Genomic DNA, 69,738 nt, shown 5'->3' on the forward strand with positions numbered 1-69,738 from the left:
ACCATTAAACTAATGTTCCAGACCTGTGCAAACCCAGCGCTAAAAGTTTGCCCTGGTTCAATTTTGAGCTCGCTTAACTGGTTCCAAATTAAAACGCTGTTGTGTTTTTTTGGGGTCAAAATGAGCCCAGAGCAGACAATTTCACATAAACACCAGTGACCTGTCTTGTCCCAGCATGTCTGTCTGTGAAACCATTGCATACGTTAACCCAAAGGTGCTCCTATTTCTTTAAGATCTGGAGGTTTTTAAAGGAGCACGACATTCCAGAGCCCCGACTTGTAATTCGCAGGCAGCATGTTGAGGAAGGAGCTTATCAGCAGTTCCAGGAAGCTGCTAAGTTATCACAGCCAGAAATGTGCATCTGCGCCCCCTCCCCCGGGACGACGTTCATTTTGTTGGATTACACAGAAAAACAAGATCGGAACCTTCGGATGGCCCATTTAAAAAAAAAAAAAGAAAAACACAGAGTGAGTCAAAAAAGAGCATTAAAAAGAGTCTAATTAACACTGCGGGTGGTTAATTAAATGAGAGACATTGACCTCTAGTGGACACAGAGACGAAGTGAGGCTGGATATGTCGCAACGTTTTATTACAGACAAGCAGGTCAGACACACAATTATTCCTCACAATAAACTGTAGGGTTTTAGCTACAACCGCTTTTATATTTAAACGTTGTTCGCTTCGTTCAGTCCTCTTTCTCTGGCGCAGCTTCAAATTCAGACAAAATGGATCTGGAAGAGATGCAAGGAAAGAAACTGAGTTAATGTCCTCCAAATGGGGCGTGGTCGGCAATAGTGGCTTAATGTTGAATAAAATATCATCTTGTTGGAAAAAATCCACTGGTCCCAATCCAACAGACCTGAGGTGACCGGAGTGAAAACCCAAATTCTTAAAGGTTCAAAGATTCAAAGATTCAAAGAGACTCTATTGTCACCGTGTCACCAAGGTGAAATTTCCTTTTGGCCACACCGGTTCACATTACACATAATGAAGGCAAATAGACAAGCAGGCAATGAACAAGGGTTACAGTTTTTTTGTTTTGTTTTTTTGTAGCGTTCGGGAGAGTCACATAACAGATAAAGAGGCAGTAAGGTGCTTATTGAACAATGATGATTGAGGCTTCATTTACAGCAATGTGCATTTAGATATTCAGAGATGATAGTGTGCAGTAGACAGTATCATAAAGGTGATTGTAACGTAGGGCTATTAACAGTGGGGTGATTTAACAGAGTTGGACTGCAGTCTCCCATCAGGGGGCGATTGTCCTAACAGCTCTGGGGAAGAAGCTGTTTCTAAGCTTATTTTTTTTGGCTTTGAGGCTTCTGAAGCGTTTACCTGATGGGAGAGGAGCAAACAACGCATTGCCTGGGTGGGTGGGATCAGTGGAGATGCGTCTGACCTTTCTTTCGACTCGTTCTGCATGAATTGAGTCTGGATCCTGCAGACGGCATCCCACAATCCCCTGCGCTGTTCTCACCACCCGTGCTAGGTCCTTCCTCTCCTGGACTGTGTAGCTCCCATACCACACAGTTATGCTGATACATAAAACACTCTCTATGTTAGCTCTGTAGAAGTTCTTTAGCAGTTTAGTGGGAAGTCCAGTCCTTTTCAGTTTCCTGAAGAACAGCCATTGTTGGGCCTTCTTCACCAGGTGGGAGGTGTTCACAGTCCAAGAGAGGTTGGAGGAGATGTGAATGGCCAGGAACCTAATGCTGTCCATGCACTCCACTACCTCCCCCTGTATGTAGAGAGGAGTGTGTTAAGTCCTCCTGGACCTCCTGTAGTCTATCACTACCTCCTTGCTCTTACTGGTGTTCAGGATCAGGTTGTTCCTGGAGCACCACTGTGTGAGATTGCTGAACTCATCCCTGTAGTGGGACTCATCATTGTTGGAGATGAGACCCACTACAGTTGTGTTGTCCGCAAACTTCACCACGGTTTTTGTGGGGTGGACAGCAGAACAGTCCTGAGTGAAAAGGGTGAAGAGGGCAGGGCTAAGGACACAGCCCTGCGGCGTTCCTGTGTTGAGCATCAGTGGAGCACATGTGCCTTTCCCTATCTTTACCACCTGATCCAGGAGCAGAGAGGTGAGGATAGTCCCATGTTGTGGAGCTAATGTCTTGACCCAAGGCTGCTGTACTGTTGTTTATTCAACTAAGATAGGCATGGTCTGTTTCCTTGGTTGTTACTTTTATTATTTATTTAATATTATTCCTTTTACTTTCACTGTCTTTTAATACAGTGAAAAACAGGAACCTAACTGACCCTTCATAGAAATTCAGGTTCAATGTATTGCCAGAAGACTTAATGAAGGCAACCAGAATGGGAGTGGCGCAGGAGTGGGAGTCATTATGAATGGGAGTGGGAGTAAATTTACCAGGAGTGGGATGGGACAGGGCTTTATTTTTTACTCAAGCACAATTTTCTTTGTGGAAGTGGAGTGAAAATCCACTCCCGTGTCACCCTTTAGTTCAGACTCTACCTCTAGAGCATGAACTGCCTGATAAAACGCAGAGACAGCGTCTCTGTTTTGATTTCTGTTGCTGAATTAACAATAAACGCTGACTAATGAGCACATAGTCTTCATGTTGGAGAGCCTGATGTGAAGAAAATCCAACTAAAATGGCATTTTTATTCTTATGAATTAAAACAAGACAGTTTGTTCCAACCCAAACCTTTGGAGATTTGCAGCTGGCAGCGTGGATAAGCGTATGGCAGGGAGATGGGCGTGGCATGATCCTGCGGATCTTTTTAATGGGACTCTGTGGATGTGACCTGTGCCTTCTCCTCTTCCATCACATCAGAGAGAAATCAGATTGAAGTAGCTTCTTTCTGATCTCCTAACCTTTCAGATGGATGTCACACCGGTCCAAACCATCCTTGCTTAGTTCTGGTAATGTCAAACTCTTCCCAAGTTCAGATGATGTGTTGAGCAGAACTGACATGTTGAAAGCTTGTTTTTTATTTTGTTTTTCATGATCTAACTCTCCAGTGCTCTCTCCCTGACCTGTCTACTGTGCTCCATGATGCTGTTTGTTCTCTCATGTTCTCGTAGAACCCCCTGAGGCCTTTATAGAACAGCTGCATCGATACTGAGATGAAACAACGGACACATGGACTCAGAGAAATTGGTTGCTCTGAGTATTATTTATGGGTCTCAGGGTAAAGGGGATAGAGATAAATTCCACACTTTGGAGACTTTAAAAGTATTTGTAAACTACCTGTCATTTACTCTTGAATCATGGACTACTTTCTGCTGGTCTTCCACATAAAGTCGCAATACTTTTTACTTTTGGTTGATATAGGACAAAATGTGAATAAGTTGAAGGGATTTTAATGGTCTTGTAAGGGACTTACCTCCAGATTTCTACAGTAGCAACAGACTGCAAACATATCTGACGTCCAGATCGATGACGTCCAGCTAACTGCTGCTCTCTTTTCTATTCTCTGCAGGTCTGCTCCGCCCTAACAAGGCCTGTACTTTACCTTTCTAACTTATTCAGAGCTTTCTGTCAGGACCTTAAGCGTTCTGAGAAACTGGTGTTTGCTAATAATTCATGATCAGGCCACCCGATAGTGTAGCAGAGGAGCTTGGCTTGTTGGGCCACAGTCTGAGGGGGGTTTGAACTTTTACCCAGGGCTCCTTGCCTTTTTCTAACCCTCAGTCAATTGAAATGGCTAAATTAACTGCAGAACAGTTTATTTTCTGGTGATCCCAGGTTTTGTTTCGTGAAGTGATGGAGTCACGCTCCAGCAGCTCACCGTTGCTCGTCGGTCAGCTCGAACTCAGCCAGCGCTCTCTTCGCCAGCCCTGCCGTCACTGGCAGACAGAAGGCCGTGGACAGCTGGACCAGCTCCACTGCTCTCTGAGGCGCGCTGCAGCTCCGGCACACAGACAGGAAGTGGTCCAAGAGTAACGTTCTGCAGAGTAAAGCAGGAGACGTGGTCACACAGTGCATTCCTTGGCTCGGGTCCTTCCGGTGTTTGGGTGCAAACTTACGCAGGAACTCTGTGCTTGGCTTTGAAGAGCTGCAGCATGTCCCTGCAGAGGGAACCAGAACAGACACAGCCGGGTCAGGAACCAGGAAGCGCGGCGGACATACTTCGCTCTGCAACGTCCTCACAGCCAGTGTCCGAAATTAACTTCCTGATTCACCGGCCAAGTTGGCCAGTAAACGTAAAAATCAACCGGCTAAGCATGTTTTTTACTGGCCAAAGTCAGTCTGACTGCCTCCTGCTAAATATCTCCACATAATCCTCCTACGTAATTAGCCTGGGCTAAATGCTAGTTGTTAGCAAACGGACATGACGAAGTTGCCGTCGTTCTTGCGTCACAGGTGCGAGTGTTTGTGTACGTGCGCGTTTGTTGTCATACAAGCTGACAGCAGAGGAACATAAACAAGCATCCACCCAAATGATGACTGAAAAGCAACTTATTTTGTACAAACACTTACCCGCCATGTGGCAGCTAGCCCTCTGAAATTTACTTGCCAAACGGAAAATGTACTCGCATCTGGCATCTGGCGAGTGTTAATTTCGGACCCTGCTCACAGCTCTTAAACTTTCCCGCGTTTTCTCTCTATCCCACCGCACATTTTAATGCCTTTTAATATTTGCTCTGTATGCCTAATGTATAGTACAGTGGAAAAGTGCCTGTCTTTCGTGCAAGAGATCAGTAAATCGAATCCTGGTGTGGGAGGCTCAGGGTTATCATTTAGTGGTTAATTTGCAAGTAACCGGTTTAATCCCACTGCTCCCCAAGGGGATGTGTTAAGATGCAGAAGTGAATTTCTCCAATGATGTTCAATTATTATTAGTATTTCTCCATCCCAAAAACCTCCCTTTGATTTAGTGCGTTTAAAGGGTATGAATGCCCGTCTCACCAGGCCTGTTGGAGCTTGTTTGCCCGTAACAGCAGGGTGGTGATGTGAGACAGCAAGGCGGTGCTCCACTCCACGTTGGACCTGCCCTCCAACACGCTCTTCACATCCAGAGCGCACGCGGCAAAGGACTCCTGAACCTGGAGACGCACGGAGATTTGGTCAGAAAGAGACCGACGGCAACATGGCTGAGGTGGGACAAAAAAAACAACAACGCCACACACCTCAGGACTGTGTTCCTCTCTGGCCATGAGACTCAGCAGCTCCTCCACCAGGTCCACCTTGGAGTCGTGACCAAAACTCTTAATATCTGCAGCGAAGAAAGGGCAATGCATCAGGTTTACAGAGATGGGGTAGGCGGGGTGTCTCTAACAGTGACACCAGTCTAGATGTGGCCGGTGGCACCTTTCCATATGGCGGGCAGCAGGTCCAGCCGGTTGTCGGTGTCCAGAGCCTGCAGCAGGTCCCTCATCCCGTGGTGGTTGGGGTAATAGAACTGCAACACCGGAGCAGAGAGTGAGCTACAGTCCTGAGAACAGCAACCAGCGAGGCGGCAGGGGCGCACTGACCGAGGGCACGATCCGTCTGTACCACTTCAGCACCACGTCCACGTGCTCCATCATACACAGCAGGTTGAAGAAGCGACCGCTGCGGAGGAGACGGAGGCTGATTAGAGGGAAACAGCAGCAGCAGCAGCAGCAGCAGGGGAGGCTGGGGAATGGATCATCTTACTAATAAAAGCTCTGTTGGTACGGGGTTCCCAACAGCCTCCAGTTCTCTCCAACCTCTACCAGACGGTGAACTTTGTAGCCCAGCTCCAGATCTTTGTTGTCCAAACACTGGGAGACAAACGAACAGATCAGCAGGTTTCCATGGGATGACTGGGTCGGTGGGAGGTTTACATCCACTGATCTGCATGAGTGCCGTCGTTTTGGCATTCAAACACCGCTCATTTTACAGCAAACAGCTTCCATGACTTCATTACTGATTTTCTCAGGTCCACGCAGAGTCCAGCGCATTCATAGGGTGCGGCTAACGTCTCGTTTCCTCTGCCTTAGCGAGTTCCAGGGAAACAACACACTTTTGGCCGCCATGATGGAGCTTGCGGCACCATTCTGGCTGGATGCTGGGTCCATGTTTATGGGAGAACTGCTTATTTGAATTGCTTGGCTCCCTGTCACAGACCGGGCTCTCGGCCATAGTCCGTCCATAATCAACCTGAGGTAGGAGCCGTTCTGCAAACGTAATCAAAGCTGCGACCGATATCTTATTGTGCCGCAAACGGCACAATAATGGAAAATAATAAACTGGTCTGGAGTCACAACACTGAAGCTCTTTACAGGTCAGAGTGTATTCTACCAGCTGAGGATCCTGGGGTCTTACAGAGTGTAGGGTGAGCTCCTGAAGACCTTCTTTGACTCTGTGGTCTGTTGGAGCAGCATCTTATCTGTAGCTGGGAGGAAGTAGCTGGATAAACTCATTAGGTGGGCCAGCTCTGTCCTGGGATGCAACTTGAACTAAGTGAAGGTGGTGGGAGACAGGAGGACTCTAAGAAAAATCACATCACTGATGGACAATGTCTCCCACCCCATGCATGGAGCTGCTGCAGAGCTTTCAGTGACACACTGCTGCATCCCAGATGCTCTAAGGAGCGTTTCTACAGGTTGTTCCTCCCACCTGCTGCTAGACTTTAGAACCATCACTGCTCCCAACAAAGTCAACAGATGTTTACAGCCCTGCTTTTATTTTGATTCTTCTAATTATTCTGTTGTTTTTATCTATAAAATCCCCACTGTTTTGCACATTTCTTTCATGCATTTTTAGTGTGGTAGTTTTAATAACTAATAACTGTACGGTATTTTGTCCTAAGTTGTGAATTTACTCTACTGTATAATCTCCTGTTCTTATTTCTGGTTTTATCCGTCTTGTCCTTCAGTGCATCTGCACACTTCCATTAGGGAAAATAAAGGGGATTTCTATTTCGTATGAATGTCTTGAATGAGAGCAAAGTGGGACTGGAGTCAAGTTCCTTGTCTGTGTGCATGAATATGGTGGATAAAGCCGATTCGGATTCTCTGCCCAGACGCCAAGTCAACGCTTCCCCTTCCTGAAAAGTACGGTAACAAAGTCAACTTTCCTTAACCAGAGCGTGGCGTTTCTGACCAGATCTCATGCCTTCTGAACGTACACCGCAGATCCTGAGTGGATTAGAGGAAAAACCCGATCTAACTTCGAACTTGCTGCAAATTCTTGTTTTCAAATCCAACAAAGATGTTTGGAAAAGGAAACGAGTCATTAAAAGCCATGAACTAAAACAGCCCTGCTCACGATGAGAGTATGCAAACAACGGCTGATAGTCAAAATCAGAGAAGAGCTTTAAAAAAAAAAACAGGTGATGAAAACTTACTGTTCTCATCGCACTGGAGAAGAAGAAAACTGGGAAGGAAAACGGGAAAGAGGCGTTTAGAACAGAGCCACGTCATCTGATGTGCACAGGTGCCGTTATTTCCCCCCCTCACACCATGACACACCGTCATTAGGGTCCTGGCAGGTGAAGCTCCTCCCTTCTAGCTCTGTCAGCACATCCTGTAGGAGGTCTGTGTTGTTGAGGCCGAACGACGCTGCAGAGGAAAGAGTAACCATTCAGCTCATCGACAGGAAGCCGGCCGAGCGCCGGGCCCCGGCAACGCCCCCGACGTACCTGACTTGTAGAAGACGGCCAGGAGGTGGTCGTAGGTGGCCAGGCTTGGAGCTGAAGGGGACACGGGGCGAAACACGGTCAGGAGAACAAATGACACAGGAATGCCGGAGTTAAACGATGCTATGGAGCTCATAGCTACCAATGCCCAGAGCCTTCATCTCGTTGAGAGTCTGAGGGGCGTAGTTTTTGGCCAAAGAGCCGCATCGTCTCAGAGCTTTGAGGACGCTGTTGAACGTGAGCAGGTTGGGACGAACCTTCTGCTCTCTCATCTGGTTCAGCAGCTCCTACACACAGAACGCCGGCAAGAGGAGGGAATCTGGGTCTGGCTGCTCCGTTCGCTTATTTGGACATTAAAATGCTGCTTGTGTTTTTGCAAAGGAGGCCTAAGCAGTAGAGCAGAAAAGGCTGCAGGTCACCCAGGGCTCTTACTTACACTGATGAGGTCCCATCTCTCGTTGAACTTTTCTCTGACCTCAGGAACCGCAGAGATCAGCGCGTTGAAGATGTGGACGTCAGCTGGGAGGACAAGAGAAGGTTAGACATGCACCTAAAAACAGCTGGTATGCAACTTTGACAACGTGAAATCAGACCTTAGATACAAAACACTCCCACACCAAAGTAAAAAAAAAAAAAAAAAAACGTAATCCTTAAATGCTGAGACAAAGCACTTCAATTAAATTCAGCTTATTCGTACAGAGAATATTATCTCAGGGCACTTTACGCAGCAAAAGCTGACTCAGTCCAATAATACGGACAGATTTAAAGTCCATTACATACATTCTGACCACAACTTTATCCTCTCCTTTGGGGTAAAATAACTCATAAGCAGCAGTTCTGCCAGAGACTTCATCAGTTCAGCTGGGATCATTACTAACGGCCGCGTAAAAAAGCTTTGTTCAATCAGATCCATGGAAATGACACGTAGGTCAGGAACAATTAAGTGTTGGTGATGCAGACTTTATGGAAACGTTGCATGGCGCTTGAGGGCCACTTCTCTGGTGCCACCTAGTGGCAGAGCGGAGAACAACAACATAAGTATAGAAAGATTCTATAAAAATGTGCATTCTTTTGACCTCAGAAATTTAATAGACCAAAATAAAAACATTAAATAGCTGAGAATATGTTTCTTTAATACATTTTTTAAAAGGATTTTCACAGTATTGATTATTTTAATTACAAATGCTGAAACAGGAAGCTATTGTTATGCTGCTTCAGCTTCTATCATGATGTGGTTCTGGCAGCAGCTATGCACCTAGTAGACCAATTAAAATAGACTCTTTATAAAATCTTGTCAGGAGACCATTAAACTATGTAAATTGGATAAATCTGAAATTATTTTTAGACGCTGTGCCTTTGACTCAGATTTTACACCATATTGAATAAATATGCCAAATACAATCGCTGTGGACTGGGTCAATGATTTGGAGAGAGTTCGGATGGAAAAATATAGTACGATTTTTTGTGACGCCAGTTATAACATGAGATGCATGATGGAGACGCTGTGGATTCGCTACGGCTAGCCATCATCACATTATTCAACATTACTGGACTGAGAATTATTAACATCTTCATAATATATTTTGCTTAAATATTCCCATGACATGTCTATTTTGAAGATTTGATTCTTGAAAATTGGATTGCTTTTGTTAGAAAAACGCTATTTATCCTGGTAGTCGGCAGTAAAAAAAAAAAAAAACAATTACCAGAAAACGGTTAAAGTCAGAACTGCCCACTATTGATGACTGGATTGACACAATATATGACATACATAACGGAAAAGCTTTCCTTCTCACACGTTTTACCTGATTTGGTCTACATGGACAGAATACGTAAAACCCTATAAATCTGATTTTAGATGATTATGTCTTAGGAGATGCTCGGGTTCTTCATTTACTCGTTCATACTCTGTCTGGCTTCCATCGGGTTACACTCTATCAACCTCTTAATCTACGTTATAAGGAACATGTAAGGCAAGCCCCCGCCCCATTTAGTTTGTACCGTGTGTTCAACGTTAAGTCAGAAAAGCGGATGTTATAATAATTAGAAATGTAACTACTTTCAGTGCTTTTTCAAATAAACACACACATTATAAAACAGACTCTTCATAAAGGCTGATAGCAGCTATTTTCACTAACATTTTAGACCAGTGCATCATGCCATGTTGTTAGCTTTTATTTCCATAGCTACAGTAATCCTACTCAGAGAAGTGGACTTATCCTGATATCTGCCCAGTGTTAGTAAGCCTCTCCCTCCTGCTCATCGGCTCTTTGGCTCCTCACCTGAGAGCCTGTTGTTGAGCAGGTCCGTGTACAGGTTGAAGGCCTTCATATACGCCCCGTGCTGCAGAGACATAACAAACGTGGACATCTCATCAGAGCTGAGCGGATGAAACATCGCTGCGTTTGGCGAGCAGACGTACCTTCACCATGCCTCTGATGAGAGCCGAGTAACACGGCGTGTCTCTCTCCGGCAGCAGGTTGAAGATCCTCTCTGCGTTGTTGTTCTCCTTCCAGGACGACTTCAGGGGGTCCGCCGCTCGGCCCCCCTTGGGCCTCCGTCTCTTCGTCTCCTCCTCCCCCTCCTCCTGAGCCGGGCACAGAAACGACAGCCGTGTTGTCTTCCTTCCATGTCGTCTCTCGGCACGACCCTGATGTAGGACCACTCACTCCATCCACCCCCTGCGGCGCCCCCTCCTGGACAGGGTCCCTGTCGCAGTACAGGCAGAGGAGGTCCAGCAGCTCGTGGGTCGTGTCCATGGAGACCGGGGTTCCTGCAGGGAGCGATAAGAACCGTGAGGTGGGGTGTCGGCGGCGCTTTTCGAGCGGCGCGGCCTTCTCTGCGCGTGGCCCCCTCACCAGACTGCAGCAGCTGGTCGTACATCTGCACCGCCGCCGACACCTTCCTCAGGCTGATCCGTTCCTTCAGCGCCTCCTCGCTCTCCCCCTCCAGCAGCAGCGCCGTGTTCTCTGGCATCAAGCACTGCAAACAAGCACGGTGAGGCCGAGAGCTCAAAGGGAAGCGGCCCCCGCCCCCGACAGCCCCCCGGTTCTTACCGGTATGTGCGGTTCCGCAAACTCTTTGGTGAAGAACTTGGGGTTGTTGTTGACAAAGTATTTGGCTGCGGCTCTGCCGGACTCCTGGGAGAGGGAGTACATTTTCTGCAGAGACAAAGAGGAAAGGGCGTCAGTTTCCTGGGAACCCGCTCCGGGGGCGCAGCTCTGAGGACCAAGTATGCGTTGGGGGGGCGGGTTTTCTCAGCATACAAACTCGGCAGACGTCCTGGGGGACAGGTACGAGTCGTCCTGGAACCGGTAGGGGTACGCTGTGGGATCCTGCAGGAGACACGTGCAAACAACAGGCAAGATGAACAAGCGGCGTAGCCCACAGGACCGTGTAGAGAGAGGAAGACCCCGGCGGGACGCCTACTCTGTGGACGGTAGAAGCCAGCGCCTCCAACACCGCCTCGCTGCTCCTGTGACGAGGAACACAGGCTCAGTTAACACCGACCTGCAGACATTAAACACCTCACCGCCATCTACCGCACATCGGACGTACCATGATTTCTTCCTGGGGATGACGATGGGCTCCTTTGATTCTGAAATACAGTAAAAAGCGCTTTTAACGGAACAAGACACAACAAGAACTAAGGGCTGGACGATATAGAAAAAAAAAAGCCTATCGATAAAGTAGAAATCATATTGATCGATATCGATAATTATCAACAAATTCAAAACATATATTTTAAGTGCAGCCATGGCCATTCTATGCTGTTGCTTAGCAACCTATTTTTAGATACAGGACACACAAACACTGGATTCAAACTCAACTCTTTATTCAACCAACTTTTACCAAAACTGCAAGTTAAAAAAAAAAGTAAAAAATAGTGTGTGCTCTCTGAACTCTTTGAAGGGGGCGGAGCTTATTCCTGGGTCTGCGTTTATCATATGGCTAGAATGCAAAAGGAAGGAAATCTTTTATTCTATTGAACTTTTTATTTACCCTTTTTTTCTATCATCGATATACTTCTATCGATCAATATATATTGTTGTGGAATTATCGTCCAGCCCTAAAAGAATTATACGGTCGGTAGCATTGCTGTCCATCCCTGCTGCCTTTTCAGTCCAAAGCTCTGGCTGCTTGTTCCAACTGCAAACTTAACCATTTCATATGAATTTATTTTTTATTTATGTGTGTGTGTCATATGTCCAAATGGTTCAAGCTCAGCAAGGTTGGACGGAGAACGTCTCTGAGCGTCAATTTTCAGTTCACCAGTTCCAGCCAAAATCAAAATGCAACTTTTACGCAGTGCGCAGAAGGAACCCTGTGAAAGTCTAGGTCCTGGTTTACCTTTGTGAACTTCTGCAGCCTGTTGAAGAGCTGCGGTCAGCCCGAAACTCCTAAAGAGAGGAAAGAGCAGCAAGCTTTCATCAATAGGTCTGGAGGTGGGGGAAGCAATGAAAGACGCTTTAGACAGAACAGTGAAGACGTCTGCGACAGTCCAGAATCAGAACAGATTCTAATGCTGGATCAGTCTCATTCAGCCAACATCTGACAGCTGGTGATGTAAGCGCACCACAGAGACGTGACCCCTCCTGCCGGAGGGGGATGCTGCGGCTCTCCCGCGGCTAAAACACGCGATATTACAGCTTACTGACAGGAGGACACTCTGGGGAAACAACGACACGCGCGTCTCACCTGCCAGAAAGCGGCTGCTCGAGACGAAGCCGCAGAAATCCGCCGTTTCTCTGGACGCAACGTCCTACGTGCCTACAGGGAGCCGCCATGTTGGTACAGACTGGAGGATTGTGGGAAAGGGACAGACCATGTCAGCGGAAGGACGGGGGGAGACAAATAGGGGTTTGTAGGTTAATGTTTAAAGTCAATTACGAATCATATCTAATTTAAATAGACTGGTATGAATATTTCTTAGGTGTTATTGTAATAAAAAGTGAAAGTAGCGAGGTATTCCGTGGGAAGGCCGCGTAACAGTGTGCGGGCGTGCTCCCCTCCCGTCTGAGCCGTAGTCTCGCGGTCCCACGTGCGACGTCTGCGAGAGACTCGTGGTCGGGCTTCAGCACCCGCGCGCCATGAGTTCCCAACCATAAACACCACCAGACAGTCCCAGCCAGCTCCTCAACATGCTGTTTTCCAAAGAAGTGCCATGGCGGCGCCTGGAGGGCATGTCGTTCGGCCTGTACTCGGCCGAAGAAATCAGGTGAGACGCGTTTCTCCCGTCCGTCCGTCCGCCTGCTGGCTGGTCGGAGCTGCACACAACACGGCGGCCCGTGGCCTCCCGGTCTCTGCGGGCGTCCACGTTTCAGCCCGATGCTTAGGTTAGCTGGCGTGCGTGACGGCCAGGTGAAGATGCTCACCGCAGGACCAAAAGCCCCCCTCCCCCTCACACCTGGTTATCGGGGATCTGCGGAGGGAAACTCGGTCCCGATCGCAGAGCAGCGAAGGATCACTAACATTTCTTTGCCTCTCTCTCTTCAGGAAGCTGAGCGTGAAAACCATCACTAACTCCCAGTTCCTGGACAGCGTGGGAAATGTGGCCCAGAACAGCTTGTACGACCTGGCTCTGGGGCCAGCAGACATCAAGGAGGTACGGCGCGCACACATTAAGTCTCCTGTGTTTACTTCAGAGCCATTAGCCTGCAGACATCCTGCTTACTGCTGCGTGTTCTCCCCCACAGATCTGTTCCACCTGCTGTCAGGACTTCAACAACTGTCCGGGACACTTTGGCCTCATCGAGCTGCCTCTGCCGGTGTACAACCCGCTGTTCTTTGACGTGAGCAGATCTCAGTACCCACGCAGACATCCATGGCTCAACTGGCTGCAACGGGACATTAGTTGATGAGGAATCATTATTTGAGTTCAGCACTTGGTTCCCAATTTTGGGTTATTTGCATTTAGGACAACAATAAGTATTATAATACAAGATATTACAGAAACTGCATTGGAAATGTATTTTTTAGAGCCTTCCTTCCATGATCAGTTGTTTATGTTAATGCAGAGGAGAGGCTCACTGCTTCTGTGTGAGGGAGAGAGAAACATTTATCACTGTAAAATAGGATTTTATCACCTTAAACTCAATAACACGTTCATTATGGAGGGAGCGGGACTGTACAGTAATCACACGTTCATTAAAATAAAAGATTTCAAGGGTATAAATAGGTTTTTAGAGAGAGAGAGATTCCAGTTCCAGCATGTTCTGTTACAGCTTTAAAGGATAAAGGAGAGCAGCTATTCTTTTTTGCATCCAGCCTTCCTGTTATTATCTGAAAGTCTTGCTCTCTAGCTTTTTTTTTTGTTGTTGCTGTTTTCGTGCCTTCTTCCCTTAGTCACAACTTCCACACCGAAGAGTTTTGCTTCCAGTGCACCCTGTTAGCATTTAGTAAGATCTAGCTTAATGTAGTCCTATTGTGTTCACCGGCCAGCGTTTCTCTGCGTCTGTAGAATATAATCATGGCGGATTGGATTAAAAATTACTTAATTTTTTATTTATTTTTTTAAACTCCTGCCGGTGGACAGACAGTGATAGCCTCTTGTTCCTTTTCCATTCTCTCACCGTTTCTTGTTCTTCTCCATCAGAAACTCTACCTGTTGATCCGCGGCTCCTGTCTGACGTGCCACATGCTGACGTGTCCCCGAGCCGCCATCCACCTGCTGGTGAACCAGCTCAGGCTGGTGGAGCACGCAGCCATGCAGGAGGTCTACCTCGTGGAGAGCGTTCTCAATCAGGTGGGCCGTAGAAACAACGCGCCTACGGGCGGCCGTCTGCTGAAGCACTATCGAGGCCGTTAAAAGCGTTACAATGAATGATCACTGCTTTATGTTTGTCTCTAAGCTGGTGGATTTCTGCTCATCTTTTTATTTGTGTGTCTGTGGTGCATGGCTGAAGTCGGTCATCTCTGCAGCAGCTGCCAGCTTTAAACCCCTGCAGACCGCTGAGTTCCTCTGGCTGCCGGGTTACTGCTGATGATCAGCAGCACTCGGGCTTTTAGCAGGGAAACGGCTGCGTTATACTTCCTTCTTCCAGTCGTTCTGAAACGATTGACCCAGATTTCCTCAACAATGTGTCTCAGGCTTTTTTTAGGGTTAGATAAAAGGCGATACAGTTTAGATCAGGTCTACTAACTTGCATGTGTGTCGTTAACCAGTGAGTACCAAAGGGAAAGGCGATATCTTGAATGAGTCAGATAAACAAAAGGTGGAGATCACACAGGAGACGAGGCTCACAAAGCGGATTGTTCTGTTTCCCGATCCTGTCTGTGTGTTAGCACCTTGACGAGAACCCCAAAGCTACGGGAGACGAGATCGAGCAGGTGCTGAGGGAGTTCACCAGCAGGATAGTCGGAGCCAGCACTGAGGAGGCACAGGACTCCAAGCCAGTGGGTGCACACTCTCACACAGACGCTTTAATTCGCTGCGTCGTCTGCTAACTTTGTGTCGTCCACCTGTGCCAGATTAAACGTCTGGTCGAGATGAAGAACAGTCTGATCAACGACTTCTGGAAGGTCCAGATGAATACCAGGAAGTGTCCTTACTGCAGGTAACCAGTGACGGCTGGCTCTGAATGTGAGCCAGGATGTGTGGGACATGGTGACGCACCACCAGTCGCCTCAAACGTCACCGGCTATCTGTAAACTCCTTCTCATCTGTGTTTTACCTGTGAAGAAGCGGCAGGTCAACGGTGCGGCGAGAGCACAACAGTAAGCTGATCGTCACCATGCCAACAGGAGCCCAGACTGCTGAAGACACAGGTGAGGGGGGTTCAGTCCAGGTGCTGTCAGGTCAGGTTGTTGTCAGATTATTTAGCAGAGGACTTGAGGGGCATATTTGTCCTCAACAAACAGTTTTGGTAGTTTAAGAAGTTTACTTTGTTGCTAAAGGAACAAATGTCACAGTTTAATTCACTTCATTGGGGAAAAGTTTAGATGCAGCAGGGAAGGAGTCCTGAAATCAGTTAAATTAACGATGGGGCAGCAAACGATGTTCACGGCGCCTACAACCAACCACATGAAATCTAAGTCTCGACTAAATAATGAACTTTTTAAACCCGTCTGGACTGATCTCAGTACAAGCAGAGCCAGGCCTGTTTTATCACACTATAAAAGTAGGAATGGTTTTGTTGGTTTCTGTGAGGGGCGGTGCTGCTGGTACTTCACTTTTATTTCACCTGCTGCCCTTTCCATAAGGTGAAAAACACATTTGGCCCAGTTTTTGGCATATTTGGATAAGCTGTGCCAAAATCAGAGGTCTGCCTGTCACACTTTGTGAAACAAAGATGCTTCAGCTGATTCAGTCCAGGTTTGCTGCAGTTATAGTCAATATGTGGATATACAAAGTCTGAGGCTTCTCCTATGTTTTCAGAATTTTTTTTATATATTTTTGCTGTTTATTTTGAAAAATATTTAGGCGTGGATTTCTTTTCTTTGTATAATCGCCTATAAATCAGACATACTGGCATTTGCAATAGAGGTTTCACTTAAAATAATCTTTAATGCCTTAGTGTCACACAAATACAACCATTTACACTTTATCACTGTGGAGCTGTACTTGATTTATATCAGATATGTAATTTAAGGTGGAGATTGCTCCTAAAATTCTCTGGGCTTAAAGGGTTAAAACCATTTCCAAAATGTTATTTGTCTCAGCTAATAAAAGCAAAAATGTTGGTATCGTGGAAAAACGGCTAAAGAGACTCGCTCTTTGCCACCAGCGCACAGCCTATTTCTGATGAGTCGGCTTGGCTTCAGGGATTTTCAAACTTGGATGAAAAAGAAAATCCAAACAAAGTTGTCTCGGGTAACAGAAATGGATCCCTGCACTGCAAAAAGAGAACTAGAAATAAGTAAGAAAATTCTTGAAATGAATGTATTTGCCCTTGATTTGAGCAGGTAATTAAGATTATTTGCCAATGGAATGAGTATTTTGAACCCTAAAAGAAGACAATTAGATATACTGCACTTGAAATAAGATGATGGAGATGAATTGTTCCCATTTTAAGTGCAAAATTATTATTCCGTTGGCAAATAATCTTATTTACCTGCTCAAATCAAGGAAAAATACTCTAATTTCAAGAAAATTTTTGCAGTGTCTGAACACCAGCCCAGTTTTCCCTAAAGATGCTAGGCAAGAGCATCAAGCAGCATCTCCAGGCCGACCAAAGATGTAACGCGTTCCCAAAAAATAAAAAGACACCAGCGTGTAAAACAAAGAGGGGTTACCTTTCTGCAGCTGGTCGTTGTGTGCGGTCCCCTTGGGATGAACTCTGCATTTATTTCTGTGTACATGCGCTAAACAGCTTCTTTTTGACGGTGCCGCTGCAGATCCGCTCGCTGGAGGCCGGGTCCTCCTGACTGCCAGTACAGCCAGAGAGCACGTCAGCAAAGTCTGGGCCAAAGAAGGTAAAATCCAAACGCTGGGGGCTGAAACCAAACATGTTTTAATATTTTAATATACTGAATCGTGCCATTGCAGGGTCGCTCTGGTTGTCTTTACCGAGCGTGTTTTTGCAGAAGGAGCGGTGCCGTGCTGACTCCCGTTTTCTTGCCCTGCAGGTTTCTTCCTGAAGCACCTGTTTCCCGGGCTGGAGGAGAGCACGGGGTCGGAGGGGCAGAAGGGCTTTTACCCCGACCTCTTCTTCCTGGAGCTGCTGGCGGTCCCACCTTGCAGGTACGGTGTCGGCACACGAAGCGAGCGAGCGACCCGGCGGCAGACTCTCACCCCACCTCCCCGCCGCCAGGTACCGTCCCATCAACCAGCTGGGCGACCAGATGTTCACCAACGGCCAGACGGTCAACATGCAGGCCGTGATGAAGGACTGCGGGGTCATCCGGAAGCTCCTGGCTGTCATAGCAGGAGAGAAGCGCGCCGAGGGGGCAGAGGAGGAGGAGGAGGAAGGGGTGAGCGGGCGGCGCGTCTTCCTGTCAGGGAGGAGACTTGGTCTTAGCTCTGTGTTCACCCTCCGTTTTCTCCCCCAGGCGCTGGGGCCCGAGGATCAGACCTTTCTGTCGGGGGTTGTCGGGCTGACGCTGCAGGATAAACTGTACAACATGTGGATCCGCCTGCAGAGCCACGTCAACATCGTCTTTGACAGCGACATGGACAGCCTGATGAATGACAAATACCCCGGGGTCAGACAGGTAGGACAGACCTGTAGGCTGTGTCCCGGGCTCTCAGACGAGACTTTCCCTCCCAGGGAGAGACACACGTGTGGTTTTACTAGTTGTCTATGCTGGTGTTTGGCGTTTCTGTGTATTTTCTGTTTTCCCTTAAAATAAAGACTTCTGTGTTTCTCTGTTCTGTCTGGCAGATCCTGGAGAAGAAGGACGGATTGTTCCGAAAACACATGATGGGCAAACGGGTGGATTACGCCGCGCGATCTGTCATCTGTCCCGACATGTACATCGGAACAAACGAGATCGGAATACCCATGGTAACAGCCGGTTATCACAAATCTGGGACTTGTGATAGATGCAGATCTTGAACCTGAGAGCCAGACTAGGGCGGTTGCTCGTTGAAGTGTAAAAAGTTTGAAGCCATCCAGTAACCGTCCCTTATTAAATAAATGTCTAAAACATCTGGTTACTGCAACATCAGTGTGCAGTGTTCATATGGCAAAGGACTGTTCAGAGTCCAGTGAATAAATGCCAGCGGGGACAAACTTGTTCTACAGGCTAATGTAACGTCTAGCCAGTTGGACAGAGTCTCAGGGCAGCAGATGCCCTCACTAAAAGGCCAAAGGTCGCGGAGCGATGGAAGCACAGAGGAGGAGAAGAGGAAGGAAGAAAAGAGGCATTTATAGCAACTGATCTTGTCAATATGATGATCAATATTACTGCCAACGCAAGATTTTATGATAGCAAGGTCAATAGTAACCTTTGTGGTAGAGTAGCAGCAAGCATACGGCAACTAAATTAAAAAAAAAACATAATCTCACTCTGTCCACGAGCAGGAGAAGAAAAACTACAGCTAAGTTTGTTTTAAATATATAGTGTAAGGAGAGAGCTGCTGTTTTTACCCGTTTGAATATTTTACTGGATGTGTCATAATGATACGTCTTTTAGCGTCTTCTCCTGTGCATAAACCAGCATGTTCTCACAAGTTGTAGTCTGAGTGGAAGGCAGCCGTTCGGCTGAACTAAAAACGGGAGCAAATTGTGTTTTAGTCGGTGATGCACAGCTCTTTGTAGACCTGAAGTGAGCTGTCCAGGTAAAGTGTTTCTTCATTTAAGAAGAAACGTTCCTTTTAACGCACTGCAAAAATAGACCTAAAAATAAGAAATTTTTTCTTGAAATGAAACTATATGACCTTGATTTGAGCAGGTAAATAAGATGATTTGTCAATGGAATAAGATTTTTGCACTTAAAATAGGAACAATTCATCTCCCTCATCTTATTTCAAGTGCAGGATGTCTAATTATCTTATTTTAGGGGTAAAAATACTCATTCCATTGGCAGATCATCTTATTTACCTGCTCAAATCAAGGGCAAATGCATTCATTTCAAGAAAATGTTACTTATTTTTAGTTCTTTTTTTGCAGTGCGTAAAGCCTGAAGATTAAGCCAATGAGGCAAGCCGTGCCAACAGAAATGTGAGGGTCTATATATAAAGAAGTCATCAGCATAAAGGGGAACGGTGTGACCTCAGGGTGCTCAGAGCACCATGGCAGCAGTTTGATAACTAAATCCAATGACCTGTTGGTTATCTCCTCACCAAAGAGCGTTACTGTATCTGAGCCGGCTCACTGTTGGCGCTGTGCGCAGGTGTTCGCCACCAAGCTGACCTACCCACAGCCCGTCACCCCGTGGAACGTGAAGGAGCTGCGGCAGGCCGTTCTCAACGGGCCCAACGTCCACCCCGGCGCTTCCATGGTGATCAACGAAGACGGCGGGAAGACCATCCTGTCGGCCACAAACGCCGCGCAGCGCGAGGCGGTCGCTAAGCAGCTGCTGACGCCCTCTACGGGTCCACATAAGATGTCCATGAAGATTGTAAGTTAGAAGCTCGGAGCGGAACTCAACTCCCCCGGGAGGAGAGAGTCCTTCTCACGCCTCTGCTATACGTTTGTGTCGCTCCAGGTGAGGCGTCACATAAAGAACGGAGACGTTCTGCTTCTGAACAGACAGCCCACCCTGCACAGGCCGTCCATACAAGCCCACTGTGCTCGCATCCTACCAGGAGAGAAGGTAACGCATCATTTCTCTTCCTCCTCTGGTTTCAGAATGAATTCAGGGTTCCTGCAGTGTCTGAAAACCCATCTATCCTTCCTTCATCCATTATGTCCTCCTTCCTTCCGTCCTTCCGTCCTTGCAAAGTTAGTAGAGCGGTGTTGATGAGTAGCATGATCGCTGAGCACCCTCCTTTTTCCTTGCTGACCCAGGTCTTGAGGCTCCACTACGCCAACTGCAAGGCGTACAACGCCGACTTTGACGGAGACGAGATGAACGCTCACTTCCCTCAGAGCGAGCTGGGCCGAGCAGAGGCCTACACGCTGGTCAGCACCAACCAGCAGTACCTCGTCCCTAAGGTGGATTAAATGTCCTATAAACCCTGCCTACATTCGGAAGCTTGTTTTTTCCTCTCTCTGTAAGAGGCAGAGCATTCTGAAGCAGAGGGACGATGCTGATGTTTTTCTGTTTCTGCTCAGGATGGCAAACCGCTGGCGGGTCTCATCCAGGACCACATGGTGTCAGGAACCAAGATGACCATAAGAGGCTGCTTCTTCACCAAAGACCAGTACACGGAGCTGGTGTACAGAGGACTGACCGACCGGGCAGGCCGAGTCAAGCTGCTGCCTCCGACCATCCTCAAACCGCAGCAGCTGTGGACAGGCAAGCAGGTAACAACTGGGACTTAGGCTACGTTCACACTGCACGCCTTAATGCTCAATTCCGATTTTTTTTGTTGTGAAATCTGATTTTTTTGCGCGGCCGTTCACATTTCCAAATATATGCGACTTGTATGTGATCTCCTGTGTGAACTGAATTCATACAACCTAAGTGTCCTGCATGCGCAGTAGAGGACGCGATGATGTCACACGTAGCAAGCGTGCTCATTGTTTGTGGAAGTAAACATGGATTATAATGCTGCCGCGCTTTTTGCGATCTTTAATTCCTTTTCTAACCGGAGCTTTCCGTCCATTGACTGCTCTCCTCGTTGTTGTCCGCTATGGGTCTCGTCTTTCTTCCTGCTTCTGCACAGCAGGACGCACAATAGTGACGTTTGTCGTGTATCAGTGACGTACAGGTCGGATATATGTGACCCGGCCGTACAGACACAGGTCGTATCAGAATCAGGACCACATATCCATGCGACCTGGGTCGCATTTGAAAAAATCCGATCTGTGTTGTTCAGACTGTCATGAAAAGATCAGATTCAGGTCGTATATGGGCAAAAAGAAGGGAAATGGGTCACTTCAGGCTGCGGTGTGAACGTAGCCTTAGACTTGTTTAGCTGCAGGGGAAAAAGCACACAGATGTTCACCCTCCTTGAACCTGTCCTCATTTTTCACGTCGCAGCCTTAGATATGCATACGGGTTTCGAACCAGCAACATTTGCAGCATCTCCAAGACAAAAACGTCCAGCTCTCTAACCGCTAGGCCAGCACTCGCACCACGCCTATGTCCTTCTTTCCTTTTCTCTTCATCACTCTGTGACCTTTGGCATTGTGGGTAATGTCGTTTGTTACGCGTGTGAGCGTCTGCGACCAGAAGACTTAGTATTATGTTAGCATGAAATATGCTGGTTCATAACTCTTGGAATATCTTAGCCAACAATTGTTGAGCTTTATAGGGTCCTTGTTTCTGATATGAATATTTCACGCACCGATGTGGCGATAACGATATAGTTGCCACATGTCATGCTGCCCTAGTCCGTTTTGCTTGAGGCAAATTAGCAAAATTAGCACAACTTATTTTTTGTATGTAGAGAAACTTGATTAAAATTAGATTAAAATACATTTTATTTCTGTTTTATACTTTGTTTTTTCCCTATTTGTTAGTAAAAGAAGCGCTTTAGTGTATATTTACCATAACAAGCCCATGTGAAGCAATGGAGCCCACAGACATTTATACGACGTTATGATAACGTTATAATGAATAAATGCAACCATAAATATATGTCCATCCTGACCTGTGAAAGTTAATGCCATTTGATCTGGTATGTGAATCTTTTGGTACAAAACCATGCAGCGCATGAATGAGGCATCTTCTCTGAATTACACACTGGCACACGATCCCGATGCAGACTTCCTTTCAGGCTCAGTAAGGTCTGAGTTAGGCATGTCCAAAGTGCGGCCCGGAGGCCCCTGTACTGATTTTAACCCCAACTGCATTTCAAGAAAGATTTGGTGCAGATGGAAGATTCTAGTTTTTAATTAGGGCAAAACTATTACAGAAAAGTTAAAATCCTACAATTGTACAAGTACAAGACAAAGTTTTCATCTTTTAATAAACAAGCTTTTGACATTCTCTTTTAATTTCATAGTAACATCTATCCAAAGATATTTAATTACTCAAATGCAGACTTTGGTGCATTAAAATCTGCTTGGAATTAAATTATAAAAATTTTAACAACTGACCCAAATACTGTTCTTATATTGCTAGACCAAAAAGAGTTCAGTTTCTTATCGTTAAAGAGTCAAATTAAATGATTAAAAAATAATGGATGAATACAACAAATGAGCAAAACCCTTTTTTTTAAATTTGGATCTACAATAATTTGATCAGATTAATTTCCTTCAGAAAATATGACTAATTTATTTAAAATTATCATATTTTGTAGAGCAAGTAAAAGAAAAAAAAAAACATTTGTTTAAAAAATTTGTGTTAATTTTTTGGCCCTCGAGTTTCGTTGACTTGACAGTTTTGGCCCATGTACCGAAAAGTTTGGACAGCCCTGGTCTAAGTAAACACTGTCAGAACAAATGCTTGGTGTATAATGTTCTATTTGAAGATAAATGTTTTTTTTTTTGTTTTTTTTGTATTTTGTTTTAAAACCTAAAACATAAAATATATATCTGGTCAAAATATGTTACCAGGCCCCTTGAAGACGTTTATCCTTTTACAATTAGAAGTTATCTGTTGGCCTATTAGATAAAATCCTAACAAAACCCATAAAAACCAGAACCAGATTTTTGGTTGTCATGTGTCAGAGTTCAAGGTGTCTGAATACTTTTCTACAGCTCTGTGTGTCTTTACTGCTGCTACAGGCTCCCTGTGTCATTTTCTCCTAGGTGGTGTCCACTTTATTGTTGAACATCATCCCAGAGAAAGCCGTCCCTCTCAACCTTACGGGCGTAGCAAAAATCCCCGGCAAGGCGTGGATCCGGTCTCCCCCTCGAGCTGCGCCTGGGTACCAACCAGAAAGAATGTGCGAGTCAAAGGTAGGAGCACACACTGCGTGGGCAAGATGACAGCAGCAAGGCGAAGTGGGTGGAAACCTTAATTACCTCGTCTTGCAGGTGGTGATCCGTCAGGGCGAGCTGTTGGTGGGCGTTCTGGACAAGGCTCACTACGGCTCCTCGGCGTACGGCCTGGTCCACTGCTGCTATGAGCTGTACGGCGGGGAGACCAGCGGCAAGCTGCTCAGCTGCCTGGCTCGACTCTTCACCGCCTACCTGCAGCTCTACAGAGGCTTCACTCTGGGTATGAACCTAGGAGCAAACGCAGCCGCAGCTTATTTTTTTACTAATAACACATACTAGTCACTTCAATTCTGTTTGCTACTCCGGTGAGCAGCTAGTGATGAGCAAACAGAGCAACATGGAGCAAGCGGAGACTGGGCCAAGTCTGCTACTTGGAAACATTTCAAGCTCGATACGACACCAACATGTAATATATAACAAGAAATCGAGAGTTGGGGATAAAGTTGATAAACTTCACCCTGCAAACTTAACTGAGCACTTCCAAAAGCACCTTTTTAACCCTTTTTGTCAAACCTGATGCCTTTACTCACATGGCAAGGTATGCGGTTCATTTAACAGCAGTATCGGCTCGGTACCGGCCGATGTACTCAGCCCAGGTATCTGTATCGGGGGAGAAAACTGGATGGGTGCGTTTCTAATCTGGATTTGCCGTCTCTACGTCTAGGAGTGGAAGACATTCTGGTGAAACCTGGAGCCAACATGCAGAGGAAGAAAATCATTGAAGAGTCTCTGAAAGTGGGCACCAAGGTGAGTGAAGCGGCGGCGTGTTTGTTCTCTGTTGGTTCTGACCCGACCCGCAGCCTTGTCAAATTCAGTGCTTCCCGTTCCATGGATGCCACTGGCCAAAACGGCTGCCACAGTAACGGTGCGGTTCATGGGCCCCACGGCGCTCCAATATGGCCGCTGGGGATAAATCTGTACTGCGCACAGAACGCCGACGTTATAATGCCATTAAGGAACACGCTCACAAGTGGAGCGCACATTTAGAAATGGACCATGAGACAAAGTTGAAGGGACTCCGCTCACCCTGACATCACTTAACCACCTTGCCGTGTTTTTCTATTTTAGGGCCAAACTTGAAATATTTGCCAGTTGGCTAACAGAACGCCGAGCCTCTGTGTGCGGCAGACACGCTTTCCTCTTTAGCCCACCTGGGCCGGCTCTGACCATGTTAGTTTGGACCCAGATCGGTTTTGTAGGCCGACGACTCCCCATTAGCTGTAAACCTGACTTAACTTTGTCAGTAAGAATGTTAGATTTAAGCTCCTACCCTTAAGACAAACAAGCTGAACTCAGTTGGGTTTTCGGGCCCACCAGAGAAGCAGGAGCTTTCTTACTTATAATAATTTATCGACGTTCATGATTGTCAACTAATGTGCTAAAGACAGATGCTTTGTTTTCTCCTGTCCCTCATAGTTCTTTTACAGAACAATCTAACAAACTCACCCTCTACTCGCTGCCCCTTCCCCCTTTTCCCATAATGGTATGGCCCTCACGTGATTGGCTGTTTGGCCGCCATGTTGACCAATCAAACTTTAGGTCTCTTTCTCTGCGCTGCTTCTTGCCAGTTGTTTTCTGTCTCCATAGCGGATAACCACAATTGCCCTCCATGTATTAGCAGGCTAGGCTAGCATTAGCGTTAGTCGCTTAGCCGGAACACAGTGCGGTTAATAAATAAATGTATTGAAGCTTCGAGGCAGATGATTTTGTTTCAATCAATGAATGGAGGTCCTTGAGTCACTCAATGAATTGTGACAGAGCTTAATGTGCAGCTGTGAATAAACGCTTGAAGTAAAGCGTTCAAACCGGTGAACGAGAGCAGCTGGTCTGGCAATTCAGTCTTTATAAAAGGCTCATCAAGCATGTAAACCTGTTCATTTTGCAGCTTTGGACTTAGTTCAGATTATTTCTCAGGTCCTCTTTGAAGCTACCACAAGAGGGCAGCAGTCTGCTCGTTAAATCTCCCATCATGCCAGTTTCTAATAGCTGTGGCTGTCTCCTTGTTACTGCCGCTCAGGCCCTGCAGGCGGCCTTCAACCTCCCTCCTAACGTGGATCCGGCTGAGGCTCGGAGTCGATGGCAGGACGCTCACCTCAGCCCTGACCAGAGAGAATTCACCATGGCCGACCACAAGTTCAAGGAAGTGGCGAACCAAGTGAACAATGAAATCAACAAGGTAAAGTGTCCCTCTCATGTCCTCTGACAAGCCTCCCTGTCTCTGCTGAAGAAAAGCCTCCCCACAGCATGATGCCGCCACCAACATGCTTAACCCTCGATCTGCTCTGTTCAGGGCAGATGTTCATCATTTTATAATGTAGGTTCAGTTTTGGGCTCATCTAACCGCAGCACCTTATTCCACTGTTATGTGTAGGTCGACCTAAACCCGCATAAAATGATGGAAGTTTGTGGCTTGAAGTGAAATTTAAGGCACTAAAGCCTGCTCTGTCATCACTTCCACAGAAATGTCTACATTAGCATGATGGCATATGAGGGGTCGAGTGACCTGTGCTGTAGTTTTTAATTGTAATCAAATGGTTTGTTAAAAAACCTCTTTCTTCAGTTTCAGTTTTATTACGCTGTCTGGCATTTGATTTGTTCGTTTAAGTCTTAATAATTATGCAAACACAAAGAATGAATCTGGAGAAATCTTTGGGTTTTCAGACTATATCTTCTTTTTCATCCATTATCATTTGATAAACTCTAAATTATTAATGAAATTAAAGGCAATTTCATCGGTTTTTACATGGAGGCTTCTGATATTGCCATAAGTTGTGTTTTTTGTTACTAAAAATAAAAACTGAAAAAAAATGAGCTCTATCACATGTTTTATTTAGCTTCTAGAAGCTAGATCCTTTTATTTTTGGGTTTTAGATACCGCCCAGGGTTCTAGGTTCAGTTTGGAAGCTAAACAAAACATTAAATTAAGTAATTCATCTTTATGTAAACATGTTTCTGTGAATGTCAGATTATAACCAATACAAGGTTACTTGCATGCTAAAAAAACGGTGAAATTGCTGGACCCCAGATCAGGCAACTAGAGCAGCTCTGAAAACATCATTATTTCATTGTTTGTGGAGGGAAAAACAGATGAAACCTAACTCAGCGAATGTTTTGGTACTCTCATGGTAATGTTGTAATAAAAGCTGGAAGAAAACTGCGCCTGGATATGTGATTGAGAAACGGCAAATTATTTTGGGTGCTTGGTGAAAATCTAGACGTTGAAGGCTCAAAGGTGTAAATTAAACCTCCAGAGTGGTGCTACAGTGGGAAGGAGCTTCCTGTGTGTGAGGGCGGGCTGTGTCGTCCGTCATGACCGAGTCTCGCTGTGTGTGTCTGCAGGTGTGTATGCCGGTCGGACTGCACACCCCGTTCCCAGACAACAACCTCCAGCTCATGGTCCAGTCCGGAGCCAAGGGCTCCACTGTCAACACCATGCAGGTACCGTCATTCTGTCCTGCACCGCTTAGAGACGGGGATAGAACGCCGGCCCCGTTTTCAAACCACCGCTCTCCCGCTCCTCTCCAGATCTCCTGCCTGCTGGGTCAGATCGAGCTGGAGGGCCGCAGGCCTCCGCTGATGCCTTCAGGAAAATTCCTGCCCTGCTTCCAGCCGTACGACTCGTCGCCCGGTGCCGGGGGCTTCGTTTCCGGACGCTTCCTGACGGGAATCAAGCCACAGGTGCGTACAGTCAGCAGCGAGGGGGTTTGGCTGTAGCCAGAGGGGAGGGAGATGCAGACCGTGGCAGAGGCGCTGGTCCAGATCCAGCTGCAGCAGCGCCTATTAAAAAGAACCGCCGCCGCAGAATTATCGCCAGGCCGAGCTCAAACGGGTTTTCCACACATTTCAATCCTGATAAAGAAGTCTTGTTTTTTTAGGCTGACTGAGTTTGGAAGGAAAAGGAAGGAAATTGTGCTGCTTGTGTTCCTAATAATTAGAAACAGCTCTGGATGCAGTATTAGAATGAAGTTTTGAAAAACCAGAACAACTCTGCATTTTCCAAACCTGCTGATTAAGACTTAGACTTAGACAACTTTATTTGTCATCCTGCATACACAGAATGTGTACAGAACGAAATTTCGTTTGCATACAGCTTGGAAAATGACGGTAAAATGCAGTAAATTTCAGTAAATGACAGTGTCCATTTTGTGGCTTCAGCAGTTCAGTTATTTCTATCCCCGTTGCTGTTTCTGCTGTGGCCTGTGCACATTTGCATTCATAAAGTTGTTTTCTTCCACCACCAGGAGTTTTTCTTCCACTGCATGGCTGGCAGAGAAGGACTGGTGGACACGGCTGTGAAAACCTCCCGATCGGGATACCTGCAGAGGTAACGCAGATATCCTGTCTTTACCTTAGAAAACGGAATTTCCTGAAGAGACGTTTGGAAGCGAGAAGGTTTTACTGTAAAGATCACTGTTAACTGTCCCAAGATATGTGAGATGTGGACATAAATGTGTGCATGTGTTGCCCTTCCTCCTGCTCCTCCCCCTCAGGTGCATCATAAAGCATCTGGAGGGCTTGGTGGTGCAGTACGATCTGACCGTCAGAGACAGCGACGGATCCGTGATCCAGTTCCTGTACGGCGAGGACGGCCTGGACATCCCCAAGACCCAGTTTCTGCAGCCGAGACAGTTCCCCTTCATCGAGGACAACTACGAGGTGTCGCACTAAACACCACCGCTGGGTTTCTGTGGGGATGTTAAATTCTGATTTAGGAAAAATATAAATTTTTCTCACTTTTTACCATAATCTGACAGCCAATGGGAATCGTGTGTGATCCCGTGTTTGTTGTTGCGTCTAAAGATGCACCGTGAAATTAACCGGGGTCTGGAGTCAGAGAGTTTCCATCTAATCGTTGGAAACCAGAAATCAAGTCTTTTTTTCCTGTCAGCGAACGCACCATATGGAATGGATACTAGTTCTCAACAACTCTGTTCGGTGGGGGACTTGTTGAAGGAAGAGGAATCAAAGCCTGCTCTTTCCCCTGCTGGGGAGAAGCTCCTCAGGTCTATTTTCTGACAATTAAAAGTTTTAATAATCCAGAGAGTAGAAGATGCATTTTAATGCTTTTATTTCTAACTGAGATATGAATCAGTGTCTCTATGTCAGGCCTTAAATATCAGTGGTAAAGAAATGGGCCCCAGTGTCTATAATGGTTTCATTTCCAGTTTCAGACTCAGTGGTGATTTAACAGCGGTTTGTTTGATTTGTAACCAGATCAGGAACTAGCACAGGATTTGGACCACAGCTTTTTCTCTCCGGCCGTGTGTCAATAAGCGGCTTCAGCTCAGCAGAGAGACGCGCTCTGTTGTGATGTGGAGCAAAGCTGGAAGAGGCAACCTTGTCAAATTCAGTGCTTCCTTCTCCCTGGATGCCACTGGCCAAAATGGTTGCTACAGTAACTGTGTGGTCGATGGGCCCCGTGGTCTTTCAGCGTGGCTACTGGGGATAATTATGTGCTGCACACAAAACGTTTAGATCTGTTCTGCCGACAAGACTGGAAGGAAAAGCTGCTTGTGGTTCAAATCATGTTTTAACGTCTCAAGATGCTATGTAGCGCGGGGCAGGAGGCCCTGACTGTAACAAGCAGAAAGACTCAGCAGGTTTACTCAGGAGTAGCCTCGCTCACCCTGTCAGTAAGGCGCAGCTCTGTAAAACTCTGAGCTGCCTTTAAGCGCTGTAAGTAAATGGATTCAAATATTTAGCCCTGACAGCCTTCTGCTTCTCACATTAAATCACTAAAAGGTTTGTTCTCAGTTCTAAAAATGATATGTTAAGAATATGACATAAAAAAAAAACCCTCAGTGTCTTTGTTTTTCTAAACCTGTTGATCAAGTGCGGCTTTCAGCTTAAACTGCTTTCTTTACATAAAGTTATCATTAATAACCATTATGACGTCTATATTTAAACGTGCAGCAAGCATAATATGCCAAAAGAGCAAGACTGTCATCCAAAACATCTAACATGTTATGAATTTTTTAGGTATTTTTTGTGATTTTATATAGGCCTTGAATATTAATGCTGAAAAGGTTTGAACTTGTTCCAGTTTGCAGCAACCCTTAACATTTAGGTGTTTGTTGTTTGCGTTTATTGAGTTTACTGCTTTGTCTCAGAGAGGGGTTGTTCCTCAGAGGCCTCTGAGTTCAGGAAGAGTTCGGCTGCATCGGTCGGCTCCCTGGAAAATGTTTACTGTTGGAGCTTAAAGAAATGTCCCTGCAGATTAATTTTCCAGCTGCAGCTTTTTTTAATGAGGCCCAGTCAACGCGTCACATCGTGTCTTTGGCCAAAATCACAAGTGTAACCACATGTTTTAATAAGCTTTCATCTTTTCCTCTCTGCCCCCTTCCTTATCACTACTAATTATGCTTCAGTATACATGAACCTGTTTTTTTCTGTTTTCTCTTCTACAGTTAAATAGACAGTTTATTATTTATATAGCTCATTTCCAACAACCTCAGCTGACCAAAGTGCTTCACAACAATCACGTTTCAGGGGGCTAAAGGATAAAACGATAAATAAATCTAGCTTCCACTACACAGATGGATAATAACGGCTTTAAATGAGCCACGTTAAGGCCTAAATAAATTCTAAATGTAGCTTTAAGGAGTTTAATGAGTGACTGTAGAGACAATAAACCCACGCTGTGATTACCAGAAGCATTTAAAACTTTCCCTTTCCCCACCAGGTCATTAGGAGGTCTCAGAACCTGGACAATGTTGTGGCTCGTTTGGACACTCACAGCGCAAACCGTCACTTTGCAGCCATCCAGCGCTGGAAAGCAAAGAGAGAGATGGCGTGTGCTCGGAAAGGTGCAGTACACAGTCTGGGTGCACACTTTGCTGTCAAGCCCCTTTTGCTTTTTATGACATGTAGTTACAGTGTTCCTGTGATGAGTAATGTGAATATGCTCTTATTTTTCTTCCAGGAGCCTTTCTAATGTTTTCCCAGAAGAAGTTGGCTAAACTGAGAGAGGCTATGCAAGTCACAGAGCCTTTGGCTAGCCAAGATCCCGCAGTGCTGCAGGTAAAGCTGCGTTAAGCGGCATGAAGCGCTGAGGTGGCCCGCCGTCCCGCCTGAACCAGAGCCTCGTCTAAATCCTGCTCTCTCCTCAGTTGGTGAAGGATTGGCGCTCTCTGGATGAAGCCAGCAGAGCCAAATACAGAAAGAGGTCCTCCCGCTGCCCCGAGCCCTCCCTGGGCTTGTTCCGGCCCGACGTCTGTTTCGGATCGGTGTCTGAAAACTTTCACGACATCACGGAGAATTACCTTCAGAACAAAAGCGGCACAACGGAGGGCGGCATGGAGACGCAGAGGTACTGATGTGAGGGGACGTCGAGGCCTGAAAGCTGACTGCCGGGTGGATAGAAATGAAACTCAGACAAAACTTTTACCACCAGGGCTTCCAGACATGCTCCAGCTCGTGATCCTGTGTTTTCTCGCTTTACAACTGCAAACTTTGGCGCATTTTAGTGTGACAGAGCGACCCAAAGTAGTGCATGATTTAGAAGTAGGAAACTGATGTATGGTTTCAAAAAGTTTTTCCACAAAGTAAGGTGTGTTAGGTGAATATGTATTCAGCCTCTTTACTCAGGTGCCCTAAATGAACATCTAGGGAAGTCAGTTGTATCTAAAAGGCAAGGCAAGGCAAGGCAAGGCAAATTTATTTATATAGCACAATTCAGTACAAAGACAATGCAAAGTGCTTTACATGATTAAAACATAGCAAAATAAAACAGAATAAGAGCAAGTAGGAATAAAATATAGATAGAAAATAGAACAAAAAAGTGGTGATTCAGTTAACTAGGACAGTTGAAGGCAATTTTAAACAAATGTGTTTTTAATCTTGATTTAAAAGAACTCAGGCTTTCCGCACTTTTACAGTTTTCTGGAAGTTTGTTCCAGATAATTGGAGCATAGGAACTAAAAGCTGCTTCTCCTTGTTTAGTTCTGGTTCTAGGTATGCAGAGCAGGCTGGAGTCAGAAGACCTGAGTGGTCTGGATGGTTTATACGCTGATAACAAGTCTGTGATGTATTTAGGAGCTAAGCCATTTGAAGCCACTTAGGAGGCAGGGTCCACCCGACAGTTGTTAGTTGTTCGGCTGCAGTGGGACGGGTTAGATCAAAGCATGTTTGGCCGTTTGAGTGGCCTAGTTAAAGTCCAGACCTTAACCGTAATGAATAGGAGAAAATACCCCGACAGACCCACAGCTGGGCTTTGAGCAGACGGTGGTTCTGTTGACCTGAATACAAATACATGATACATTTTTCACACGCTTGTTTGGTAACTTTTCTAAAAACCTGTTTCATCTTCCATCCTCGTTGGTATGCGCTGCTCTGAGTGCTAATGAGGTGCATTAAAGTTTGTGGTTGTAATGTGAAAAATGTATTTTTCACATCACATCCGCCTCTGTCTGCTCTGGGAAGCCGGGGACCCGATCCAGATGTTTAGGTCCAGTTGTTTTCGTTAGGTCAGTAAGGGGGTACACCGGAGAAGCAGTTCAGTGAAGTAAAGCGGTTGTCCTGCCTTTGTGTTTGTCAGCCTGCGCCAGCTGCTCCATTACAAGTGGCAGCGTTCCCTGTGTGACCCGGGCGAAGCCGTGGGTCTGCTGGCAGCTCAGTCCATCGGCGAGCCCTCCACCCAGATGACCCTCAACACCTTCCACTTCGCTGGCAGAGGAGAGATGAACGTCACTCTGGGGATCCCCCGGTAACACCCATGTACACATTAAACACGTGTGTGTGTGTGTGTGTGTGTGTTCAGGATCAGTTTCAGCGCTGCTGCAGGAAGAAGCCTCATTCTGGTCGATGCCATTAGTCACCCAATGCAACGGCAGCTGTTTGCTTTTGTTTGCTTTAATCACAGTCCAGCTTCATCTTTCACTCCTAATAAACGTGTCCCTCCTTGCAGACTGAGAGAGATCCTGATGGTGGCCAGTTCCAACATTAAAACCCCCATGATGAGCGTCCCAGTGCTGAACAGCAAGAGGGCCTTGAAGAGAGCCAAGACGCTGAGGAAGCAGCTCACCAGGGTCTGCCTGGCTGAGGTTAGAATATATCTCTCTCTCTCGCTCTCGCTCTCGGCACACCCATGTGTGTCTGTACTGGTTAAGGTATGCAATAAGTTCAGGGTAGAGTTAGACTAGGAATGGTTAATAGCATTGGCTAAGGGTAGGGTAAGAGATCAGGGTTTGGCACAAATGGAGTTCTAAAAAAAATACTTGTGTGTGTGTGTGTGCAGGTGCTGCAGAAGGTGGACGTGGTGGAGACACTACGGATTGAAAGTTATGAAAAACTGCGATCTTTCAAAGTCACCTTTCACTTCTTGCCTCCTGATCGTTACCGTGACGACAAGCTGTTGACTCCCCATCAGATCCTGCGCTACATGGAAACCAGGTCTCTGTCTGTGTGTGTCGGGAAACACAAACACGTTCCTGGTCTTTAACCCTCCCCGTGACCCACCTGTCCTCTGTTTCCAGGTTTTTCCGTCTCCTCCTGGAAGCCATTAAAAAGCGCACAGCCAAGCTGGCGTCCATCGCCGTGGAGACGAGGAAGGCCACCCCTAGAGACAAAGACCTGGACGGGGATGGGACGGCAGAGGTCCGGTTTTCCTTCAGATTTGTCTCATTATTTTAATGCATGTTGGACATCAGCTTCAGCAGGGTTTGAATTGATCTTATCCTTCCTTGAAGACATACGAATATGTCCTGTTGACCTTCTGCAGGTAGATCATGGAGAAGCAGAGGGGGAAGAAGAGATCGTGGATGATCAGGGCGATGAAGGAGACGCTGATGCAACAGACGCCAGGAGAAAAAGTAAACAGGAAGAGGAGGTAGGAGAGAAGTTGAGAGATTTTCCTGGAAACAGACATTTAGGAAATGTAATTCCAGGACTTGAGCAGCACCCTGCCTCAGGCTTGATTATGATCTCGAACTCTAGTTGAGACTGGTCTTGAAATGGAATGCACTCCCAGAAACGTCTATCCAATTCAATGTTTTTTATATGGCAACAATTCACAACACATCTCAAAGTACTTTATAAAGTTAAATTCAATCAAAGCAGACAGATCAGCCAAATCCTTCTATCTAAGGAAACCCAGTAGATTGCATCAAGTCTCTCCAAGCAGCATTCACTCCTCCTGAAAGAGCGTAGAGCCACAGTGGACAGTCGTCTGCATTGTTGATGGCTTTGCAGCAATCCCTCATACTGAGCATGCATGAAGCGACAGTGGAGAGAAAAACTCCCCTTTAACAGGGAGGAGAACCTCCAGCAGAACCAGAACCAGGCTCAGTGTGAACGCTCATCTGCCTCCACCCACTGGGGGTTAGAGAAGACAGAGCAGAGACACAGAAAGCACAGAAGCACACGTTGATCCAGGAATCCTTTCTACGTTATATGGTAATATCAGATGATCTGCCTCCCCTGGATGATGTCACAGAGCGCCAGACCAGATGTACCTACTATAAAGAGAAAAATGACTAAACAAAAATTAAAGGTTGAAATAAATAATGCAAATTGGAGAACAGTAGGAGAACTCAGCAGAGTGGGAAAAATAGACCCTGATGTCCTCCAGCAGCCTCAGGATAACCTAAGCCGCTGTAACTATGGAACAGCTTCCATGTGCTGTATTACGGCACAGGGAAGCGGGACTCCAGATGTTCCGTATTTTCATTAATGTCCGATACACACGTCTGTCACACATCAACTTTAAATCTGAACAAAAACAAACAGGAAATAACAATCCCAGCAAAAGTGTTGTGCCAGGATTTAAGCAGCCGCCCCGCCCACCTCACCCCATGTTGGCGGCTCTCAGGTTGCTTAGAGACAAATACCACAGCCCTGCGCTGCTTTTTGGTCACCGGGGTTACACCTGATTCTCCATCACACCCTCAGAAACGAACACACGTGCAAAGATACAGACGGGAGTAGATGGAAGTGAATCCCTGGCTGAAGAGCGTCAGAATGATTAAAGAGGCAAACGATGAAACATGTCCGTGTTTTAGTGGCTCATGGTGGACTGATGTCTCACCGCATGGATCAGAAGAGCAACACAGCAGACACGTTAAGGACACAGAAGACACAAACATCCATCTTCACTCCTCCCAGTCCCCTCCTGATACCGATATAGGTCTGCTGATGGCTTAGGGGGTTGAGTTTGAATATTAGCCAATAATGGTTATAGATGGTCATTTAAAGAACGAATCGTGCCTGTAGATTAACAGGAAGTAACTATGAGCAATAAATATTGTGACTAGAAAACGTTTCTTTTTAAAAATACATGGACATTAGATTGATTAAAGGCGTTTCTAGCCTTCTGTATGATCTGTCTAATGTTTATTTTTGGGGATACCGTGTTCAGAGAACGAGTTGCCAACAAAATGCTGGATTTCATGGAGAACGCAGATTTTCTTGTAGCCCAATAGCATTTAGTGCAGATATTTCATATTTAGTATATATTAAAGAAGTTCTTTATAGCAGACTCCACACATAAAGATCACCTCTGGTAGCTCATTAACAAGGTTAATTGTGCAACAACTAAGCTGTGTGCATGTGTCTTATACTTTTTTGGTAAATAGGAGTGCATGTAATTATAGCTTCGTATAGCCTTATTTAGCATTACTGTATAATAATAGTAATACATATTTATTTGTTAAGCACTCTAACTTTTTTAACTCCATTTACTCCACTATGTCTCTTTAAAAATGTTTCTGATTTTGAAACTTTAGGTCCAGTCAGGTTGCTGGATTTTAGCTGTTTATACACTGCAAAAAGGGAACTAAAAGTAAGTATATCCTTCTTGAATTGAGTGGATTTGTCCTTGATTTGAGCTGGTAAATAAGATTGTTTTGTACTTAAAATAGGAACAACTCATCTCCATCATCTTACTTCAGTAAAGTATTTTTAATTATCTTATTTTAGGGGTGAAAAACAGATAATCTTGTTTACATGCTCAATTTACGGGCAAATACCCTTATTTCAAGAAAATTTTACTTTTAGTTCCTTTTTGCAGCGTAGCCATAATCTAAGCTTTAACTCAACACACTCTTCTCACTGCAAAAACGGAACTAAAAATAAGTCAGATTTTCTTGAACTCATTGGCAAATCATCTTATTTGCCTGCTCAAATCAAGGACAAATGCACTCATTCTAAGAAAATCCGGCTTATTTTTAGTTTCGTTTTTGCAGTGCTCTTATGTGTGTTTTCTGTCCAGCTCAGCAGATTCAGAGAATTGAGTTGGTCTTGTTGGGAACAAAACTGCTGAGCCTCCAGAAGTCTTGCAACGTCAAAGCTGAGGTTTCTGACCCGCCTTTATCCGCAGGTCGACTACGAAAGCGAAGACGAGGGCGAAGGCGACGAAGCCGATGACGCTGAAAAGGATCAGGAGGAGGCGGAGGAGAACAACCAAACAAACGCTGTGGAGGAGCCCCAGCCTGAGGTGCCAGATGTTAGAGTGGAGAAGAAGAAGAAGAAGAAAAGAGCGGAGGAGGGAGAAGAGTCCTCGGTCCAGATGAGGGTGAATTCGGTTCTGTCTTCAAACTCGGCCATACAGACGTATTCCTTCGACCAGCAGGAGGAACTCTGGTGTGAGGTGAGTTTGGTCCTGCATTAAAACGTTAGTTAACACCTGTGAGAGTGTTCAACGTCATCTTTGGGCAAACTAGTCACAAATCCTCCTTTGTGTCTAGTTTAGAGCTGACGGTGCTTTAAATGGCTCCTAGCTGAGCCCTCAGAGCAGGCCTGGCCTGAACAACACAAGCTGTCAGGCTTAAGAGGCAAACGCCGAGTGTTTTAGAGGAGGGGAGGGGACCACTAAAGAGACGCTGCAGCAGGGAACGATTCACGGAGAGCTGTAGTTTTCCACCACAGCCGTTTCTCTGCAACATGGATGTAAAACACAGGATTAGGAAAATAGCACAGAAAGCTTTGAAGAGTTTCAGATTAGGCTTTAAGTTAAAAGTTGAGCTATTCTGCTAAAACAACACAAGATTTGTCCTTAAATGCATTTTACTTATGTTCATAGCTTTTGGGGCCTGATGTGGTATAAGGTTTGCTCAGACTTTATACCTCATCAGGCACCTTTAATTATGTGCTTTTATTGTGTCCTCTCATGTTTTGATTCATCAAGTCGTTGACTTTGATTATTTCCATATAAACAAATCCAAACTTGCACAGAGGAGCAGCTCCTCCGGTCTACCAGCAAGCACTTCACTGTTTTTACATAACCGAGCCATATTGGGACTCCTTGCCCCGTCTTCCCAGGTGGAGCTGCTCTTACCCGTCAACAGAGTGCACTTCGACCTGACCTCCGTGCTGTCGGCGCTGGCCCAGAACGCCGTCATCATGGAGACCCGGGGCCTGACACGGTGCCTGCTGAGCGAGACCACCACCAAGACCGGGGAAAAACGGACGCTGCTCAACACAGAGGGCATCAACATGCACGAAATCTTTAAGTACAGCGATGTACGTCACCGGCATGCTGCGCAACCTGAAACACTGGAGGGTTCCTCCTAGTTTATGCCACACTTTATCAATGTTACACTGAGTTTTGATAGAGAATACACACAAAAGGTCTGTGACTTTTAGCAGGACTGTCACTGAGAACCACATGTTGGCATATATGTCTATTTTGTGTTTAAAAGTGGATATTAAAGCAGTGACGTCTCAGTCGGACTGCTTTATTAGTGCCGTCTTTGATAACATGCTGTAAAGCTTCATTGCTAGCTGGGAATGTTTTGGGGACATTTCTCACCATATAGGAGTTATTTAGGGTCTGATTGGTGTTAGCATGTACAGTGTGAGCAGTAAAATTCATTCAGCATATTAGACTTGGCATACACAGTTCAGCCTTTTACTTCAGATGATGGCCTCGTGTCCCAAGTACAACAGCTGGACCTGAGTCTTTGGGTTAAAATCCAGAGCGACTGATCTTGTTGTCGTTGCTGTAGTTCTTTGCATGGTTGTGTTTAGATGTCACATGATCTCCTTCTGTCTCCAGATCCTGGAAATCAACAAACTGTACTCCAACGAGGTCCATGCCATGGCCAACACCTACGGCATCGAAGTGGCCCTGAGAGTCATAGAGAAGGAGATCAAAGACGTCTTTGCAGTCTACGGTAACAGCCTGCTCTGAGAGACACAGGCTTCCTGCACAGTTTCAGAAGGACTGGAATTAAACAAAGTATTGTTGTGGTCTAGATGAAGTATAGATTGAGTGTGGAATGCTTTTGTCTTCCCAGACTATTTCCACTCCTCCACCCACATGTGTTTCCATTCTCTCACTTTCACAGTTCTTTGTCATCCATCCATCCACTTGTCTAATATTCCTCCATAACTGTCTTCTTTCCTTCTCTTTATGCCGATTCCTCATTTAAAGTCTGACCACTACTGAAATATCTGCCAAAGATTCATAATGAATATGTATACTTAATTATACTTCCACAGACATTTAAGTGTATAAAAGCACAGAACTAGCAGCACACCGCTGCTGGAAGGACTCGGGTTGTAACCTCAGATCGCTGACTGTCTCCAGGTATTGCGGTTGACCCCAGGCATCTGTCGCTGGTGGCGGATTACATGTGCTTTGAAGGCGTCTACAAGCCTCTAAACCGGCACGCCATCGTATCGAACTCGTCACCTCTGCAGCAGATGACCTTCGAGACCAGCTACAAATTCCTCAAGCAGGCCACCATGCTGGGTAAGAAATGGATTATAAAGCGGGGGACCCCTTTGCCATTCTTTGTAGTTGCAGTCATTTTACATTGGCCACAATGTAAAACATTGAAAATGCTTGTACAGAGGTGCAAACATTTTGAATCTACTTTTCACGTACTGGGAGACGTTAAATAGCCTGCAGTAAGGACGTCAGGGTTATATGACTCCATTAAATGTTTGTCTTCCCACAGAAGGTTATTCAAAATTATTTTTGTTTGATCGGGTGTTAGAATCTGTCATATTTCAGAAGATTAAACCGGGTAATGGATCCAACAAAAAATCTAAGAGAAATTACATGGATAAAATTGACTAGAATGACCAAGACTGGGCCAAAAAAACTCGTAAAAACACTCCGTAAGTACAATAATCAGACATGGAGTAATATACTACCAAAGGGGAAAAACACTAAAATCATCAACATGGAGTTAAAATAGTCAAACATCTACAAATCTAAAAATGTATATGGTGACCCGTAAAAATGTTTGCTGTCATTTTGGAAAGTAAAACTCATATAGAATTATTACACATAGGATATATTCCAAGCCTTTGTTTCTTTTAATTATGATGATTATGGCTACAGATGATGAAATCCCAAAAATCAGTGTCTCAGAAAGTTACTGGAAACTCACGGTGGCACTCCCTAATCAGCTAATCCATCTGCAAAGGTTTCCTGAGCCTTTCAACGGTCTCTCACTCTGAGTCAGTAGATAACACCATCATGGGGATGACTGCTGACTGGTCAGACGTCCTGGAGACAGTCATCATCACTCTTCACAGGGAGGGGAAGCCACTAAAGGTCATCGCCGAAGGAGCTGGTTCTTCAGAGCTCTGTATCCAAACGTATTAACAGAAAAATTGAGTGGAAGGAGGAAGTGCGGTAGGAAAAGATTAGACTTAGACTTAGACAACTTTATTGTCATTTTGTATGTACAGGGTGCATACAGAACGAAATTTTGTTGCATACAGCTTACGACAGTGTAATGGGATCACAGGTGGAATAAGGCAACATTTCAGTATAAAGTGGAGCAGTGATCGGAATGTAACACTACAGGAGAAAAAACAGTGTGCAAGAACAGTATACAGAAGAATGTTCAGCCATTCTTTATGTCCAAAATATAACGGTGCAAAAAGGCAAATGGATAATGAAAGTTCAGCAACATTTTTAGCGCAAACTAAAGATGCAAATGTGGTGTAGAGTCCAGTTCAGAGTTCAACAGTTTAACAGTCTGATGGCGACAGGGATAAAGCTGTTGCAGAACCTGGTGGCTCTGCAGCGGATGCTGCGAAGCCTCTTTCCAGAGGGCAGCAGGGAGAACAGTCCATGGTGGGAGGGTGAGGGGTCACTGATTATGTTACAGGCTCGGGACACACAGCGCTGAGATGAAATGTCCTTAATGGAGGGGAGAGGATCCCCGATGATCCTCTCTGCTGTCCTCACTACTCTCCTCATGTTCTTCCAGTGGGAGGCACTGCAGCCTCCACACCACACAGAGAGACAGCTGGTCACAATGCTCTCTATGGTGCTTCTGTAGAAGGTCGTGAAGATGGGCAGGGGCAGGTGGGCTCTCCTCATCCTCCGCAGGATGTACAAGCACTTCTGTGCCCTATTGAGCAGTCATGTGGTGTTCACAGACCAGGTGAGGTTGTCTGTGATGCAGATTGGAGGACTGTCGAGTGAAATGCATTCAAGAATTTGGGGGAGCTTCACAAGGAATGGAGGCTTGAGCCGGTGCCTCAAGAGCCACCACACACAGAATCCTACACCAGGCTACAAGCGCCTTGTCTGTAACCTTACCAGCAACATGAATTCTCGGGGTATTTGTGCGTTCACAAACACGAGACTCCATCTTATGTTTTAATTTGATACAGTGATTGGCTAAAAAACCAACCTTTGGTAGGCAGGCACTAGGTTTCGCTTCTGCCAATCAGCTCAGAGAGTTCTGCTGAAATTCCCTCCTCTCCCCAAACGGATTCAAATGGAGCGGTCCCAGATTGATAATGTGCAGAATTAGAGCGCTACACATTATCAATCTGGCTGATCAGGTTATCTTATCTGGGCATGACGTTGAACACTCTCACAAGTGTTAAGAAGATAAGGAACTGGACTCTTGCTCAATGGTCCTTTGGTACCTTTGGCCCACACTGCCAAAGGTACCACAATCTACTCCAGTGACGCTGGTGTTCCTGTTCCTGATTGGCCAGGAAAATGGTCTGACTCCTGTAGCGAATCTGTGGAGTGCTGTCAAGAGGAAGATGAGACACCAGACTCGGCCATGCAGATGACCTGAAGGCGGCTCTCAAAGCAACCTGGGCCTCCTGAACACCTACACATCCTTTCTTCATTGGTCTAATGTGATATCATCATTTTCTGAGACACTGAATTTAGAATTTTCTTTAACTGTAAGCCAAAATTACAAGAAATAAAAGCTTCAAATATTTCACTCTGTGTAATGAATCCATAAAATAACATTTTCACTTCCTGAATCGACTGCCAAAAAATATTGCACTTTTATGCAATGTTCTCATTTTTTTTTTTTAGAAGTAACTGTAAGCTAGTTTCACACGAGGATGGCAGAAACTGCAACAACAACGGCAATACAGTCAGGACAAGGCACTACAATGTATTAACATTAGTTGGCACATCTGACTATCATTTCATCAGATATATTTTAAACGGGTAGTTTGATGCTTGTTGACTGGAAAGGAGATCCACTCTGCAGCTGTAACCGCCAACATACGCTGATTGAAAGTACTCTTTCTGACAGGAGCAATGCAGACAAAATGCTTTCAAAATGTTCACTGTATTTTCTGGGGATCCTGATTCTCATTTGATTTCATTCGTAAGGGAAAAGGGGCTCCTCAAAAAGGTGTTTTGTTGTTGTTGTTTAATCACGGTCCAGTAAGGACAATACAGCAGTTTACAGAAAATGTTTGAGTGAAATGTGATCTGTGTTTGTTTTGCATCAGTAACCTTTTTTTTCATGTTTCCTCAGGCTCGCATGATCAGCTGTCGTCTCCCTCAGCCTGCCTGGTTGTGGGGAAGGTGGTCAGGGGAGGAACTGGACTGTTTGAACTGAAACAACCTCTTCAATAGGACAAGGGTCTACTGCGAACAGCTGTTTAAATGATTGTAGCTCTAATCCTGCGTCTGCAGTGCTTTCTCTGTGGAATAGATGACCTCACAGTCTGAATGCTCTGGTAGAAAATACCAGGTTTGATGTAAAAAATGATTTAACCCATTTAAAGGTTAAATCGGTTTTCTACAGGCTGGGGTTTAAGCTCCTTAACATATTTTGTATGATACAGTAAATAAGCGCCGAGTTTAAAACTTAGTGCTCAGGTTTTGTTATTAAAAATTGCAGAATTGTATGGAAAGCAACCTACGCTTTATTATTGCTTTTAAATAATAAAATGTATTCAAAAAAGTCTGTGGTGTGCGCGCACGTTTTGTTTGGTAACCACATGATTTGGGGATCTGCCAGCAAAAAGCGGAAGTGCTGGGTGTGGAGCCCGGCCTGTGATTGGCTGGTGGCGCCAGCATCTCCTTGTTGTGAAGGTTACTAAACGGCGCTTAGCATGAAGCCGTGGGAACAGCTCGCTTTCCCGCAGCGAACGGAGGCATGAGGAGGCACAGCGGTCCATGCGACGGTAAGGAGACACGAAGCGATAACATGATAACAGAGAGTCGGAGTGTAGGGCGCTGACGAGCAGCTGTAGCGCAGTTTCTGAGGCGACAAGGCGCTTATCGCTCCTATGGAGGACGGGCTTTAAAACAACGAGCAGCCTGGCGCGAATCAACGACCCTCCAGCCAACGGCCGCAGTTTTAACACGTCAACTGTGATTTATTCACGCGACAATGTCCTGTTGTGGTGCAGGTGTCGAGCTAATGGAGGCTGTTGGTCCGGAACAGCCTGAGCCCTCTCGCTTTAACCAGACACCCCGCAGCAGAAAGCGCCATTATGCTCTACATCTGCGGCCGAGGCTCACGTTTATCCGCTAGCCTTTTAGTCTGACGGCCTTTTAAATATGAGGAGCTCCAAGAGCGCCATTATTTGGTCAGAGACAGCGTCTTTTTGACCAAACTCAGCTCAACATCCGGTTCGCTCCTTATATGGCTTTTTAGGGCCCTGAGCTGTCTTCGCGTTCAAGATCAACCCGGCCGATTGGAGCTTGAACCAGCTGCCACTAGTCCATCTTGGGTGCTTGTTTGTGTTTTTTAGCATGATGAATGGTTTCATCTTGAAAGGGTTTAACTCTGTATAACCTCCAATCATCGGCCTCTCTGTCCCTCTGTCACGCCACACCTGTGGCAGGTGTTTCACGCTGCCAGAGGCTGCATGAAGTTTTAGTTGAACTCTAAAAGTTTGCCAACATTTTTCAGGGGTTCGGTTTTACGGAATGGACATTTATGGATGACAGGTCGTGGATGTGCGATCCAGTCCAAACGCTGCAGCGTTGCCTGTTTGGAACATTATGTTAAAGGTGGTTCCCAAAACCCACAAACATGACGTGAAAAGAAAATGTTCCTAACCTTTAACATGAGTTACAAAGAACTCCAATCCAATTTTCATTTGGGGAGCCATTATACTACAAGCAGCTGCTGTCTTAGCAGGGCTTCAGTGCTACAAATAGGTTCTTTGTGATCAAGCATTGATGATGTAGACTTACTTGAGATGTTACCATAAAAAAAAAAAAAACAACACAATTTGCTTCAAAAGAAATCCTTACTTGCACAAATGTGAGTGATGCAGACCTGTGCAGTGATGCAGACGTGGCCCGCACCAGGCCCACACAGCGCCGGAGGATCCGGCAGCGTGGCCTCCCCTCGTTCTGAAGAGGCGCAGAAGAAAAGATCTCCGTGTGTTCTGTGATCCGTCGTCTGGGCTTTCGCCAACGGCAAAGGTTCCACACGCGTAGGATCTAGGGGCGGTGTGAAAGGCTCCGGTCCAGGTTTGATCCTGACTCCTGGAGCCCATCGAACGGGAGCCAGACTCTTTGAAAGTGGTGACCTAGCCCCTTAACTGAGCCCTATCACCTGAGTTGGGTGAGAAATTGCACATCTTTGTGGAAATGTGAATCAAAACGCTGACTTGTGGAATATTCCTGGAAGCGTTGCACGCTGAAGGCCTCTGTGGCCGATTGGGGGCTGCAGAGCGGAGAAGAGGCCACAGAGGGACCTCCTGTCGGCCCTCCGTCACCATCTGGAGCGGCCGCGCATCAGAACGCAACAAGAAGTAGCAGGTCACCAAGCATGATCCACTGCCTAGCCTCGGCTCTTTGGACCGGTCCATTCGTTAAACTGTTGCTTCAAGACGACTTGGAAACGTTTTGGGAACAGCGTGTTGCCTCCGCCTGCAGAAAAGGCTTAAAGATGTGGGGGAACAGTCCAAAAGGCGAGCGGTTTACTATTGTGAGCTGCTGAGGATCCAATGTTGATATGGATATCGGTCCAAATGTTCATAGCGGTGCATCCCTGGGGGGTCGGGGGGGTCGGGGGGTGAAACACTGTGATGGGGCTTCATATTCTGCCTGACCGTGTCCATACTTTGCCTGTGATCGTCTTTGTGTGTGTGTGTGTGTCCAGGTCAAGGTCTGTGAGGGCCAGCGGGCTCGGAGCTGAGAGACCCGAGCAGATCACGGGACCGGCAGAGAGCGGCGCCGACATGAGGCTCGCATGGCGCTGGGGAGCACCCAGGTGAGGTCCTTACACTCTGCTCCGTTGCACACTCGTCCGTAACCACTTGCGGTTTCCGCGTGCCGCCGGGCCGATGGCGAACAGAGGTGGTCCCGATGGCCGCAGGGCGGTTCTGGGGACAGAAAGTGGTCCAGGAGCACTGAGGCAGAGTGGAAAGGCCTGAGTGTGCTGCAGAGACACAGGGACGTGGGGTCCTGGCCTTTCACTGCCTTCTCAGTGCCGTACAGGCGGAACGCTTCTATAAAGAAACCACCAAATGTTTTACTTTGCTGTCAAACGCTTCAAAGAGCAGGATTTAGTGGGTTTTAGCAGCATCAGCATCGTGCTTTAATTCCGATCTGCAGATTTCTTGCCTTAAATAGAGTAAAGTATGGAACCATATGGACACACAGCCCCAATAAAACCTGCTCTATAACGCTTATGGCTTCTATATGTAAAGAATCTGACCCTGAACAGATCCTAATGTTCTCTAAATCTGCCGACAGAGGATTTAGCACAGTGGTTGTAGGCACACGGGTCCATGGCGTCCTGCTCTATCACCACCCATCGTTTTGTGACAGGGACTGATTGATTTTATCGCAGACTCCCGTCCTCGGTTGCTGATGTCCAACACTAGCTAGGTTTACATGGACGAGTAATCGCAGTAAAAAGCGTCACGTTAACAAGCCAGTCGGGATCTTGTGATCAGATGAAAATGGAATGAAGTTATAAACCCAATGAGAGGGATGCTTTTTGCTGATCGATAATCCGATCAACGTGAATGTCAACGCCTGTCGGGGTCATTCCGAGTGCGACTGTGCGCCCGACGTAAACGGGACGTATTTCCACGTTATTTGAGTGGCAGAAGTACGTCAGGAAGCAAAACTGTCGTGGCTCCCGATACAAACTTTGTTTGAAAAAAGAAGAACTCAAAATTGTTGCTTACTCGGCGACATTTCAACCGTGATTAGAAGCTGGTGTGGGTCCAGCCTGGGCGCCCCTGAAGTCAGACAAACTGGTATTGTACCGCTTTGTTTGCTGGACTTTGTTGTTCAGCAAAGATGGAAGTACTACTTCTGTGTTTTTTTTTTTGTTTTTTTGTTGTTTTTTTTTCTTAGGGAAATTTGCTAACTGATAACGGATCGGTGCTACTCTGAATAAAGCCAGGTCCATATGTCGGTGGTGCGGCCGCATCACGTCAGGCAGAGCCTGTGCCTAAAAGCCGCTGGCTGGTGTCGCCCCCACAGGTCCGGTCCACACGGCCGTCCTTACAGCCAAGATGGCTTTCCACCGCAGCGCCTCGAAAACCAAGCTCACCGCTGCTTCCTGTCCAGCACTGATGCAGCCGTGTGGCTTTTTAGGCCGTGGCTTCGGCTGACCTTTTCATTTGATCGTTGGCTTGATGCTCAGAAAGAAAAGAACCTTCCAGCATTTTGCTTTGTCTGCTCGGTTATGAACCCTGAATACGCCTGCGTCGTTGTTGTTGTTGTTGTTTTTGTTACTGGTACCCGATGATAAAGGTCTGGAAAAGCACATCAACACGTGGCTGTTTTAGTTCAGTCAGGTTCCTGGAAAATCCTCCAGCTCTGACAGCTTGAGTTGTCATTCTCAGGAAACCAGAACATGGTCGCGTCGTCAGATGGAACCCGCTCCCGCCGTGCCTGACCCGCTGACCGGGGAGCTTGCCAGACGTCGGCCGCGTAGACGTTTCTGTCCTCGAGTCGCTCCGTGGCCGGTTTCATTCTGAAGCCTAACAGCTTTTTGTTCTCCATTTATCTGCAGGCAGCTGTTATGGGCACTCATTGTTCTGAGTGTGCTGACCTTGGTGATGATCTCTCTGCGTCTGATCCAGACGAGGCCCGACGAACCTGTCGACTGGCACGTCAGCCCCGCCCATAAGCAGGTGAGACCGGGGCAGTGTGCGGGCAGTCTGCTGGAATCTGAATCTGCATCTAAAGTGCTGTTTTGTTTAATCATACTTGTGCTTACATAGATTAAGAAATGACAGAAGCATTACAAACACGTGTCTATTACGTAACGTTAAGGTGAGCTTGGGCTCTTCTAGTTCAAATGTCAGTACTATGACACAGTACAGATGATGTAGCTCTCCGTTTCAAAACGGTTGGTGATCCCTGCTTAGGTGGACGATCCCACTTTCTTGTCCCAAACCATGCTTCTCTGCTATAAGAAGAGAGCCATTTCTGTCCCCTTTGTGCCTTCTTCAGTCTGAAGTTAAATGGATTTTAATGCCAGTGGAGCTGCTTCAGCTGTCCTGATGCTGTGACCGTGCTGAAATAGTTGGCTGATCAGATTGTTCCAGGGCAGAAGTCCAGTAAAAGGAGGCAGATACAGTTATGCAGCTAAGTTATTATACAGTAATACCAGTAATTTAAACCTGGGTTATCTTGGAAGCGTGTGTTACTCAACTGGTTGCAAGTCTTGGTGCAACCGTGGATTCAGGTTTCAGGTTCCACAAGCAGTGTTTACCAGCCGAGGTTCAGTCATTGACGGCGGTTTGCCAAACTCAAAGCAGACGAGTCAGAACGCGACCTGGAGACGAGCCTTCACTCCGCTCTCACCGCTTAGCTCAGACCGTGGCAGCTCACCCGCTGCTGGGATCAGGCGGGCCTCTTCCACGCCTTCTCCTCCTTCAGAAGGCCGCTGGTCATCTTTCACACGGACATATGGAGCCAGAGGAACAGAAACGGGCCTGTCCTCCCTCTCCTAAAAACACCTTTACTTTCAGAAGCTTTTTCTTCTATTGCATATATAACAGTTTGTTCTGCTTATACAATATTTTGCATATACGTTTTACATATGTGTTTTGCATATACAATGTTTTGTCCTGCTTGTTTTTTTTTGCGACTTCTTCTTCTTCTTCTTCCATTCTTCTTCTTCCTCTTTGTGTGCTTTATGAATAAAATGGATTTGATGACTCTGCAAAATAGTCTACAAAATGAGAAACAGCGAGCCTCAGCCAAAGCTTTGACTGCAGAAGCCGTTATTTACCAGACTTCTCAAATGACGATGATGATTTTTTTTAGACTTGACTTTCAAGAAGTCTTTTTTTTCTCCATAAGTAAAAAGCTGTTTTCTCTGATTTCGGCTGACCTAAACCAGCGGTGGCTACGTCGGCTGCCCTGTTGATTCGCCTGGTACCCCTGAATGTCCCCACTGAGGGACAGTGAAGCATGTCTCTACTCATTTATGATATTATCGCATCACAAAATGCACAGTCTGCGAGCGCCTTTTCATCTCTCCTATTTAATTTGACCCACCAGTCCTTTGCTTTCTAAACGAGCGCTGCTAGAAATTGAGCAAACCGCAGAGAAAGAGAGACAAGCACCAAAATGGCTTTACCTCGCGCCCTTACTTCCTCTGGCTATGACTCGTGTTAAACACGTGGAGAAACCGTCTTAGACCTGTTCTAACCACTAGTAATAAACACGTAATAAACATTTGTTACGCTCGGCTTTATGTTCCTGGTTTGCAGACGGTCTTAATTTTATTCTGATGGGGGGGAAAAAACAAATGTGAGGTGTCCAGGCGTGCACAGCATGTGAACCAGTCGTGAGCCTTCCCTGTTCTGCCGAAGCGACTTTGGGAGGAGGACACGCTGAAGAGGAGCGACGAGGCACGGCGTCGCGCACCAAACCACAGCGGTGATCCTGACGCGTCTGCCGTGTTTTGCCTTGCAGCTGGTGCATGAGAACGTGCGCAGGGTCCTGGAGGGCGAGTGTCGCGCCGGCGGCAGCAGAGAGAGGCTGCTCGCTCGGTTCCCGTCTTCCAGCGGAGCCGTCCAGCCCTTCCTGAGGAAGGACGAGCCGCTCCCCGACCGGCTCTTCCTCTACCCGCCGCCGTTCGGATTCCGAGGTCTCGAAGGCAAAGTGGAGGAGCTGCTGCAGCTGGTAAATGCAGACCACGTGGTTAGAAGTAGATCTGTACAGAGGGCCTCGGAGGTTTAACTGGCTGTGCAGCGCCTGAAGCGGCTAGAAGGATGTAAGCTGTGTGTTATGGATGCTTCACAACCTAGCATCCATCAGGATGGTTGAGCCAGTACAGGAAGCAAGTGGCCCCAGTAAGGAACTTAAATGTCTAATTGTTTTATTTAGACGTGCCCTTCAGGTCAGTCAGGGATGCTGCAGCTAGAGTCAACATAAGATAAATTATTCTTTATTGTCCCACAGTGGGGACGTTCTCAAACAGAGCTACACCCAGTTTGTAAAAGAAAAACAAAAAAAAAAAGCTTATCTGATCTAAAGTTCTTAAACAATAGAGGAAGACATATATACTGTGGATGGAGAGGAAAAAAAGAAATGAAGCAGATATTTAAGATGACTTATGTACATTTAGGTGACTCATACTATGAAATATTCCATTTTACCTTCCAAATAAGATGAAATATTCAAGCTAACAGTGGAAGAAACGGGACTAAAGGAACACCAGCCTATTTACAGAACAATATGATAATATGCATCACAGTACGGCAGCAGCTCGGTAGCTACGGCGTCTACAATCCGTGATCAGGTCACACATTAGGATGGAAGCACAGAGAGGAAGAGGGAAATGTCCACCAGGATGAGTTAAGAAGGAAGGGCTAATCTAGAGAGAGATGGGCTTTCAGGCCAGAACGGTGAGGAGGAAGCGATGTTTCAGTAGGTCAGAGGGCTGAGGGGCAGAGCGACCGAAGCCCCCGCAGCCCATGGTGGGAGGGCGGGGCTTATCTGAGGAACTGGGTGGGGATGGAGACCCGCAGCAGGTCAGATGGATATGGAGGGGCGGCTTTAAAATTAGTCAGTCAGTGAAGCTGTAACGACTACAGAGGACGGGTCATTTCATTATAGCGTTTATAAAGAAACAAAACTAGTCATGAAATCAAGCCTTACACTGCAAAAAAGGGACTAAAATGAAGTCACATTCTCTTGAATTGAGTGTTATTTGTCCTTAATTTGAGCAGGCAAGTTAAAAACGATCTGCCAATAGAATAAGATTTTGGCCTTTTAAAATGGGAACAACTCGTCTTCATCATCTTATTTTAAGTGCAGTGTATCTAATTATCTTATTTCAGGGGTAAAAATACTCATTCCGGTGACAGAAAATCTTTTTTACCAGCTCAGATCAAGATCAAACACACTCATTTCAGGAAAATTGAACTTACTTTTAGTTCCCCTTTTTTGCAGGGTGACTTATTGAAGGCGTGTTGACCCGTTTACAGAGGTCTGCTGCCTCCACACACGCCGTTCATCTTCTGCTTTCTTAAGGAAGCACTTTTCTACATAAGCTGCCACTGCATGACCCCGATGTGAGTTAATAATATCTTCAGATTAGGTCAAACTAAGGAAAGAAAGGGCAGAATCAGGCCGTGGAGCACGTTTACTGTGACTGCCATTGGATCAGGTGGAGGGTTTTAGCTGGCCAGCTTTGGTCGGTCCACTTCACGCTGGTAAGGGCGGCAGCAGCGGAGGATGATTGCCGACGTCTAAAAGGGTCGAACTGTTAGCGGTGTTCTTCATGGTGCCCAGTAGGGCTGGGCGATAGGACGATACATATCGTACGGACGATAGAAAAGTGTCTACAGTGCTAATTCTATTCTATCGTTTCTATCGTTTCTATCATTTTATCTCGTATTCAAGAAAATATTCCCCAATGTAGACTACGACAAACTTATTAGTGTAGTCACGTAGCCTACACACAGTTTATAAGTGATAAACAAGATTTATTTATTTTTAATTCACAAAGAAGTGCCGTCTTGTGGTTTTGCAACATGATGCTGCTTTACGGCTTTTGACTCACACGCGGGTTTGCGACATGCTTTACGTTACTTGACTCATGAGAGCTGAGAGATGGAGACGCAGGAGGCTGAAGTCTTAAACCCGTGCTCGCAACAAACAGAGACAGCTACGCCGGCAACCCAAGATGAAGCACTTTTACCAAAAAAGTTTCGATAATCTATATTGCCGTTATGGTATGCAAACTTTGCACTACAAGGTTAAATATTTCAGAAACTTGTAACTAACGTTCGTTCAAAAATGTGTGCTTTTCTACTCCGAAACTTAAACTAAACATTAGTGCACTTTTATTTATTTTGGTAATTTAATTTAAAAACCTGTAGGATTTTGAAAAAAAATGTGAAGGGTACTGTAGCGCTACCTCTGCCTCATTTTATGTATTTATGTTACTGCACTACAATTTATTTTTGTAATTTGTGACAGTACTATAAATGTCACTTCAAAATAAAGTTGGAAAAAAGTAAACAATTATGTTTTGTCATATTTTTCAGAGATTTGCTGAAAACTTACTTAATTGGGGCATATTGCAATATATATCGTTATTGTGATATAAAATAGTCCATATCATGATATATGATTTTTTTCCATATCGCCCAGCTCTAGTGCCCAGAAACCAGTACAAATGCTTCCTGGTTAAATCAAACTAAATCGTCTTTCTTTTCAGCTGCCAGCTCCTGGCTCTGATCCTCTCCCAGAGAAGGCGGCTGGTGAATGTCGCCGCTGCGTGGTCGTGGGAAACGGAGGCATACTGAAGGGCCTGGAGCTGGGTCGGCTGATTGACCGCTTCAGCACCGTGATCAGGTCAGACCCGGCAACCCAGCTTGCTCCCAGTCGCTGCTGCTTTACATGACCTTTTGATAAACCGCAGAGTCGTTGTTTGCTTTTGTGGTTTTGCATCTTTGTCTGTGGCGGCAGCGCTCCAAACCTCCGCTGTTCCGTCTTCAGTAAGATTTGGGCTTGTACTCCGTGTGTGTGTGTCCGTCAGGCTGAACAGCGGCCCTCTGGGAGAGTTCAGCGCCGACGTGGGAAATCGAACCAGCATCAGAATGAGCTACCCTGAGGGCACGCCTGTCCACTGGACCGACACAGACCCCCACGCTGTGTTCGTAGCTGTGGTGTATAAACGGGCTGACCTGAGCTGGATTTCAGCCATGATCAAGAAGCTCGGCGTGGTGAGTGGCTCTGGCTTCAGTGTCAAGGGGAAGCCATCGGGTGCAATGCTTCCTGGGTGTGTCTGGTATGTCTGAAGTCAGTGAGTGAGAAACATGAAGCAACAAGCTGATACGTCTGGGTGAATAGGAGTAACCAGACAGGCTTTGAGATTTTGATTTAGTTTTTAGAGTCTCTTTTTAGCAGCAATCTTTTTTCCCTGCATTTATCAATCTGCTGCTACCAGGGTTAGGGTTTCCTAGGTGGAAAACAGAAGTGTCCTTTGTTCTTAGCACAGCACAGGAGGGCCAGCAGCTCAGGCAACATTCAGCCGTCCACCTCAAGAACAAAGGGCACGCTTTAGATGACAGTGATGTCCAGATGTTGGATAGGGAGAACAGAGGGTTTGAAAGTGGTTTGAATAAAGCCATCTTGGTCAAAAGAGAAAAGCCATCACTAAACAGAGGGGAGGATTGTGCTTCCATCTCCCCAGTGTTCACAGCTCGGTCCTCCAACACGTTCCAAAGAGATTACATCTGCATCTCATCATGACTCAGGGACCAAGTTCTCCACTCACACCAAGCATTAGCTTCTGCTGACCCAGGGCAGTAACGGGTGGGTCAGTAACTTGCATCTGACTGAGAATGGTTCCAGGAGGATGGGCCTCCATGTCCTTAAAAACAGCAGCGCTCTGAATGCAGGTTGATCCAATGTGAGCCACCAGAACCAACAAAGACTCCCGGAGAGGTGTTGAAGCGTCTTCAGAAAGAACTGAGCGAATGTACGGCTGCCTCCCATTTAAGCCTGTTTGCTGTTCACATCATAAAAAGGAATCTACCACTAGAGCTGGGTGATCCGGACCAAAAATAAAATCTCCATATTTTTAGGCTGAATCTCGATGCATATCAAGATATTTCCATGTTTTTCTTTTGGTGAAGTGATCAGCAAAAGGCATCTCTGAATCAAAGCTTTATCCCAAATATCTCACAGACACGTTTTTCACTAGCAGCTGAAGATAAGTATGAGAAACAGCTGAAGAATTACCATGAAATAATTAGAACGTACCATAGACCATCTCGATATAAACAATATAGTCTCGTCTCTTGTTAAAAAATCTCTATCTCTTTAAAATCTGGACATGTTGCCCAGCGACACCTTTACAGGCAGAAAAACTATCAGGAAAGGAAGCTTCACTTTAAAGAGCTTCATCGGACACGGATGGAAAAGCGTCATCAACATTGTATCTGGAGGTGGTTTAAGAGATGGAGGATCACCATGTGCAGGACAGAACATTCTTCCAGATCAACCTAATGTGAGGACGGGGTTGGTAAATGGGGTCAGGGTAAGGAAGAAACCAAACACACCCCTGGAAACAACAGCAGAGGTCCATTGGCTGGGTTTGAGCTCAGAGCTATCAGATCCCAACATGGAGGCTCATCAACTGGACCTTATTTAGCCTAGCAAGAACACCAACTACAGTTGAAGCTGACCACCAAGAGAGGAGAAAACCTGATGGCCGTACTTAAGGGGACCTGTTAGAAAAAAGCCAACAGCTCTATGCTGCGATGTAAACTGTTTGCCTAAAGCCATCGAGTTCTCTGCATCAGTCTTACACGAGCATGGGGAGGTTAGTAAGAAAGGTTTTAGATTTTAGTGGAAAACCGCTCACTGTTCTTACACAGTGGCGCATGACATGCTAATGCTTTTTAGATTTACTGGGTGTAATCTAAAGCTAAAAACGGCCTCATTGTCACTGACCAGTCAGCATCTGATCACATGTGTAGGAGTCGGTAAATGATCACCATCTGGGTAATGTTAAAGGCTGCGACCATGCAAACAGGCTAAGTAACATTTTAACAGCCAATGTGAATTTCAGTTTTACCTCCAAAATATTCACAATGTCAAATTTTGACATGTTTTATTTTTATGTAACATTTTCATTCATAGGGAACGGTTGGAGACCAATATATCCTCTCTTCCTTCGTGAAATGCATGAAAGGGACTTTGTTCTGCTTATAAAGTACCTAAATAATCTTAAAGTAACAATTTAGAGGTACTTTTTAATTTTACTTGAGTAACAGTTCACACTGCTAACTTTACTTATTAATAGGGCTGTCAAAATAACGCGTTAATTTCGATTAATTAATTAAAAAAAATAACGGATTAAAAAAAATTCTGCATATTAATTAATGTCGTATAGGGTAGTTCACTGCTATTGTTTTCATCCGGGTTTTTTCGCGCCTGCGCGCCGGACTGGAAGGCAGAAGGCGAGCACAGCGGCAGACGCAAACAGAGAAACTGACGAGTTCTCTACGTATTTTTCTTCTTTAGGTAAACGTATCACAAGATCGTTTTAAGAGTAAGTTGATGGTTGATGGTATCAGATTGCCAGATACAGTCCAGATAGCGAGTCTGTGAATGCTGGCCAAACGATTTAGTCCGGCCCGGTGGCCAAATGCATTATCACTATTCAACGGCTGTATCTCCTCGCTGCATCGACCGATCTGCACCAGATTTTTTTGTGAGTCGTGGGCGAGCGCTGCCCAACGGGTTGGTGTGAATCGCCCGGTGGACGGGCGGGGAAAATGCGTGACAGCTTCTGTGGTGGCTGGCGGCCAGCGGTGCGCGAAGGCGCTTGGCTGCAGGGCCGATCGACGCCGCTTGGCTTTAATTATTTAAGCAGGACAATGACTAGTGCAAAATTAAGTTGTATTTACCGTAGATGAAGTGTAGACTGCAAATTCTGTCGGGGTATGATTGCTCGATTGGGATTTGTCTGCCTGCGTCCTTTTTCATTGAAAATTTCCATTTCTTTTGTCTTTCTTCGTCCTTCGGTAAAGGAAAGAAACGTACATCCGACGATTTGGAATGCCTCTGTGTGCAACCGGGAGCAAACAAGTCGTAGGCATTTATTTTCATTGTGTCCCCTAGGTTACTGTGTGCCACATATGCCACAACGACACATGTTAAAACGTCTGAAGGCATGAAATGTGAATAAAAGAGTTTTTGAACTGTAATGTATCTAATGCTGATTATTCATTGAATCATTTGAATTTAAATATTTAAAATACTTTCACAGCAAAAATTATGTGATTAATTTAGATTAATTAATTACAGAGTATGTAATTAATTAGATTCATTTTTTAAATTCATTGACAGCCCTACTTATGAAGTAAAATGTTCTCAAGGTAACTGTACATTGATTTGAGTACATTATTTAGGTACTCTTTCCATGTCTGTGTGAGGATGAAGGTGTTTATAGAAGGCTAGATGACAGTGTGGCATATCAGTCATGTTCGTCACGTCCACACGTCTGTCTTTCTTTCTTTCTTTCTTTCTTTCTTTCCAGTCTGCATTTTTTCCACCTTGAAATCATGGCTGCAGTATAAACATCTGCCAGGAGTTTGTAGTGAACCTGGAAGGCAGTTTGGAAAAGTAGCTTAATCATAGAAAACATGCATTAACCCTGATGTTATGATTTGAGTTTGTAGATCTCATAACATCTGGTAGAGGTAGAGATCTGTGATCTCTACCAGTTTGGGAGCATTCCCCAAGTCTGCGGTGTTTACCCAAAATGCAGTATTGTGTTTGTTCTCACAGATTGCCTGCTTTGTCATGTGATGTTTAGCTAACATGTAATCAGAGTGTTTGCTCTTTCCCAACCCAAGTGTTGCTTTGTGTTGCAGCCTCTGTGGGACTGGCTCTTCTTCTGGCAGAGGGTTCCGGAGAACATTCCTCTAGATCCTTCCAGGTTCCAGCTTCTGAACCCTCTGGTCATCAGAGAGACCGCCTTTGGCTTCCTGAAATACCCTCAACCCAGGCAGCGCCTGTGGGGCTGGGACCAGGTAGGGTTGCATGGAATGCCAGGTTATGCAAAAAGCAGCGTAAAGCAACAGTAGACGGCAAACCACAGATTTGCTTATGCTCAGCTATGTTAGTTCTGCACCAGCTGCAGTGTGGGAACCAGGTTGTAGCGCCTGTTGAATCAGAGCGGAGGGAAAACGTGTCGCAGGAGGTTAACATGTCTGCACATCCAGCTCTTCTGCGGAGCACGTTTGTGAAGCGGGCGTTGCTTTTTGGGGAGAATCGTTCTGAATCATTGTGGGAAAGGGCTCGGTTCATTAGTAGCAACATCTGATCCACTCAGGGCTATTACTGTAGGTGGGGCCAGTTTTGAAGCCGGTTGATCTGTGATATCCAAAGGCATGGTGGGAAAAGCATGTTTGTGCTTTTCCCACTTGTCTGGGAAACACGTGTTCCTACTTGGTGTAGCAGTAACTCCCCCTGTTGTTGTGTTTTATGAATTGCAGCATTAAATTCTAAATCAGTGTTGTAGGTGCGGCCCTAGAAAGAACCATCAGACCAGTTCTACGTCTGTCATCAAGAAGGAACTAGAGACTGTAGTAAAAAATCTCTGATTTTAAAGTTACATCACATCAAGTTATAAGTTGAAAGCCACAAAGTCTGAAGCGCACAGATAGAATAAGGGTTTTTATAACTCCAATAACGATAAATGATGTCTGTTCAGTGTTGAATATTTGAATTCAGGTTAATCAAGCTTTTTATTTACAACTGAAATAGCCCTTTAGTTGGGAAGTGGGACTCGCGCACAATTCATAAATCAAGGCCAAAGCAACATGCGATAAACCCATTAAGATTAGTCGCTGACATTAAGGTCAACGTAGTAAATCTCGTTTCCAGTGGCTTCTAAAATGTAAAGAGAACATTCTCCCTGCAGAACGTACCAACCCTGGGGGTTTCCGCACTGAATCTGGCCAGCCTGCTGTGTGACGAGGTCAGCCTGGCGGGCTTCGGCTACAACCTGTCCCAGGGGAGGGCGCCGCTGCACTACTACGACCACTTGCCCATGAGTTTGATGGAGCAGCAGAAGATGCACAACGTGGGCAAAGAGACTCAGTTCCTTCAAAGGCTTGTGAGAGAGGGCGTCATCAGTGACCTGACTGGAGGAATCCACTGCTCGTTCTGCTCTAGCTGAGCCTGTCCTGCGGGCGTTTAACAGCACTGTAAGCTCTTGTTTTGAAAGACTGGCCCTGTGCAGGAGCAAAGGATGGTAGACTGACACAGAAGAAAGCTGAACATATGATGTAAAAGAATTTGGCTGGAAACAAGTAAAGGTCTAACGTGGCGTAAAGATGGAGGATTCTTTTTGATTTGATGCAAAACCAACATTAAAACAGACGCCTGCTTGTGTTTCAGTGTAAATGTCCAGAAGCAGCATTGCTCCCACCAACTGCACACTTCCTGCAATGATCTCGTCATTTGAAAGCTACCGAGTTGCAGGAATTCATATCAGTATGGCGATTCTTTCACATAATCTAGGGTACAAACCATCTGCACTGCTTTTATTGGTGTATAATGTTTTTTTTTCTAACGGGTCTCAGAGTTCTAGTTGTATTTAAAGCGAAGCGAACAATGCCAAGCTGGGTCTTGGTTCTGATCATTCCTCAGCTCAGTATATGAACTGGCATGTTGTTTATGCTGAGACTGGCTCCAGAACTAAATTATTTTATGCAATGATCACAATTTACAATTCTGCTGCGTTAGGAGCTTTATTTGAAGCTGGCTTCAAATAGTTCTCTTTTTTCTTTTTTGTGCTATGACCACCGTTCAAATGTTAATTAGCATTTTCAGATTACACTGTCCGGCTTTCCCAAACATGATATGAAATTTATTTTTTTCTACGTTGGTTAACACTGGAGTCATATTTATGTTAAAACTTAAACTGGAAATGTTACAAATGTACCTTTTGGTTTATGTTGGATGTAAAAAAAAAACACTGCTTTAGCAATATTGACTTTATATGAAATAAAATCTAAATATAGAGATGACTTCTAGTCATGCCTATTTGTCTGATTTTCATTGGCCGATGGGCTTTTATTGGTTCCACTACATTCACATTAGGTTGGATGATGAAGAAAAGTACTTCCTTTGCTAGAAACACCTACTGGTGTTATTTGAACTCGTTTGACAACTCAACGACTAAAGAAAGCACTTTTAAGAATGTGTGTGTGTGTCTAAACTCTAGGTCTAAAGGAAATTTTAAAGACAGCTTGACAGTATATTAATGCATCATATATTTATTTGGGTAGCACTTTATTTGAACCTTAATACTAGTAACAGAATATACTACAGCTGAGCCTTTGAAGTTATTACAGACATATATTGACAACTTGTGTTATAACAGAGTGCTTTATTGAGATATTTTAAAACAATAAGTTATTGTTCCTCCATGCTATAGTTTGAATGATACATTATATTTATTAGACAAAAAGATAACTATTTTCTGACCTGACTACATCCATGAATTACTTTAAAATTAGTACCCTAAATATGTCCAAATAGCCTTAAGAAAGTATTATAGTCCTTGCTTAAAATTAAAATAAGCACACTGGTTTTATAAAATGTTATATATTTGAAAGACATTATTTTGTTGGTAATACTGCAGCCCTTGATATCAATGCCAAATTACTTCTGAATTACAGTTTAAGCTTTATTTATTTGAAGTGATAGTGGTTATTTATAAAATGCTTGGATCACAGAGAAAGGTAATCATTCAATAGAAGAAACTGGTGCACAGACAGATCCACTGCATTACAACAGAGGCCCCCTCTTGGATAAGTAGATGTCGTTTAAGAATCCAAGTCCCCTCTTTGCAATTTCTCTAAAAAGTAAAAAAAATAAATTTGAAGGTAATATAGTGTGAAAAGATCTTACAAGAAAATTTTGTATGATATTTATTTTACAATTAAATAACTAGAAACACATGTCCCCACTTGACAGTTTACACTGACAGTGCACTGTTTGCTAGATAGACGTGTATGTGTGTGTGTGTGTGTATATATATATATATATATATATATATATATATATATATATATATATATATATAATCAATCAGACGTTTGACCTTGGGTTTGTTCAGTTAAGACACAAGAACCCCTTTTTTTTTTTTCCCCATCAGATGGCCTTTTCTGGAAGAAACTATTCAGCATTTCCTGAAATTCCGGTTGACACTTGCTTATTCCAGTGTGTGATTACGTCTTATGTCTCATTGGAGACATGCAAACGGTTTCCCAAAACCCTATCTTCCAAATCTCGTAACAATTGTTTATACCATATTACACAGTAATATCAGGGTTGCAACACCTGCGATGCCCAGCGGCTGTCGTCCTTAAGCTACACCCCAAGAAAGTGTAACAAAACTCATTGCTTCATTATTTAACAATTCCTGGTGACCTGGTGATAGTGATGAGCTCGAAACTTCACATTAAAGGTGCTACAAGCAGTTGGTATTGCACAAGAACTACAATGTGTGCAGGTGCATGCACACAGGTCAGGACACTCCTGGTTAAATATTAGCTTAATCTGAGCGACAGACCGTCTCAGGAACAGCGCATGGCTCATTACTGACACCACTGAGCTCTACTAGTCTAGAACACCAGGATAAAGCAACAAATGGCTGCGTGCTGTGATGCAGTAAGAGAGATGAGGTTTGGGTTAAAGACCCCAGACTTTTTCTTCACCAAACAAATGCCAAGAATTAAAAACCCAGCTGCGTGATTACGCACGGATTTCCAGAACAGGATTTGGCAAATTGTTTAGAGCATGGCTCAGATTAAAATGGCTAACTCTGCTTTGTTTGGATCCGACTCTATGACGTCACAAGAGGCGCAAGAATGGAGCTGATCAGCTGCTATGGCGGATGAGTGACTTTGGCTCGATTTGGACTGATTCTGGGGGATTTTACTGTACGTGCATCAACCAAATTTTAAGTATGTGAAGCAAATGGTGATGACACGTAATCTGTTAAAAAAAAGTTCCACCTGACTGGTTGTCTGTGCATTTTGATACCCATTACATGGAGGAAATACTGGAATACTGTTGCTCTGGTGTCTGAACTAACCATCTCAATTTGTCCATACAACCTCTGTCATTCTGTCAAATAAGAGAATATTCTTCCTAAATATTTCACTGGAACAATGGTGACTTTATCGCCTATACTCCAGGTGGGGCCAACTGGTTAACATCGTTTGGACTTGAAAGCCCAACTTAAAGGAGCACATCAGCCAGGCATTCAGTTTTTTGATAGCTAGATTTATAAATCTGCCTATTTTAGACTTTCCGGTTTCACAAACCACTCCGCTGCGTTGTACTGTTGCCAAATTACCCTGAAATCCCTGCAGCGCTCTCACACATTGTGCGCTGGCAGTACAAGATAAAAGTAACCCCTATTGAAGAAGAAATCTGATTAAAACATGTGGGGTAATGGACGAATTTTTGATCTGTTGCCTAGTGACCTTTGACCTATAAGTGACCAATTATATCTCAGGGTGTGTTTGACAGGTTTAGAGTGCAGAGTCTGGTTAACATCTTTAAGATAACACACCCCTGGTGGAGCTCGTATCTGCCTTTAATGCCACGCTGCACAAGCTACAGGATGATAGGCTTTCAAAATAAATGTGCAGGAATTCTCTAGGTAAGGTTACTAAGGCTTCTGTTTCACAAATATATAAAATACAAGCGATTAAGATGCTTTTTAATTCATACATCAATGTTTAGGGTAATCGCTTTGCGCTAGCTACACGCTAGCTGTTCCGTTTTAGCAGCGTTTAGGGAAATGTTTCGGCTTTTATTTCGAAGGGTAGACCCGGAAATAGCGTTCATGACGAAGCAGCTCCACATGCAGGTGCGCGTGGTGGAGGACTGGAAGCCACCACGGGCGAACTTCATCCAGGAGCAGGTAGGAAGTTTCTCACTCACGTTACTGGGTTATTACCGCTGAATAATATGACTGTCCCGTTGCTAACTTTTATACTACAGAAGTCTAAACGAAGTGAGCCGATAGTTTGATTTATCTTAAGTGGCTCTGAGGAAAAAAAAGTTGCAATTTAGCGATATTTTAAAAAAGTGTCACGTTGGACAGTGCGCTGTTTTTAGTTTGAAGCTCGTCTTTTAAGGCGAGCGGTAATTGGCTGAACGTGGAGCCCGCGTGTCTCTTCTCTGCTGTGTTTACTCGTCCGCGTGAAGCCACGCTGTGTGCGTAAAGAAAGCTCCGTGCCGAGTTTCGCCGCGGTCTGTCATCCCGCGGAAGCAGCAACTCCAGGGAACAACGCAGCTCGTCTACGCGTAGTTTTCGCTCATTGTTGGCTGTAGTTAAACGCACGGCTCCAATGAATTTTAAAGCGCGCGCAGAAAGGCTTCCTCTGGTCGCGTGAGGTGTTTGGCTGGGTCCTCGTGCGGTGGTGCAGAAACAGATGACAGCTGGACTGACGCCCGCCCCGCCGCGGCGTCAGTCGGGGCGCTCTGACCTGATAAGAATGGGTGGAGCGGGCGGCCCAGAGAAAGAGAACCATTTACAAGACGCCGGGTGGCGAGCTCAAAGCACACATTAACAGCCTGGGCTCGTAAAATAGGCTGACACAGTAGTAAGAAAGGCGTTAGGATCAGAAAGAAGCTGATAAACACATTATTATGGTGGACTTGGGGAAGATATTTCTTCTCTCGTAGTTCACGAGAGGTCACAGGATGCGCTGATGTGACAAAACCGTAAACATGAAAGGTTTCCTGTGATAAGAAGGTTCCTGTTTTTGATGTTTTTAGCCTTGAACGATATACTCGTTTTGGATTTTATTTTTTTTGTCGAACCTTTAATGCGCTCTTTTACCAGAAACATCAACCAATACGCCTAGAAATGATTTTTAGCTGATTGCGAGTTGTCTTGAAGAGCTTTAATTAGCAGCGTTCAACACGTACTTTCTATTTTTCTGCTGTGAGCAGTCAGATATTCATAATAGGAACACGGTGTGTAAGAAATCGCTGCAAAACAAAGTTATACTTTAATTTTGTTTAAATCATAGCGTATATTGTAATATAATTACATTTACAACCAATGATTTGAACTTATTGCCTATAATTTAGTTGTAGTCCACAATAACCAAGTGTGCTCCAGTGAGTCCAGTGAATACTATCTACCGGCAGGAGTCACTGCTAGTTATCTTGATTTGTTTTGGGGCTCATGTGTTCATGTTTAGTAAAAGTCAGCCTGTGTGTCCCGTGTCAGTCAGGTGTCTGTGGCAGAACTGAACTGTGAATGTTAAGCATCGCTGTTTGAGCCCTGGCCCGGTTGGGACTCAAACAGGGAAGCCGGTCCCTTCTACACATGCATATGCTCACCCTTCTATTCCAGCTTCGGCTCGGTGTTCAGTGTTGTCCTGCTTAGGTGGTACACTACTCTCAGGTTTTTTACAACCTCCAAACAGGTTTTCTTCCAGGATTGCCCCATATTTAGCTCCATTAATCTAGTTTTTTTTTTTGCTTTTGGTTAATATGGAAATTACAATTTTCTAAAATTATTATTGATTGAATTTGATAAACACTATACACTTATTGCCCTTGAGGAACAATTCAACACCTTAAAACAGGGTGTAGGAGCCAATAATTTTTTTGTTATTAATTAATAAAAAAATATTTTTGTGAATAATCAAGTTAAGGTTAATTATTTTACTTTATTGTTTGATATTTGTTTTGAGATTATGTTTTTTTTTTGTTATTTAGCAATTTGGGTAGATTGAGTTTATAAATAGGCTGTCAGTGGTAGGACCAGCATGCATCTGGGTGGCGTATGTTTTTTTTTTTACCAGCGCAAGGGAAGCAGGGAGGAAAATGTTTGTCCATTTCTGTTTGCTTGCTTGCAAAGGAGAAATAAACCACAAACTAAAGGACTTTACTTTGAAAATTACTTGTCTATGGTGCATCTGTGGCACTTGTGGATTTTTTGTGTTGTCAATGCTGGGCCACAAGACAGGGAAGATTCATAACTTATTGAATCTTCCCCTAAAATAATTACGTCAAATGCGTAAATAATTTAAAAGCAGTATTACTGTTATCTCCCCTCTCAAGAACAAACACCGGTGCCCCCTAAGGACGTGTTCTCTCCGGGTCACACTGGCATTTCAGTGGACCCGGCTGTGAAAAGTCAGACGACACCGCTGTGATCCAGGATGTAAATGGACTCAAGTTATATAGTGTTTTTTCAGTCATACTGTTCACCGAATTGCAGCTTGGTTGGCAACTTGGGGTTAAGTGCCTTGCCCAGAGGCACATTGACATGTGACAAGGGAATGCCGGAATCGAACCCAAAACTTCCTGATTGCAAGACAACTACTGAACCCATCAAGCCACAGTCACCCCTGATGGTGGTGAGGGTCCGCATGGGGAGGCGAGGTGGATCGGCTGGGTCCGCTCAGAACCACCTGGAGCTAAACCCGCCAAAGACCGTGGAGATGACGGTTGGACTTCAGGAGAAGCCCCCACTATCCTCAGCAACACTTGTTTTCTAGCAGGCCGCTGAAGATTCTTCGTGTTCGCCGCCATGCTTGCTGTTTCTTTGTCTTCAAGCTGAAAGAAAGTTGTTGAAAACACGCGACAGCGGTTCAAAAACACCTTCAGGAACCCAAATTGGATCCGAACTGAGCCGCTTTGGTGAAAAAGGCCTATGTGTCTACTGTGGATCACTTCTGGTTCCTGCGAACCACCTTCTCTTGGGACCTGAGATGGTCCCCACTAGGGCTGGACGATAATTCAATAAAGATATATATCGATCGTTAGACGTATATCAATGATAGAAAAAAAGGGTCAATAAAAAGTTCAGTAGAATAAGAGTTTTCCTTCTGCATTCTAGCCTATCATGTAGGTTAATATTACAGTCGATACATCCTCCCAACCAATCACAAACGCAGACCCAGAAATCAAGCTCCGCCCCCTTTAAAGAGTTCAGAGAGCACACTTCCTTTTGAAAAACTTGCAGTATTGGTAAAAAGTTGGCTGAATAAAGGGTTTGAATTCAGTGTTCTGTATGTAAAAATGGGTCAAGTATATGTTTTGTATTTGTTGATAATTATCAATATCAATCAATATGATTTCTATTTTATCGACATGCCTTTTTTCTATATCGTCCAGCCCTAGTCCCCACACATAGACTCCATCCATAGGAATTTAGGGTAGCAAGTTACTCTGCATGATGCAATAAGCACATCTGCACCAACTCAGCGTTTTTTTTTTTACTCCTGGTATGTACGGATACACAGTTATGCATATTAGGGCTGCACAATTAATCGCATTTTCAATATAATCGTGATTTTAAAAAACGCAATTTCCGAATGGCAGAGGTCTGTAATTTGTGGCTTTGTAACAATTAGGGAATTAGACGCGTCCTTTAGGTGTCTGTAAAATGTTTAAAGTGGGTTTGCCTCCACATGGAAGGGAAGACAGTTGCAGCAGTGTGATAATCTAACTTTATTACTTGTTTTAGAGTTTATATACTCATATATAGCATTAAGTACAGGTCAATCAGTTTAATAAATAGACTTGCTTGTTGGTTGCACTTTGCACTTTATGTTCAACAAGGATCGACGTCCAAATCAATTAACAGCTGTTCTCTTGAATAATATTCTGATTAATAGAAACATTAAAAGTTCTTGTTTTAAATGGTCCTTGTTTACAAACAGCTTTATTTAGAGGCCATTTTTGTTGCTTGTGGTTAATGCAGAGAAAAGTCAGAATTGCAATTTTAGTTGAAATATATTGTAGGCAGAACGCAATCATTTCTGCTCCAGGTTTAGACGCTGTGGGTGTTTTAGGAATTAATCCGCACGGCGAGGAAACAAATTGATTTGTTGTCTGTATATGTTTAAAAAGCCATGATAAATTAAAGTGGGAAAAATCACATTAAATCGCAATATTAAGATAAACAATAAAAAATATATATAAAAATAAAAAAACGTTCAGCCCTAATGCATGTTTGTTTAAATAAAGCCTCTCCTCTAAACACTGTTCTTATCTTTTATCCAAAAAAAAATTTCAGTTACAGATTCTAAGTTGATTCTCTGCTTGTCTGCCTGTTTTTTGTTTTTTAACACCATGCGAGCGCTAGAATCCAAAGTCAAATTCCTTATCTGTAGCCAACGAACGAGGCAAAGGAAGTTGACTCTGATGCAGAAAAATAAACACCAATAAAACCGGCCGTTTGGCGTCATTCAGCGGTTTTGGAAAAGCAGTTAACTGGAAGTTAATTCAGCCAAACATTTTGGTTCAGCCGCTGAAAGACGCGATACATATAAGTGGCCATTGCTTCAGCTGTGGGTTGCAGACATGCTTTAGGCAAGGCAAATTTATTTGTATAGCTCATTTCAGAACAGAGACAATGCAAAGTGCTTTACGTGATTAAAATGTAGGGAAATAAAACACAATAGAAGCAAGTAGGAATAAAATGTAGAAACAAAACATGGGAAAATAGAAGCTAAAAGCAAATATTAAAAACAGTTGGACTAGAAAGCTTTGCCGTTCCGTAGCTGTGCAGTTTCGGTATGGGGGCACCGCCCGCCATGGGATGTTTAACGCCCGCCATGAGTTCTTTCATACTCCCCAGGATGACGACGCTGCTGCTCATTCTTGCCTCTGTCTGCCAGCTTGTGCTGCCTTTGCAGAGCACGACCACACAAGGCAAGTAGTTTCTGCCTCAAAAGGTGCAGGATTGTCCATCAGTGCGGAGATATTGGCTAATACTACTAGCTAGCTGCAATATGCCGAATATGTTGTTTTTGGGATGGTAAATTTAAATATGGCCCAGCATCCCTGTCCCCGCTGAGGAAAAGCATCCCAAGCATGATGCTGCCACCACCATGTCTCTCTGTGGCCACGGCGGCATGCGCAGCGTTTGCAAGGCATCGTAACTTATGAATACGTTTAAGGCATTTCTGGTTGTGCTTAAGGGAATAAAGGAGGACAAAGGAATAGCCGCTCTAGGATCCATCTAGACCCACAGGGGGTTCGGGGGTCCTCCCCGTCTCACCTTTCGCCTACTTGATAATCCCGCCTTGCATAAGGCGGTCAAATAAGACCTTTTCTTTTTATCTCTTACACTCACTCCCATCAGCTGACCACTTAACAAACATCCATGAAGTCCGTTAGTGATTGTCCTGACGTCATGTTCCAGACCTGTTCCCCATCATTAATCATGGAGCTTTTGCCTGAAAAGAAATCCGCTCGGGTTTCGGTGTTCAATCGTTGTTGCAATATTTAAATCAGCAGATGGTCGGTGTCTGTCAGTTGAGGTGATTCAGGGCTTTCCTTCTGTTTTTGTAGCATTAAATCGTTAATCAGAAGCCATTAGTCAGGGTTTAGGGAAGCCTTGAAGGGCGGCTCCCAGGGTTTACACGTCACAGAACTGCATAGACTCCAGCAGGATTAAGTTTTATACAACAAGTTTCAATGTCCGCTGCAGCTTTCTCTTTGATCAGCTTTTTATCTCGGCCCGTGTAATCATCTCAGCTGACCGCGCGGGGGGTGGGGTCATAGGTCACTGAGGCAGAGGTGAGACGGCTGAGCTCTGCTCCTTGATCCCGTTCTCAAGGCGCCGTCTGCTAGGAACGTAGTGCTGCCACTCCCTCCAGGTGATACTGGCCTCGGTCTGAACGGAGGCGTCGGCGCCGCAGACCTGTGGGGCGAAGCCCGTCAACGGGGGGCTTTCAGGGGGCTTATAGAGGAGCCATTAAAAAGCCCCACTCGCTCCCCTCGTCTCTAGTCCTATCACGCTCATTGACCGTCTCAAAGGCCAAAATGTAAACATTCAGACGGGCTGAATGTCTCGGAGCCGTCAGCCTATCAGAGCGCTCCCTGATGTGTGCCTGACGTGTGATTGGAAGGCTGCCTCTGGCTACTCATCTTTTAACCGCTCTCTGTGGGGTGTTTGTGCCGGCAGTGTGCGAGCGCTTCCTCCTCGTGGCTGAGCAGCAGCAGCAGCAGCGTTGGCAGGGCCGCTGTCCGTGGACCGGTCAGCACAGAGCAGACAGTAAACAGCCTCTGCTTTGTGTTCCAGGTTAGTACGCTCGACATCTAGAACTGATACCGGCTTGTAGTTGCGGCGAGTAGACGAGGACCTGGCAGTCTTCCTGGTGCTTTCATTGTGTACTTGTTTTTCCAGTTCCCGTTTCATTGTTATCATAAACCGTGGAATGGGTTTTTAGTTGTGCTTTTACTTTTACAGTCTGCTGACCCGTCACTCCACATTTTAAGCAAATACGTTTGTAGTGGTCAAGGTCACGCTTTCTTCTAGGTTTTTAACGACCTCCACATGTGGCTTATGTCTGATTGTAGAGAGAGCTGCTGCTCTGCACCATGGTTTAGCCTTAGCTGGGCCGTTCACGCCTCCATCGTTCAGGAACAATGGCCTCAGAGCTTGGTGTGTACTCTTGCTGTCAGAGAAACAATAAAACCAAATGCACAACTCCTGCCCGGACAAGGACGGACTAAAGAGCTTAAAGGGGAATGCTGTCCGCAAGTCAAAGCGCTGTTCTCCAGTCCTGCACTTCCAGTTCTTTGGTTCTGCAGCTACACGGCTGTCAGATAAGCTCCGCTGAGTTCCTTCAGCAACATTAAGACTGTTTTCATGCTTCACTAAACTGCTCCTCCACTCCAAAAGCTCCAAAAAAACTGTTTTTAAATGAATAGGTTAATAATAAGTCATAAATGTCATTAATGATTACCCATAAAAATTTTGTGGCATATATACAATCTCTAGTCTTTGTGAAGCGTTGACATACAGATACAGCTTTCAGTTACTGTTTGATAATGATGATAATAATGACAACAGCATTCCCGATGTTTACTGACTATAATTACTGACTGCTACCAAGAGCAGTAATTATAGTCATTAGAAGACGCAACTTCAAAACCTTGTGTGTGAGAAAGAAAGAGAGAGAGAGCAGCGGCTGTAAAACTGAGTTTTATTCATGAGAAGTGAAAACGAGTGATAATGAAGTGATGGAGCCTTATATGAAGGCTTAAATGAGTAAAACCACAGGTTCATGAGCAGACCTGAGAACATGCTAGACCCTTAGCTCAACGCTGACATTTCCAAACCCAGCTGGTTCCATGGCAGACAGAGCTAGAAAGAGCTTGAAGATGAAAGCCTTCCTCTTGTCTACTTAATGTTCCCACATGGTTGACCTCCACATAGCTTCTCGTATCTCTGTTCCTCCTCTGACTTAACGTTTGGACACCTCATGGCTAAGGATGGGATATTTGAGCATTCTGCCCATCAGGGATGATGAAGATAGACGTGGTTTTGGAGAAAAGAGTTGGGTCTGGATTTGACCAATGTTAAAGTGTAGTTAATTTTATTTGTGTTGTTCCTGGAGATCCTATGTGACCATAGGACTAGAAAGATTGGCAGCTTTTATTTGTCTTGACGTGTCTGCTGAAATATTTCCATAGATGGCGATAATCTGTCCCTGCGGCAGTCAGTCAACTGCAGCAGGGACTCCCTAACTCCACCTTCCTCTGCGCGTGAAGGATGGGTTGAGTCCAACTCCACCGGCTGAACCTGAAATCCAGCGAAGTACATGATATAAGATCTGACTGTACTGATCACATGAGTTCAGCTGCAGTTGTTCCGGTTCTAAAATCTCCACCTTTGGTCTTGCTTGGAGTGTATCTACAGTGAGAAGCCAAATCAGCAATACTCGCTTTGTACAAAAGAAATGAACCTGTGTCGTTCTTCGCTGAAATGTTGTTAAGATGCATCCCAATTATGTAATCCACAGACATGAGATCAGTTTCTCTAAGGAGTCTTAAATAATGCCACAGGGTGTGATGGGGCAGAGGTTGATGCTTGTTGCTTATTTAGTTGCTTTTTGTTGCAGAGGGTGCTGGAGATCTTTGGTTCTGCTTAATGAATTAGCTGCAAAGCACTTCAAAGTACATGGGCTGTGTGTGATTCACAATAGACTGACTCATCTATGTGGAAGACATCCTGATTTTCAGGACTTAGTTTATTGTTGTGTTCTGGAGGTAAACGTTGCTGATGACTCACACGTTCCTCAGGTAGCTGCGGGGTAAACGGAGAACTCCTTCAAACAACTGGAATGGGCTTTTATTCCACAAGGTCCTGCTTCCAAAGTGTTTTAGAAAAATACCAACAGCCAGCTAATTAGATGCACTTTATCAGCTCATCATCAGCGAGTATGGCCGCCTATGTTAAAGCACGATATATTTCTTCCTCTGCTTTGAGCACAATTGGACCACACCTCCTAATTAGGGGTTTGTTGAAAAAATTTTAATCTAATGGGAGGATTTTTTATTTTTTTTTAACAGATGGGTCTCAGTCGGCGTTAATGGTCGGTTATCCGACGATGTGTGTTGTTCGGCCCTCTTGTTTATTTTCAATGTGTGTCAGGCAGCCGCTCCAGCTACTGACTCTGTCGTGAGGTGGTGGGAAAACTCACATCTGCATTGCCTCACTGATTCAAAACTAGACTTTAAACCGTGCAAGGATGTGTGCAGGAAGAGACACCAGCGTCTAATCTTCTACGGAAATGAGGGACGGAGCTTTTTATTGAGTCAGCTTGAACTTTTCTCTAGTGCCGTAGTCTGGAAACCTGAATCAGAAGGAGAGGAACTCGCTGAACCAGCTGGTTCTAAGCCCAGGCTGGCTGAATGGGGAATCTCAGATGTGGGTGGAGTTGTTGTACACCACATAGTGTCAGCAGCTGGTTGGCTCCTTCCGCCATGATGGCACCCATCCTTCGTTTGAGTTCATACTCGTTCAGTCTGCTCATAGATGTAAGGTATATCTGTACCCCCCTCCTCTCCAATGCTACAGGGACATCAGATGATCTCAACTTATTGACAGCTATAATGTCAAAGGTCTGCAAGGCTGTAATGGCTGTCAATGCAAGATTATTTGATGAAAGCAAAGTTTGAAGGACAAAGTGATTATTTTTTAGATCAAATCATTGATCAGCTTTTGATGCGCAGTGGTTGTTCAATGAATTGCAATTTCTTGCAGCGTAACACAGGTTTAGAGTGAAAGGATCCTAAAACCTTTAAGTTTCTAGAGGTTTTTGTTTTAAATGAACTTTTAGAAAATTGGGTCTGGCATTTCATACATTATGACAAAACTTAAACGTAGAAATCAGAACTACTGATTGCTAGTATCACTAGTAGGTGTTTTTTATGTAAAAGATTAACTAGCTTCATGTAGACTTGTGACGAGGTTTTTTAGTGAGGCTGGTTAGTTCAATATCCCCCTGCCCCGGTGGCCAATTAATGCTTTGTAACTTATTCTTTATCCAATCAGAATATTTCATGATGTCTGCCACCCCTGGGCAGTTTGTTTATTTCTTTGAGGCCAGGTGCTAATGACACGTGAACATGTAGACACACCTTATCGTGTCGGTGAACAACGACAAGGCTGGAGAGAAAGAAACTGACATTTGGTTAAAGATGAGAAAAAACTAGGTGCTATGAATCATTTTCATATGATTGGCAAAACTATGGAGTGTTGAACCAGCCTCGGTTCCTGCTGTGTGTAATAGAAGGGGGGCATTAAACGTCACTTTCATTGCAGACACACTGCTTTTCATGCACATGTTCCACCCACACCAAGACTGACGGTTCTTGTCTTCTGTCTGGATCTCCTCCTCACCAGCATCTGCCAACAAACCATACATCCAACACCTGTGTGCTGTCCTCAGGCCCAAACACCCCTCAGCTGACACTCGGCCCACAGCAGCAGCAGCGCCATGCTGAGCCAGGAGTTCCTAGAGAAAATGAAGCTCTTAGACGTGGAAGGTGTCTCCCAGTACATCAGCAATGTCTCCACCCCCCTGCTGGTCAGCATGGGAGCAGTGGCCGCTGCAACCACCTACTACCTGGCTACGCGACCCAGAGCCCTCCCCGCAGTCTGCGACCTGCACATGCAGTCGGTCGAGGTTCCGGTGAGTTAAAGTCCAAAAGTTAGAATTCTTGTATGGAAAAATATGCGCTTTGATTTCAGCTTTTTCCATGTCTGAATAAGTCAAACTTTTGCTCCGTTTCCCAAAACATTAACATGTTTTTTTTTTTTTTTTTATATGAATTACAAAGTAAAGACCTGATTTTCAAATTAAACGTACACAAGAGATGCATTAAAGCATTGCCATAAGCACAAGCTTTTTAGGAAACAAGAAAAAATGTAGTTTTCCATTTGCACCCAGTTCCTCGTCCTACATTATGGTGGAAATAATCTAACAGTGAAGCATTAGGCTGCAATGACGGCTGCTAGCTTGAACTATCTGGCAACATCACTGTTGTGATGTCTGGGTTGAAATACATGTCTTGGTGTGTTCTTTTAAGAATCAGAGCTTTTATATTACACAATAATGAGATAAAAATGTATTTTAATAACAAATTGAAGTCACAAAGTTGGAACAGGTTTGAGAAATGGCCAGTAAGACCCACTCAAAAGATGCTTAAATGAGATGTAAATCATTGTCTACTGCAAGATACAGGTAACTTAATTTCAGTTAGAGCCAATTCATGGAAAATGTCATTTCAAGGGACTTT

The 69,738-nt window shown here is 45.0% G+C and overlaps 4 protein-coding genes and 2 non-coding genes across 6 annotated transcripts in view; 5 read left to right on the top strand and 1 right to left on the bottom strand.

The window, feature by feature from the left end:
• Positions 1-572: 572 nt before the first annotated feature.
• Positions 573-12,365, bottom strand: LOC105918373 (pentatricopeptide repeat domain-containing protein 3, mitochondrial). Its single transcript, XM_012853444.3, has 23 exons — positions 12,277-12,365; positions 11,929-11,978; positions 11,137-11,176; positions 11,008-11,053; positions 10,845-10,913; positions 10,635-10,739; positions 10,437-10,560; positions 10,248-10,351; positions 10,001-10,165; positions 9,861-9,921; positions 8,015-8,097; positions 7,721-7,865; positions 7,582-7,632; positions 7,412-7,501; positions 7,288-7,316; positions 5,613-5,719; positions 5,450-5,528; positions 5,286-5,376; positions 5,105-5,190; positions 4,884-5,020; positions 4,001-4,042; positions 3,763-3,921; positions 573-731 (listed from the first exon to the last, which is right to left on the bottom strand). Exons 1-23 carry the CDS (start codon positions 12,363-12,365, stop codon positions 686-688), a joined length of 1,998 nt encoding a protein of 665 aa, XP_012708898.2. The 3' UTR covers positions 573-685.
• Positions 12,366-12,594: 229 nt separating this feature from the next.
• On the top strand, positions 12,595-41,145 carry polr1a (RNA polymerase I subunit A). Its single transcript, XM_012853443.3, has 37 exons — positions 12,595-12,796; positions 13,075-13,183; positions 13,275-13,370; positions 14,174-14,323; positions 14,863-14,973; positions 15,049-15,134; positions 15,260-15,345; positions 16,915-16,992; positions 17,146-17,260; positions 17,331-17,490; positions 17,569-17,730; positions 17,901-18,023; positions 19,354-19,581; positions 19,669-19,776; positions 19,971-20,117; positions 20,238-20,429; positions 22,824-22,973; positions 23,052-23,235; positions 23,680-23,762; positions 25,033-25,191; positions 26,355-26,453; positions 26,541-26,693; positions 27,257-27,339; positions 27,506-27,671; positions 29,698-29,821; positions 29,938-30,035; positions 30,125-30,324; positions 31,552-31,719; positions 31,921-32,056; positions 32,251-32,405; positions 32,489-32,609; positions 32,734-32,841; positions 35,329-35,598; positions 36,270-36,470; positions 37,006-37,123; positions 37,540-37,704; positions 40,715-41,145. Exons 1-37 carry the CDS (start codon positions 12,720-12,722, stop codon positions 40,813-40,815), a joined length of 5,070 nt encoding a protein of 1,689 aa, XP_012708897.2. The 5' UTR covers positions 12,595-12,719; the 3' UTR covers positions 40,816-41,145.
• LOC118557577 lies at positions 23,811-23,947 on the top strand. Its single transcript, XR_004927930.1, has one exon. It is a non-coding gene; the product is annotated as a small nucleolar RNA SNORA5 (small nucleolar RNA).
• LOC118557578 lies at positions 28,347-28,483 on the top strand. Its single transcript, XR_004927931.1, has one exon. It is a non-coding gene; the product is annotated as a small nucleolar RNA SNORA5 (small nucleolar RNA).
• Positions 41,146-41,221: 76 nt separating the features above from the next.
• st3gal5 (ST3 beta-galactoside alpha-2,3-sialyltransferase 5) lies at positions 41,222-56,183 on the top strand. The gene is made up of 8 exons (XM_012853442.3): positions 41,222-41,369; positions 43,307-43,417; positions 45,179-45,299; positions 47,095-47,304; positions 49,850-49,986; positions 50,171-50,357; positions 54,021-54,179; positions 55,073-56,183. The coding sequence occupies exons 1-8, from the start codon at positions 41,362-41,364 to the stop codon at positions 55,328-55,330; spliced, it is 1,191 nt and encodes a 396-aa protein (XP_012708896.2). The 5' UTR covers positions 41,222-41,361; the 3' UTR covers positions 55,331-56,183.
• Positions 56,184-65,088: 8,905 nt separating this feature from the next.
• LOC105918369 (long-chain-fatty-acid--CoA ligase 1) overlaps positions 65,089-69,738 on the top strand; it is a 17,784-nt gene continuing 13,134 nt past the window's right edge. Inside the window, exons 1-2 of the mRNA XM_021311073.2 lie at positions 65,089-65,230; positions 68,843-69,131. Of these exons, the coding sequence (XP_021166748.2) occupies positions 68,937-69,131 (195 nt within the window). The 5' untranslated portion in view covers positions 65,089-65,230; positions 68,843-68,936. The remainder of the gene's footprint in view (positions 65,231-68,842; positions 69,132-69,738) is intronic.

Source organism: Fundulus heteroclitus, chromosome 23 (genome assembly GCF_011125445.2).
Source record: "Fundulus heteroclitus isolate FHET01 chromosome 23, MU-UCD_Fhet_4.1, whole genome shotgun sequence".
Classification (NCBI taxonomy): domain Eukaryota; kingdom Metazoa; phylum Chordata; class Actinopteri; order Cyprinodontiformes; family Fundulidae; genus Fundulus; species Fundulus heteroclitus.

Excerpts from the sequence above, each read along its gene's own strand:
- LOC105918373 (XM_012853444.3), bottom strand. The coding sequence starts at position 12,365 with ATGGCGGCTCCCTGTAGGCACGTAGGACGTTGCGTCCAGAGAAACGGC. Across the intron at positions 5,720-7,287 it reads TCTCCAGTGCGATGAGAACA|TGTTTGGACAACAAAGATCT; the intron begins GTAAGTTTTCAT and ends TTTGTCTCCCAG. Across the intron at positions 5,529-5,612 it reads TACCAACAGAGCTTTTATTA|CGGTCGCTTCTTCAACCTGC; the intron begins GTAAGATGATCC and ends TCTCCTCCGCAG.
- polr1a (XM_012853443.3), top strand. The coding sequence starts at position 12,720 with ATGCTGTTTTCCAAAGAAGTGCCATGGCGGCGCCTGGAGGGCATGTCG. Across the intron at positions 23,763-25,032 it reads CTCTGAAAGTGGGCACCAAG|GCCCTGCAGGCGGCCTTCAA; the intron begins GTGAGTGAAGCG and ends ACTGCCGCTCAG. Across the intron at positions 32,406-32,488 it reads CTGCGCTACATGGAAACCAG|GTTTTTCCGTCTCCTCCTGG; the intron begins GTCTCTGTCTGT and ends CTCTGTTTCCAG.
- st3gal5 (XM_012853442.3), top strand. Across the intron at positions 45,300-47,094 it reads TCAGCCCCGCCCATAAGCAG|CTGGTGCATGAGAACGTGCG; the intron begins GTGAGACCGGGG and ends TTTGCCTTGCAG. Across the intron at positions 54,180-55,072 it reads GCCTGTGGGGCTGGGACCAG|AACGTACCAACCCTGGGGGT; the intron begins GTAGGGTTGCAT and ends TTCTCCCTGCAG.